The 72,089-nt window shown below is 32.3% G+C and overlaps 1 long non-coding RNA gene across 1 annotated transcript; it reads left to right on the forward strand.

Moving 5' to 3' along the window:
- The first annotated feature begins 15,295 nt into the window (after positions 1 to 15,295).
- On the forward strand, positions 15,296 to 32,918 carry LOC130448741 (uncharacterized). The gene is made up of 2 exons (XR_008910369.1): positions 15,296 to 15,592; positions 32,780 to 32,918. It is a non-coding gene; the product is annotated as an uncharacterized LOC130448741 (long non-coding RNA).
- Positions 32,919 to 72,089: the final 39,171 nt, after the last annotated feature.

Genomic DNA, 72,089 nt, shown 5'->3' on the forward strand with positions numbered 1-72,089 from the left:
TCAAAAATGTATTTATGTAATTTTTAGAGTTCGAAAATTAATAGTTGGTATATACAGAGGTTGGCATAAGTCAGGCAACGCTCTCGAAAAATCTGCATAAGTCCGGCAACGTTCATAGGTCTGGCAATGCTGTCGAGTAAGATCAAAACGAAGCATGTTCTTGCTTTATACAGTTGTTTCTGTGCCATGATAACACGTGCTCGTCGAGTAGACGCTTCTCAGAATAACCAATACAAGTTCATATTTCAAGAAAGAGTTTTTCTGTTACGTCGTATCTGCGTCCGAGCGCGGTTTACGAAACGGATAGGCAGACGAGGATTCGTTGAGTAGCCCTCACGGTCATGTGACCTGACACCCTGTGATTTTTTTCTGTGGAGTCTTCATAGAGAGGATAACTTTAAATGCTTCGCTTGACCTGCATCACTTTTGAGAAAGGTTGCCGTAAATGCATTGATCAAGATGGGGATCAATTTGAACCGTTACCGTAACTCTTTTTCTACATTTTTATCTCTCAATGCAAATTTTCTACCTGACTTATGCCGACTTCTATATAATAACTAAAATTTCGATAAAATAAAATCTTCATATCTATAAAAAATGGTTATGCATCTTGTATAATGTATTAATATATCTCAGAAAAACATTTTAATGTAATAGTTCGGAGAAGTTAGGAAAACCACATTTTTCTAGATAGAAGTGATATCGTGTCTCTCAATTATTTACCTATGTTCTCTAATAAATTCTGATGAATCTTGCGACGTGGCTCATAAACACAGTTTATGGTTACTCACTTACGACATGTGCCTTTTTCATACATATCTATGAAATGAAGAGGAAAAATCAATTAATTCGCAGATTAAATTCAACAACCTAACCAATTCGTTCACTAAATCAAATTACCTAATAGTATTCTGTTTGTATGTAGCGGTCTTTTGTATCTCAAATTCTGAAGATATTATAAGTTTTTCATGAAAATTGTAGTTTTTGGGGACTTATTCTTTTATACTTGGAAACGTAAATAGACGTGTATTATTCGACAATAAATCTCGTTAAATCATTACACTTTAAAAAAATGTGTCTACAATATAATATTAATCTTTTCAGATAAAACTTTTGCTCTGTCTATTGTGATAAATAGTATCCGGAAATTTTGAATATTGACAAAATGACCAGCGATTGAAGAGAATTCAATTTAGGCCCCTGCGATTTTAAATTTTCAAAATATTTTCTTTATAGTTACACATAATATCGATTCTACCTTGTTTTTATACAAATAAACAAATTTCTATTTTTTTCAACTTTTCGAAACATAAAGAGTGAAAAACATCTTTTCTATCCTGTTAAAAAATATAAAATTTCCTAACAATTTTTTTATACCAGCAAAAAGGAAAAAGTTATTGTAAAAATCTCAAATTCTAAGTGATCAGATGCTAAATTGCCAGCTTCAGCTGAATTTAGGTATTAGATAATTCTGGTAAATGAAGTGAAATCCATTTTTTGACCCTACTTTCCCGAACTATATTTCTTCATCTCATTTTTGTTTGTGCCCTCTGTAGTGCGTCGGAAATATATTTATTATCCATTTACCCATTTCTTCCATCTTTTCGTGGCCTTTATCAGTATCATCAATTGATTTATTGTCTGTTACCTTTGTGTTCCTATATCTGCTATTTTTTTCATTCCAGCTTTTTCTTGGTCTTCCTCTTCTCCTTCTTCCTATAATATCTCCATATTCGTTTTGTTAAATTATCTTGTTTCATTTTGTAAAATATGCAAACCAGTTTAAGAATGTGTTATTTATTTTTTCTTTTATTGTTTCTTGTTGTTTCTTATAATTTCATTTCTTATTCTACCATACTGAGTTTTACTTTCTATTCTTCGTATTCCTCGATTGCGTTTACTACCTACCATACCTTCTATTGTTACTTACCCTGTTATTGTATTGTATACGCTCATTTTTGCTTTCTTTGATATCTACTTATTATTGAACAGTGTTTTATTCAATGCATAGTACATATTTGTGGTTTTTTAGTCTGTTTGTAGCCTCCGCTTCTATATTTCTGTTATTATTGTAGTAAGATTTGACTTTTTTTATTTCTTCTTCATTTGCCATTATTCTCACTTTCATTCCACTTTTCTCGTTTATTATCATTGCTTTGCATTTTTCTATGTTAATGTGCAATTGCATATCTCTTCTAACCAAATTTTTGTTAGTGCTTCCATATTTCTGTGAGTCAGTGAGTCTTCTAAATTTATTGGGATCATATTAAGGTATCCTATATTCATTTGTTGGGGTCTTCACCGTTTTTTTACATTTCTTTGAATTTCATCAACTGTTAGTATGTACAATAGTGGTCTTAGACTCTCTTCATGTTTTATCTTCTTTCACCATCATAAAGCCTATTGATCTTTGCCATTCAGTTGCACTTTCCCTTTTACTCTTTTATACGCTTCTCTTAATACTCATTATTTGTTGTGTATTTCTAATTTCATATCTTCCACACTTTGTTTCTTTCTAATACATTTCTTGGTATGAAAATATTATCTATTGCTTGTGTTCCTTTCCTGAGTGGAGCTAGCTCTTCCAGTTCCTTGTCTACTTCTTCTTCCAATCTTCCTTACATTATCCTAGTGTACGAGGATGGTCCCAGATGTAACTGACCTGACCTAGAAATAGCAACAGTTGCTTGAAAAATACCATTACTATTAGAAAGTACACAATCTATACTGCATAATATGTTTTAAGTTTGAAGATACCACGTGGTTTGGGATTTGTTTGGCACTCATCAATAGTAAACTTCTTCAGTGAATTTGTGAACATCGAAAAAAATTGTTCATCGTTTGTGATACAATACTTCAATTTGAAAGGCATTAGAGCAAGAAATATAAAAGATGAACTAGATTCCACTCCAGGTGAGGCTGCTCCTTCGTTATCAACGTAAACAAGGGCGTACGGTTTGCGAAAACCAGTATAACAGTGGTCAAACAAATGAGGTGACGACTCCAGAAATATTGAAGAAAATTCAATATGCAGTACTGGATGATCGTCGACTGAGGCTGCGCGAGCTGGCAGACATAATAGGCATTTCAAAAAGTGAGGTTAATCGCATAGTAATCGAAAATGTGGACATGAGAAAGTTATGCGCAATATGGGTACCGCGTTTGCTCACAATGGAACAAAAACAGCCTCGTCAAGATGTTTCCATCGAGTGTTTGGCGATGTTTCACAGAAATAGAGCTGAATGGACTGAAAAGTGAAAACCGGCACAAAATAAGACAAAAATCGTTTTATCTACAGGCAAAGTCATGACATCGATTTTTTGGGATGCGCGTATGCATAATTTTAATTGACTATGTTGAAAAAGGAAAAATTATCAACGGTGAGTTATTATGCGGACTCATTGCAACGTTTAAGCTAAGAAATCAAGCCACATTTGGCTAAGAAGAAAGAGTTGATTTAACAAGATGTACTCACATATCCGTTATTGTAATAGCCAAAATTAATGAATTAAAGTTTGAATTGCTACCTCATACACCCTATTCGCCAGATTCAGCTCCCTCGGATTATTTTCTGTTCCCAGACTAGAAAAAAAGATTTTCTAACAATGACGAGATGATGTCAGCAGTTAATGGCTATTTCAAGGAGCTAGGAAAAGTTTATAGAACTAAAAGGAGGTTACGTTGGAAAATAAATATATTCTTATCCAAAACTTTTGTGTTTACTTCGTTGACCAGGTACTTCTGGGACCATCCTCGTATATCTTGTAGAATACTGAAGCTAGGCGAACTGTATTCGATTTTTCAAATTTGAGGATGGAATTTCTATTTGAACGGCTTGCCCAACATTCACTGACTTAGTCAATATGTATTCGTATCGACACCACTTTCATAAATACCACACCTAACAGTCAGATACAGTCAGGACGTTAATTTCAAATTAAATTTCACTTGTAAGTATTGTTAATAATGTTCATTAAATATCCACATATATCTACTTCCCTCGATATTCTGATTTGACACGAACAATTGACACTATCTGTAACATAGGTCGAATTGAACAAAATTTCCACAACAGTTAATTCAAATTGAATTTCCATGTTTGCTTACTGTCAAATATGTAAACTTTTCGACCCACGAATTCAATCCATTAGTGCATCAATTAATAATGTCACTAACACAATTTCAACATATTCTGAATTTCTGAAGCTATTGCTAGAAAAAAAAACAAAAGTTCATGAATAATAAGCTGCACTGCGGTATGATTCAAGAGGAAAATCATCCCTCACCAATAAAGCACACCGGGTTAAAACACTAGAAGTCCTTAATCTGTACATAATTGAAAAGTACTTTGATTCTTAATCTGAGGATGGAATGGAAGTAAGTTTACCGCTAACAAAGTGATACAGGAAACTTTTTCATCTTGTCTCAACTTCATGCTTATTCACACATTAGACTCCTTCTCCTGGCAATTAATTTCATTTCATCCAGAGATTTCCCTATTTCCTCTATTTATTAATCGATTGTTTATTCGGTATTCCTTTGTGCTTTTTCCTTCGGTTATCCATTTTTCCTGTCGTTCATTGAAATGTTTGCCATGTTATTTCACTTATGTGTCTGTTTCTGATTTGTTTTCACCATTGCATTCTTGACTCAATTCTAGTTTTGTTCTCTCTCTTGATTTCTCAATTCTCTATTGCATATGCCATTTCATTGCATTGATAGTTATATATTTTGTATGCATTAGAAATTTTAATAATATATGTCTTTATGTTTACAGTTTTTTTTTTCTTCATATCTTTTTTGATAGGTACTTGGCTTAAAAGTAATTTCATGCACTAGACATTTTATTTTTTGTAATATCCACTCATTCACTTATAGTGTATTCATTTGGAAAATAAAAAAATCATATCCATTTGTTTGTGGTATAGGATTGTTATGTTTATTTGTTTCCTTTTTTGTATATTGATAGTGCAGTGACACCTGGTTAAGTGAGACCTTTTTTAAAATAAAGAAGATAAGAAGGCATGTCGCTTTCAACAAGTTCTCCTGAAACTATTAAATCGTCGTCGACGTTTATAGAATGTTTGAATGTTGCCTGTTTATTATTATTTATTATCGTTGCTGATGCCGAGGTTCCAATCTTCAGGATTAATTTCTAAATCCTCTTATAAGCTTTAGAATACAGTTCATTCAGATTAGATATAGATTTTTTGGAGCAGTTTGCTATGATAGATTTGTTCACAGAAAACCAAGCTTTCGTGGCGAACCTCATCGCCTGGAAAATATTGATTTTTTGGCACTAATTCTCCTCTATAGGTTCAATAACATGTTGAACATCTTCTCTGTAACAAATTTCAAAATTGTTGATGATGCCTTGATCCATCGGCTGCAAGTTACGTCGTATTCGAAGCAGATATATAAGTTTAATGTGGCTTACCTTGGGCATATTATTGTAAACAGTACAATTTTCATCAAACATCAGAATTTTTTGCTTGTGGTCATTCATTGCTTTGTTCGAATTCTTCAACCTATCGGGAAAAATAGTACAAGTCATCCATGTTTTTCTATTATTTTGGTAATTACAGGCAAAGGTTCGATACCTTGGAAACTCCGGAAATTGGAGTCTTCGATTTTCCAATTGATATGATAGACAGCTTTCAGTTCCTAACATGTTAGCACCCGAAAGTATTGTAATGTGCTCTTCACTAAGTTTTCCGCTATTTAAGGTAAATTTTTATCGGGTAGAAGGAAATAAACCCACTTCGTCTGAGTTAAAAATATCAACAGAATAATTGCGTAACAGAACTGGTTCGTCTTCAATTCATTGGATACATTTGTTCAAATCAACGGCATTACTTTCTCCACCAATTGCTTTGAAAACTATAGCAACCAACCATTGCTTAAACAAAATTTATGACTACTGAGGCTTCGCGCGAAACCTCTTCTTCAATCATCGGTTCACTTACTAAAATATTTTTCTTAAGCACGTACTTGACCTGTGTTAGCAAACAATAATCAAGTTCAGGATATTCTGTAAAACGTACACGTTTTAGTTTTCCATGTCCCTTAGAACGTTTTGATTGAATTTTTCTGAATTAGATTCTAAAGTAGATTTTGGCACATTAGCTTCGATAGAGACTTCATCGCGTGACTTCTCACTTTGATAAACGAATATTAACCTTAGTTTTTTACGTACTGATAAAGACTTTAGTCATCGTTTAGTTATTTTTCAAATAAGCGATAATAAAGTAAAACTTAAGTTTAAGTTTTGTACAGATATTTATACATATAAAATTCCCTGACTGTATCGATAAGTCGAAAGAACGAATCCCAGATATAGAGGTGTGATTCTTCCCACTAATAGAGGTAATTCCGTGCCAAAGTGCTGGAACCTCAGCATGAGTTCCAATTATGGAGGTTTCTCACTTATCCAGGTCCCACCTAACCAAGTTTCACTGTACAATATTTTCCTCACTGTTTCGGATTGTTCTGTGTTTTACATGCTTCTTCAAATTTACAGCAATTCCTTTCCTTATTTTATCATCCACCCTCTTTATAAGCTTTCTTGTACTTTTACTTTATTTATTGCGTTTTCAACTTACTCTTTAATTATATCTTCTCTTTCCTCTACTTTTATTTTTTCTTTTATATTTTGGTGTGGTACATTATAGAGATTTCAAATTCACATTGTGTTTTCAGTTGAAAAATCAATATTTTTTCGTACAAAAGTATAGATTAAAGTATAGGAATGTGCTTTTACTTCGATGTATACCTATTATTTTTATTGAAATCGCAATCAACATCATGGCCAATCGGAAGGTAGTAAATAGTATATGGATATAAATAAATGCTTTGGTTTGTTATGTTCGTTGTAATTGACTAGAAAATCACATATATGACATTGCATAGACAAAGTAAATATTTGAACGAATTAAGATAAATATGTTGGTGATAAGCATTCGATCGCATTCAACTGAATATTATACATCTTGTTTACGCAACACAGGTTTCTTAGAATTTAATCAAAATAATTGATAACATATATTATGCGAACCAAATTCACATATGATTTATATAAACCTTCCGAACCAATGTTGATAGGAAAAGATATTAAATAAGATTTCCTAGCTCCTATATGTTATGCTGACCTTCAGAGCCTAAGCAATATTTATGGTGATAACATCCAAAACTATTGGATACAAAATAACAACGGGTTGTAAGCTTCCCTCAAAATTATTGAAAAAGTTATGAAAAATCTTGGTGAAGAAGTACCGGCTACAAGGACGTTGAAGCTGATGTTAAAGAGTGAACTAACATAACCACAGGAGTGGCAGTATGTATAACAATTTAGTTTGAAACGTGCCTAATAAAGTGAAAACGAAAAATCATGGGGTAATAACACGATCCATAATGACGTAAACCGTTGAAACGAAAATAGACATGACAACGACTGCACAGGAAGACATATATGGTAAGGAAACGAAGTGGAACATGTAGCAAAAATGTCATGCACATATGGATACTTGCTCGTGATAATTTATTTTCGGATCGGAGAACATCTTCAGCGACAACTCAAGACTTGACTAGGCATGAAGGCGACGAAAGAATAGGTCTTTCAATTTGTTTCTTAACAGGTTAAATTATTGCATATTGCTTGATACTTTGCAATGCTCTTTCTATTGCATTATACCTGCAACTAATTCTCTTCTGTAGGAATGACAAAGTAAAGTAAATAAATGTTAGACGCAGAGTGCTATATCTTGATATTAATTAGATGAGTCTCATCTGCACATGCTTTTCATAAAGTTCTATTGTGTTTTGCATTACTTTGTACGTCAGATGACTTCAAACATTTTAGTGAGTCCAAAGTGTTTTTAATTTAGCATTGCATAACATTGCAAGCATAAAGTTATTAACCTTGATTTTGAAAAGAAGCAGGAATTCTTCTAGAATGCTAGAAAAATCTTCATGTCAGAAAAATGCCTATCCGATAGTGAACTGGGTAATAGCTGCAAGTGAGCTCAGAAAATGCTGCAGCGGTTGAAAAAACCATGAACGAGGTCCATTGTCGTATTATTGGAGTGGAAAGGGACATGTTAGGCAAGTTATCGGAGTCCCGACAGTAGTGTACATCCATTTCAGGAGAAATTATTTTGAGTAGTGAAGAATCTAACAAGGTTCTTTCTGTCTCCCGTAATTTGGCCTTTGCCGATATGTTACTGCTATATAATTCGGGATTGCTTCATAATTAATCATAATTGAGTTTGATCTGTTACTGAATGAAGTTTTGTTTTCTAGATGAATCAAATCTGCCCTATATCCTACTAAACGCTCTCTAAACTTGAAAATTTCATCTTACCAGTGATGTTGTGGTATCTCAATTTCTCTTCTAATTTCTTGGTCACCAAAACAGAACTTTGGTGGTCTATCTGTCATCACATCACAAAACCTTTTTTTATATAAGTAATTTTGTTTTGCTTGCGTAGTTTTCCTTGTTAATGAATTTTCAGTATATTGCTCTCTATTATTTATTTGTTTCCCAAAACTAATCAACACTGTCATCTGCAAATATGAAATAATTTTCGATTCGTCTAAATTTGAATCTGAATGTAGTTTTAATATTCTGTGGGGTACTGCTAATGCTAATACTAATGAATATTTTTACGATGCATTACTTGTGTAAAATTTTGTTCCAGTTATTGCTTATACATACATTTTTCTAAAACGACATATATTCGAAATAAAAATTAGAAATCCTGAATGCAGAAGTCTTTTTCAAATCTACGAATGCTAATAAGGAAACGATAACAAATTCATTACTTCTTTTAATAATTTCTTTTATGGTATACCACATTGAAATCATAGTTTTTATTCTAGTTGAGCTGCATCCAATTGTTTATATAAGAATTTGTTATTACTTTCGGAAGTGTTTTATACAAAACTGAGAACAGACTTATTGAACCGTATATTTAAATATATTCTTCGACTTAAAAAGATAAAGTCTAATTTATTTTTTGACTAACTTTTTGAAATATCCACAATTAATTGATAATAGTAAAGTAATTGCATTGACAATTGAAAACTGAAAGTCTTGGTTGAAGCAGCTACTGGGGGAATAATTCAGTTTATATTTTACCATTTTAAAACATTTGTTGTTTATATTATATTGATTATTCATATGAATTTCAAAATATGGAATACTTCAGGGAACCAAACATTTATTAAAACGATAATATTTGAAGATTAAGATTAAATTCTAGATCTAGCTAGGAGTAAAAATTTCCCTATTAGTCTGTTTATTTTTCAAAATAATGTTTCTTCTTCTTTTGTGAAAAAAATATATTTTTTGGATCAACATATAATTTTCCATAAGGATTTTCTTTCGTGTATAACATGCACAACATTTTGTTTTCGTCTATAACTTTCATAATTCATGTAGATTTTTCTAATAGAAGTTAACTTTTCATAAAACTACAAGAGCTGCTACTTAAGTTTTGAAATAAACCAATAAAAACAAATACGAGGCATATTTTTAAGTAAGTACCGTTTTGCGATTCCGGCGCCGCAACCCCAAGGTCGTCGTTCCGCACATGCGCGCTGGTTACCTACATCTCTTGTCTACGCACTGACGCCATTAAAGTCTGATTCTTTATTGTGTACGTTGTTTACTGAGTGTTTAAGATGCCTCCGACAATTGTAAGTCCCGCCGATTGTGAAGTTCTACGATTTCTTAGTGCTAAAGGTGTAAAACCGAACGATATTCATCGTGAGATCTGTGAAGTTTACGTACAAAACATTATGAGTGATGGAATGGTAAGGAAATGGGTGAGAGCATTTAAAGATGGCTGCACAAATGTGCATGATGAAGAACGGAGTAGGTGTCCTTCGGTCGTTAATGAAGATTTGGTGCAGAAAGTGGACGAAAAGGTGAGAGAAAACAGACGCTTTACAATTTCATCATTGTGCGACTACGAAGAAACATCTGGACGGTCAGCGTCTTTAAGATGATAACGACGTCCAAACAGTGGTTAACAAGTCAGGTGGCAGAATTTTTTAAGGTGGGGATTCAAAAACTGGTGCCACGTTATGACAAGTGCCTCAATATTCCCGGAAATTGTGTAGAAAAGTAGATTAAGGTACAGGCTTTCATGTTAAAATAAAATTATTGCGATATCATTGCACTTCTTTTTTTAATTCCAAAACGGTACTTACTTAAAAAATATGCCTCGTATTTATGATTGGATATGGCTTTATTGTTTTTCAAAATATTACTCATTAAGATCAATACACTTTTAAGGTACCTCCAAAATATATGATTTGAGCGAAGATCTTCGGGGGTAGAGAAACGTTGACTTGGCAATTTATTTTTGATCTGCGGAAGTAAGAAGACATCATTGAGTTCCAAACAAAGACCAATCAATTCAATATTTTGACTATTCAAAAACATTTTTATTTGTACTCATGTGTAAGAGCTCGTATTGTCGTAGTGAAGGATGATTCGTCTTCTAGGATTGATTTTCCTGATTTTTTTTTGGCTCGTGGTGAAAGACTCATCCATTCTATTGTGTTTAGTTCCCAATTTATATAAATAGATCTATAATAGGTCGACTGTCACGATCTTATAAACCTCTTTTGAAGCAACGCAATTGAATTGTTCCAGCATTTTTTTGCACCAATCGACACGAGCTTTTTTTGAGCGATTGTCTAATTATACGGTATCCAACGCGAACTAAGAGCACGTTCAGATGACAAGCGTTCAACGCGCGTTATCAAAACGATATTTCTACGCAAATAGACGTATTTTTTGGGGTTCTTCATTATCAGCCCACCCAAAAATGGTCTAAAATGCACACCGAAGCTTTTAATACGGAATTATTTATAGATAAAATAGAGAAACGTCCTGCGATATGGGACATGACAGGTACCGATTATTCAAATAAGATCTTAAGGAGACGGGTTTGGGAAGAGCTCGTCCTCATATTCAGTGAAGGAGATGATAATGAAGAAATAAAGAAATTTTTATGTGAGTACATGTAATTATTTACATTTACAATCAGTTTGTGTTAGAAATTAAATATTGCCATCTAGCCAATGAACTTTGACTTCGTTGATGAAATAATTTGTTAAATGTACTATAACATTATCCGCCTGCCGCACAGCACGTCCAGTATTATGTGAGGCTAGATTTTCTAGTGGTATCTTCAGTGTATCTTCATAATTGTATCCATTCCAACCTAACCAAACCGATGTTAACATCTAACGGCTTATGAACAATGCGCCATTTATTGCACATTATTCCAAAGGTACATTCAACATACCGGCATGCTAATGTCAAACGGTTATAAAATATTTTTTTAGCATATACCATATCACATATGGCAACAATTATCAATGTATTATCAATGCCTTTGCCTCAGGTAGGTCTCATGAATCTTCCGTTAGCTTTTTGTACAAAGAAGAACTCATACCTGAGTCACTGTTTTTACTGTAGGCACCTAAGTCAATCCACATAAAACAATAACTTGCATCCACGAACGCTAGAAAAACTAGTGAAAAATAATTTTTGTAGTGATAATACATGGAACCCGCCTATTTAGGCTGGATAAGCCATATATGTTTCCATCCAAGGCTCCCAAACAATGGGGAAACTACGAGCTATTTGCAAATATCGTGGATATTTCATACCACTTTTCTTTCGTTGGTTCACTCATAACAATGGGTCTTAATTTTCTTCAAATAGTATAAGTATATTTGCCAATTCTATAATCGTAATATAATGTTCCTTGTTCCCTAATATATGAAAAAAATCTATTACTTTATACGGTTTTTTTCAGCGTCATCTCTGCAAAAGAAATGGACGAGTATAACAGATAATTATATGAGAGAGGTGAAGAAAATGAAGACTGGAGCAGGAGCTTCTAAAACTTCTGTTTTTATATGCATTTTATTAGACTACGATTTCTACAGGAATCTATAGCCAACTACAGTACAGAAAGTAGTTTCGATGCAAATAATGTATGAGCTTCGTCTGAAGTTGCTGAAGTTGCTTTGCCTTTAAGAGTCGTAAATTTACTCCAAGAAAAAAACAAAAATTTAGTTCTGCTGATCTGCAAGCATATTAGAGCAGAGCTTAGCACAGAAAAATGTTTCACATCCGAAAGAAGTTGACGATGAAGACAAGCTGTTTTGTTTGTCACTAGTTAAAGGGATTAAAAAATTCCGGAATATAGACGACTTTAGACTAAAATTGCCATTTATAATTTAGTTTTTCAAAACCAAAATGTTCTTCAAGGACCGCAATATCAGACATTTGAAAACAAATATTATCGTAACCCGGTACCACAACGGAGAAATTATTTGTCACAAGAGCAGCGTAATCAAGCTCATGTTGAAGGCTTTCAACATTATCGATCACAGCAATATAGTGTGCCAGATTTTAGCACATTATTATGGTTTAATTACAGCAATGGGATCTTCAGGAACACACACCCCATCGCCAGCAGCAACTGCCAACAATGAATCGGAGTTAGAGATATTCTGCGAGTAATGAAATGTTTTCTTTAACTTTAGATAAAGTATTTTCTAAAGAAATTGAATGATTTATAGATATGTTGATTAATAAAAACCTTACCTCAATGTAAGTATGAACTTATCTTCTGGTGAAATGCTATATCGCCCAGCGTTTCTATCTGCTACGAGTTCATCTTTTAAGAGAGCCAGTAAGTCATCAAATATCTTGAAAGACATTCTGAAGTAGTTAAAATATTTCAGTTCGAATTGTCTTAATTTAGGATACAAAATTATTTACTGGCCCTCAGTAAGCTTACGTGACAAAACTGGGTGGACCCAATATCTCCGTCTTCTGTTGCGTCGTTTCTACCGTCGGTATACTATCACTGTTAAAACTGTTTCTACGTCCATCTTCAACGAAAGTGCTTGTCTTCTGAACGTGCTCTAATGCCCAGGTTTGTCTCAATCTCACGGTATGTGACATGACGATCTTGCAATATCGATTTACGCACCACATCGATGTTTTCTTAGCCGATTTTGGAAGACTATCACGATATTGATGCTGTAGGGAAGTGCGACCACAATTGAATTCGGAAAACCAGCGAAACACGTTGACTCCAGATAGTGCCTCATCACTAAAAATCAAATCGAGTTGATTGGCAAACTGCTGTTGGTTTCAAGTATCCGTAAACAACTCCAATAGCGCAATACGTTCTGAATATGGTTACCATCGAAAATATCAAACTTGATAGCAATGTTAAATTTGACATATTCATATGAATGTTGCCATATGTCAAAACTTAAGTAGCAGCCCTCGTATAAACATATTAGTACACTGCCGTATTAAGTTTGTGATGGTTTGGTACACTCTTAACGTGATCCTTAATATATATGGAGGGGAAATTCTAATTGAAAAGTTGTATAAACAAGTTCCTGACGTGACTAGTATACCTGAAAAAAGTATCGAAAACTGAGATAGTTGTCGATGCCACTTCAGCTTCTAGATAGAAAAAAAAGGTGAAATGAGAAATAAAAAAATGTTTTCAATGAAGGAAGGACAAATTTTAATGATGAAAAAAGAAAGACTAAGTCATTATTGAAGATTGAAAAATTTCATTAGAGCAGGTGCTTCACTATTGACAAGCTGATAGAAGTTTCTACAAGTATCAAGATCAGCACACATGGCTTATGAAATTTTCACTAAAATATCTGAGAGGTGAATACCAAAAATTTGACACAAGGAAAAACAAAGCGCTATCGCAAGGTTATTGACAACTTTTTGAAATATTTTTAAATATAACTTATTTTGTTATATTCTATTACGAAACGATCCTTTTTCTTTGTTTTCTAAAATCACTGGGTATATTAATAAATTTTTTCGGGTTTGTAGGTTGAGTATTATTCTAATATTTATTTCGACATTGGAAGCATTTTTAAAAGAATAGATAGGATAAAAAAATTCTGTAAAAGCCATGAATGCAACAGTTATACTTAGCTAGAAACTATTTTGAAATTTCAACAATTGTGTCAATGAAAAATAAGATGAAAAGCAGTATACTAATTTGACTTTTATATTTAATTCTGAACGTTTATTTTATGTTATTTAAATTATATAAATAGGTAACTCGCATCTTGAGCTGAAATTTTTGTGTTTTTGATGTACATGTTTTCATTTTGTTTATGTTTATTTGAGACTCTCTCTACATTTTTAGTACAATTGTGAACACTTATTCTATTTTCTAAATATTGTGTAGTAATTCGTATAGAACATACTGTTTACCAACTACACCAACACTCACAATTACACTGTCTGATGCGAGTTTCGTGTCAGACAGTGTGTAATTGTGAGTGTTGGTGTAGTGGTAGTGTAAACAGTGTATTCAGTATAAATATCACCAACGGTTCTAAAAATTCCATCTTAGTAGTCATTCCTATGTAATTTTTTTAACAATTTGAATATGGTGTAGAATTTATAACATAATTTTTTTATACATCTACAGTTTGAAAAAAATGTAGATAACATTTTTTTGATTCACAACAAACATTGATGTGCTTAGATAGAATATATGAGAAAAAATTGATAAACATTATATCGCTTCTACCTTTACTATTGTGTCATTATGATATGTACTCTACAAGTTCGAAAAATAATTAATTATCGCAGCTAATATATTCAAAAATCAAAATTTTGGTAAAATTACCTTCAATCCTAATTCTATTAAAAATAACATGAACAACTAATGAAAAAATTATCATTTTTTCGCAGATACCTCAATAACAAACCCGCCTTAGTCCTTTATTCATTTTTTACTGCTGATTGGTCATCCATTTTATAGTAGATGTGAATGGATACTGCATTATGTAACGTTTTCGTATTACATAATGTAAACGAAAACCGGAGTGGAATTCAGGATCTTTTCTTGAATAGTAATAGAAAAAGACAACTAATACAAATTATCTGTTTAAATAACAGCGGCTATACTATAACTATAAGGAAACTGTATGTCCGATCATTGATATTATTCAATAATTACACTGCCCTACATAGTTCAAAAGCAATTATTCTCATAATGCTAATACATCCCAAATAATAGAAAATATTATTTGTAATACGTAACACTTTATGTGTTCTAGATCCTTTTTTTGGAAGTTTTTTAAGGGTTTATTGAAATGGCAGAAAAAAATTTATAACGACAAAAATAGTAAGTTTTACTTGCCTGGGTTGCAAAACTATTTTCGCGTTGTAATCAGAAATCTAGACAACCAACCAACTGGTTGTCTAGATTTCTGATCATACGTGCCGTGTCAGCTGGAGCGTGTCATTGGTTCAATGGATGAAAAGGAAGAGAAGTAGTATGCCTTTTGCAGTTCCAGTAGTATCTCGAGAGGTAACCAACCATTTTCATGATTGCTATGAATGACAAAGTTCATTTTGAATCTGTCATAAGACTGGTTTTGGAAAATAATGGATATTTAAAACCATCTATACCAGTTGCCAATTTGGATACAATGAAAGTAACCTACGGAAGGAAATATCCACCAGATAAAATAAACTATAACTGCTTCAAGTAGCAGATATGTGGTGAATTTTGAAATTTTTTTTGTGTTTTCTTGAAGTTAATGTACACTATGTGAAGCAAATTTATCCAGAAACCTCCGAATTTAAGGGATTTTGAGTATGTGCCTCTTTTCAATCAAAAAAGTTCTTTTTCTCCTCTTCATATTAAACTAACGAAAAATTTAGTAAAGGATATGAGTAAAGAGGGTGAAGGATTAAATACTTAAGATAAGTCTTTCCCCGGTCAAGCGATGCCAAGTTAAAAAGATGGTATTTTTATTGGGCCACAAATCAGAAAGTTGCAAAGATATATTAATTTTATGGAAAACTTAAAGCTTGGAACTAATCCGTGAGCGACAAATAACTAGTTTTCTTATTAAAATAGATGCATTTTTAGCACTATTATTCAGCTTTATATTACAGCTATTTTTTGTCTACCATTGATGATTATAAATGCACTTTCGAAACAAAACATCAAGAAAACTATATGAAGTTTTCATAAAATAACTATCATTGGAAATCAGCCATCATTAGCACTATAAACTTATTTTGAGAAACCCAGGTGAAGATGACATTGTTGATATTATTATCCTTCCTATTATGTAATTTAGAATGGTGTTGCGGGTTGAGAACTCAATATAAAATTGAGAAAGAGAGAGAGAGAAATGTTTTATTGTCAAAAAATTGTCACAATTTGTAGACAATAGCTTGTAAAAACTAAAAAACAAACAAAGAAATAATTAACTAAAGATACAGATAAAATAAAATTTCAATATACAGAAGAAGACCACAATAAGTAACAAGATTATAGGTAATAGTAATAGATTATTAGTATTTAAGTCGTATATAAGTCTATAGCAAAAATTAAACCAATATTTTTGCTAGAATAGAAGTCGTTTACAGGGTATAAGGCACTTTCCAGTAAAAACGCTCTAAAATTATTGAGTAGTGCGGGAGATGATATCGATTTGATTTCAATTAGTAAGTGATTGTGCATTTTTTTGCATTGTACAGTATTGAGCCCTTAAATAATTCTGAATGTGGAGTAGGTAGCTAAAGGTCGTACTCCGCGTTCCTAAGTGGATAGCCGTGCAATGATCTTTCTGAACTTGGAGAGGCTTCCTTACGAATTAGCAAACGGATTCAAAGATGAATAAGGAATAGTCAGCATTTTTAATCTTTTAAACTGAAGTGTGCCCTGCTGTTTAGTTCGAATAAATATCTAACAGCTCTCTTTTGTAGTTTGAAGATTCGCTCAAATTTACGTACATTTAATTCCTATCATCGCAATCTCAAATTTACCTATGAGGAAGAATTAGATGGTGCTATCCCTTTTTTGGAAACATTGGTAGTTAGGCGAACAAATGGCAAATTATTAACAAATTGATATTCCAAATCACGCCGACTATTCAACTTTTATTCGAACCATCCTTGGAGACATCAATGAGGGACAATAAAATGGCTTAACGTCTAAGTAGCCCTGAATTCTATACTGATAATATTAATAAAATAAGATAAATTCTCGAAGTTAATTGTTACCCAAGAGATCTGATTAATAATATTATAAATGAGAGCAACCATAAAATAATACAGGTACCTCGAAACGAAAGTAAAATGTATTATAAATTTCCATGTATTAGAGTATTGTCGGAAATACTTGGAAACGCACTCGCAAATAATTGTAAGCTGGCATTCTACCCAATAAACAAAGTTGGCAACTTATTCACACATATCAAAGACAAAACATCTAAACTCCATTATTACAATGTGATTTATAAAATAAATTGTTTAGACTGCAATAGGTGTTACATTGGTATGACTAATCAGTACTTGAAATCCAGAATATACCAGCATGAATATGATTGTCGAGAAAAAAAAAAGATAAAACAGCTCTGGTCACAACTTTAATTTTGATTATGTAAAAATTCTGGATTAGGAACATAAATATGCAAAAAAACCACATATAACTGAATGATATAGTTAATGTGTAATGTGTACCGATGTGGGGTTCAATATAACCATGTTTTGAATGTTTATAAGTCAACACGCTGACCAGACTAGTACTTAATGGTAATACTTAGAATAATTTGAACAGTTTTTACCGTTCATGGTTTTGTTAATATTGGAAAAGTTTGGAAGTATTCATTCACTGATATATGTATCTTAACAGGAGAATTATCTCTTTGTGCGGAATATGTATTAGTTTCTTTAAATAACTTTTTCATTGTTCTTCAGTTTTATACAATATAACAATACTCTTATTTGTTATAAAGTTTATCTTAGATGCAGTGGCTAATAAGCGGTTTCTTATCGGGAACGTAGCAAGAAAACACCAAAGTGGACCAACTTTAATATATTTTCCAAGCTTTCAATACTTATGTATCCATCGCCTAGGAAATAATTAATTAAGATTGTCGTATTAATTGTAAAAGTTTTATATTCATAAGTTTCAAAATTCAATATTCAAATTAACGTTGATAGAAATATTGATTAATTGAAATATTTTGATAAAGACTTACAGAAAAGTGGAAACGTTAATTTATCTTAAAAATTATTAATAAAAAAACTTATTTTGAAACAGAAGAGACCTGAAATCAAAAAGATTTGGAAGCATAAACATATCAAAAAGTCTAAGAAATAAGAAATTATAATAGATATTTATAATGATACACTGATTATCGTTTTACTTTTAATTTCACAATTTTTTGTTTACTTCTTTATCCTCATCAACGTTTGAGTTTTAATGTACCATATATTTTTAGCCTTGATAAAGATCGAAACGTTGGCATTTTAAAAAACTCTTGAACAGCTTTATTTTTAGTCCTCAACCCGTAACACCATTCAACTATCAAAAACTAAAAAATATTCCTTAAGAAATGTTAGCAGAAATTTTCATGTTGATAGGAACAGTAACAATAAAAGATCCTTCATGGAAATAATAAAATGTTTCAATTATTTGAATAATAAAATTACTGTTTTTTTTTTCAAAATATTTATTCGCGACCGTGCTGCACATTATCAGTATTATTTTTAAACAACTCTCTCACATTTTTGACCTTGGTTTTACATTGCCATTCATTTATCTATTCCGACTAGCAACCAACTAACTATAGTTATTTACGTACATATACAGAAGTGTCTGTGAGTCCATAAGTAGAATAAAAGAACAATCAAACAAAGGAAGGAAATTGAAATTTTGTAAAGCTATTTCGTCCTATTATAATAGGGACATGGAATATAGGAATCTAGAGAAAAAGATATTAGAAAATGTTTTACAATGTTACTCAAGCTTTCGACGCATTGTGTCCCGACGAACATATTCTAAAAATACATATTTTCTGGCTATACTTTGTTAAAAAAAGGACGAATAGTTTTAATTTTTAGTATATTTATCACATCAACTCATTATTCGCTTTAATGGATTTAATAAAATATTTTTCGGGTATTGATTCAATGTGTCAACTGTTTAATTAGAATTATGAAATATTGGAGATATTTTGAAGAAACTGAAGTTCTAAATGAAGAATAGAAAAATAACGACTCTTAGGAATGTAAAAATAAGGAATTGCATCTAAAAAGTCTGATTTTCCATTGACTCAAAATTGAAATGTTGGAAAGTGAAATAATGATAGGAAAAGTTGCCGAACTGACGAGGAGGATGTATTGGTAGCTTATTCTGTGGTCAGTAAATAATATTATTGATTTGAACCAATATCAAAAATTCTTAGAATCCCCTATTTAATTGTGAATTTAAAGGTACCTTAGAGATGTTACTTGTTATTTCCAGCACTTGTTATAACAATGTCTTCAAAAAATCTAAAATAAACCATATAATTCCTTGATTACTTTCTTAAAAATATATTTTGTCGACGCCTCTGGTCAGATCGGCATCTAGCAACAAAGGGTTTTTTGTTTTCATTTTACTTTATTCAACTAATTTTGAACAAAATATAGTTTGGGAGTGGAAGAAGCGGTAGAAAAATTTCAGACAAATTCAATTAATGGACTCGAAAATCAGGAATAAAACGAAAAAGTACAAAGCTAATACATACAAACTGTGCTCTAACAACGAAAAAAATCATAAACCAATTCAATCGAATGATGCTTTGTCAATATTCCGAAATATCTAGCGTAGATTCAAAACTCAATGTCGACAAAGAAACCAGCAGATAAAAACTGTCTTTATAAATTCGGCCATTCTTATTTCAGTGGAATACATTTCCAAAACAGCAGCACTTGGATATTGATAAAAAAAAACTATTACTATCCGGTTATCCGCGACAGAGTTATATGAAAATTATTATTATTTTCAAAATGAAAAAAATCCCTGCAGAAATTGTCATCCGTTTATTTCATGTTTTGCTGTAACATCGAACAAGATCAATTTCATAGTTTTCAGTTATTTGGGAGAGAAATAGATTCTCGATTTGTAGTTGGAAGTATAGAAGACGTGGTTAACTGCATAATGAGACCGGAATGTATCATAGTGTCTTCAATCCTTCAGACTACAAACCCAAATTTCTACGTACTCACTTATTTACTCATTGATTCGCAACCTCTTCTACCATAATTGTATGTAGATGTGATATTTCTTCTCCATTTGGTTCTATCATTTTGCTGTTCTGTCCTCCTTTATTCCCATTGTCCGAATCATCTCTTGTTGTTCGATTGTTAGCACCACACTCACTACGTTTCATTCGCGTCTAATGGTACCGTTCTATATTTTATTTAGTATCTTTACTCCCGCTGTTTTTATCTGTAGCTTTATTTCGCTCGTTGTTAGTTTCTGCTTCACTTTGTTGGTTAGCACAATAGACTCTCGATTTTGTAGGTCTCTTCATTAATTAATTTATTTATGTAGATTGGTCTCAGTCTAAATAATCTAAGTGTGCTTTCTCTTCTTTGTTCACTTCTTCAACTATTTCGTCCATAATTGAAAAGAATAATGGGCTTAGAACGCCTCTTTATCTTACTTCTCTGTCAGTTACAAAACTACTTGTCATATTTCTGCTAATTCTCTGTTATCTTGATTTTATTGTTAATTGTGTTTATCAATTGATTACTAACTTTCATATTCCTCATTAAATCCTATATGTTTTCTCTCTCTCTCTACTAAAAAAGATAAAGTTGGTGGACTGCAAATTCACCACTGTTCCATTCTCCAGGAAAACCTAACTAAATATTAAGAACATCATATTTTAAAACATTTTTTTCATCTAAAATCGGTCTGAATCTGGTTTGGATTTACTTTCTTCGATCGTCCCTTCTACTTATTGTATGAATCATAAACTGAAAAAATCTCTCAAAAAATAAAACTTATTAGGATGGAAAATCATTATTACTTTGTTATTATTATGCCAGAGAGTAATACACTACTGAGTTATCTACAATCATGTCAATATTATGTTTGTTCCACTATTTTCCTGTCTATTCTCAATTACTTATTCGAATTCGTATTTGTAATTTACATGCTCTTATTAATTCCATTGATTTACCTCACAATTTTCGTTTTAACTACAACAACAACAAAACAATAGCTGAGAATTAATAAAAGTAAGATTTGAATGTTGAATTTCAATTATTTTTAATTTATAAACGGTATACTCTCAACTAAGGCCACTATGAATATTCATAGGATTCACAGATTATTTAGACCATTGGCTATATATTAATAAAATAGATCTCCTCGCCTCCATCCACTCTCCGATTTACTAAGAAACCATCCACTTGGCATACAATCAATAACCGCTTTAGGTGGTCGTGTATAAGGGAAAACCACCATAGGGTATACTATTTTTCCCTCTGCATTAAAAACAAGCAATACTGTTATGGTTTCTCTTTCATTTCCTCTTTTATATACATAAAGGTTTCTAAATACCTTCAGTACAATAACCTTCCCGGTCGTTGGGTACATTGAAAAGGATGTTTCATCGCCATTTAGAATTCTTGCAGGATTATCCAAAATGACATCTGCATCCTTTTCAATTAAGAAAACGTTTAAATATTTGAACCATTTTCGAATATATTGTTCGGTTATTAAAGCTTCCGGCTCTCGAAAAGACACAAGGGTCTTTTTAAAAAAGATCTGTACCATTTTTTACCAGGTCTTCTATGATTGAATGGTGTTGGTCGTTGCTGTTTGAGAAGAATAGTCTGAATTGTATCCAATAAATTCACATTTTTTTGTGGAAACGCACTTTCAATTAATTCAAATAACCACAAGACTGGATGAGTTTCTTCATCTATAGTAAATAATGTACTAGGACACATCTTGCGAGGACCTTCCTTTATTCTACCACTTATAACTAATAATGTGGTTTTGAGAACCCAAAATCTTCTGGCTGCTTCCCTGACATAAATGTTTTGTTCTCTAATTGCCTTGAGTGCATTTGATAAAGATTTTTATGAGTATTAATGTATTGGTCTTCTGCACTGGAGCATTTTCACTCGCCGAAACAAAAATTGAACAATCAGTTTGAAAAATATTTTGAAATTAACCAAATATCTGAATAATTATTTATGTGGTCGAACACTGGCACCAGTGCCCACCAGATACTTTACATGTAGTCGACTACTGGATTTTATTATTGATACGAAATTTTCAAATATGTGAATGTTGAACTCTACATGATAAATAGAGGCTAAAACTGCGACTCAGATAAGAAACCTGCGGTAGTCCTGATGGTCGACTATAAAATTTATATTTTTTAGATATAAAATGATACTTGATGAGAAAAGGAATTATTGGGTTTTATACCTTTGGTTTTTTCAAAAAATATATGAGTTATGACACGAAATCTTAAGATATGACATAATATTATAGGATATATAATTATTATCTAATCTAGTAATGAGCATTTCAAAACAAAACTTAATTTTTACTTACCTATTCTCGCCCGCAAAGACACTACTCTCATCAACCACGTTATGCAAATATTATTTCTAGGTTATGTTTGGCGTTCTAACTTAAAAAGTCGGGAAAGAGAAGGCAGAATTTTTAGATTCTATTAGTTCGGCTATTTGGGAAAGAAGAAGTCTATTTAACTATGGTTTATGCTAGAGTAGTCGACTAATGGACATGGTCGAAAATAGGCACAGTTACCCTGTACGACTCTACGACTTTTGGAGCATAAATGTATTGTGTTAATTCTACCTCAGTTGCTTTTCTGATTTTGAATAGAATTACATTCGTACAATAATTGATTATCTCCAAATGGTGAGCTATAAAAATTTCCCGTCACTTCAGACTGGTTGATTAGACATTTCTTATAAGTAAATATGGCAACGCAGTTTCAATGCTTATTTGTGTGAGTTACGCGTTACGCGTGTATGTGCACTACTTTTTATCAGTGCGATTATGGTACTCAAGGTCAAGTGCAATGCCGACATTGAACTTGAACTCACCTCTCGTAACACTGATGACGATAACGGAATTGCATAAAATACGATAATGCTCAAATTATGTTTTGCTTCACGTATCACATACTTTTTATTTGATTGTTTGAATAATGGATGAAAATTGTAATATTTTCATGTATTAACAATATTTGAAATCACTTTGAGACAATGTTATGATTATTTCAAGGACTATAATGACTGTACCGGGTAGCGGTCTCAGTGATTTGAAGTGAAATCTATAAACTAATGCACTTATGTCAGTCTCGTCGTTTATTGATAAGGGTGAAATGAAATTTTTAAGGCGATTCGAATTATTGGAAGCTAGGGCATGACTATACTCGTCTCAACTTTTGGATTGGTTTGCAAATTGAGTGTGGCATATGGTGTGTTTATACGTTTATACGGGGTGTTTCTAAAGTCAAACGAACGTGCAATCGCCTCAATGATCGGTAATTTCTAGCATTCATATATCGTTATAAGTAGGTTAAATTAGCAACTATTATAGGCCGAGTACAAGCGGTACAAAACGTTGAAACTGAGGAACTTTGTTAATCAACGTCGATTTTTATGAAAATTTGAATTCAAGCTCTACTAACCCTCTTCTACCCCTTATTGCAAAATACCTGTTTCTATGCATGTTTCGGGTAAAATGAAGTTTAAATGTATTATTCGTGAATTTGTTGACATTTTCAAATGCGTTTATAATAAATCAGATTCATGCAATCCCTCCAACTCAACCCCTAATCATATGAAAAGTTAAATAATAATCTCGATGATTCTTTTATAATTAAAAATTATTCAAAAGTGTATTTATATTTCGTCAGTATTATAAAGAAATTTTGCTTTTGGACCACGTTTCTCTTTTTTCAATGCTCCAAAATTCGTGCTTCGAAATTTTGAAAAAAAGACAGTTGGTTTTTCGACAATTACTCGCTCAATTTTCAAGCTAGAAACTTTTTTAAAAAAACATTTTATATGGGAGTTCATGTACTTCGTCATATCAAATAAAAAGTTCTCCAACTCCCGGTTTTGAAAAGGGTGCAGCTCAAATAAGTTACATAAGCCACATTTGGTATGCGTATGCAAACTTTGAACTAATGTATCTCCTTCAATTTTTATGATACATATTATTTTCACACAACTTTATGTAGAAGGCGAAAGACTATAGAGTCAAGAGGTACAAGTGTTGTTTGCTTTGTGGATTACTATTTTGGAATAAGGATTCGAATCGAGAAAGCTCATGTATTGTTTATGAAGATCAAGAAGCTTCTCTCTACCCTCGAACTGAGCTTAGAGCTGAGAACACGGATGCTCAAGTGTTACGTATTTCCAGTTCTCTTGTATGGCGAAGAAACCCTCACGCATACTGCCAGCGACGTTTAGAAGCCTTCGAGAAGTGGATCTACCCTATAATGCTCAGAATATCATGGAAAGATGATGTAAGCAATGTAGATGTTCTGACGTAGAGATCGTTTATGAAGTGAAAAGAGTAAAGCCTCAATATCTTGGTCACATCAGGAGAGGTCCAAAATATGAGATTCTGCGAAAATGATTCAACGTCACATCATCTGAACTATTTAGGGCCGCAGTTTTCAGCTTTCACAGCTATAATAGCTATGATGACAGCTAACGTTCGAAATGGAGATGGTACATGAAGAATAAAAAGAAATGAAGATTAGATAAATCACAATTACTATTAGTATGTGCGTGAATAAGAAACTGAATAAATATCTTAATGTTATGGAGTAAATATTGGGAAATAAAATACTGAGTTCAATGACGCGAGAAAAACTAATTGATAGCCAGTAGTTTAAATTCAAGACGTATGTTTCATCAATAAACACATTAAATTCAAATTTTTGGCAGTTGTAAGATAAACAATACAATTTTTTTATCGTATATCCATACTGAACTTGAACTCGCCTTGAAAATTGAATGATATCGAATTGGTTGAATATACAATAATTAAAAATAGAAACGTTTGTCTCTAAAATAATTTTTGGTATATAACAGGTCTATTTTGAATTAACCACAATTGCATTAAATTTGAATTATATTAGAAGTTTTGAAGAATCCAGAACTTTTCGTATGTGGGATACCATTAATACCATGAGTATATAAAATCAAAATAAACATTTATTATATACAATTCAAACATACTAGATACAGCACATTAGATTTGCGTGAATCGAAAAGATTTAAAAACATAATTATCTTCCAGTGTGCTAAATAGCCAAACATCATACATAAATTCAATAAATCGGAGAAATGTAAAGTTATGATCCGAAACCAACATATATTGACAAAATCGCCTGCTGCTTAAAATCGCGATCAATGCTTCCTGTAGTTTGCTTAAAATAATTATCATATAAAATCATCGGAAGTCTCTTTATGCACAAGACATCCCAGGAAAGAATACAAAAGCTGAATTGACAACGTCAACTGAAGATGGTGAAACCATTACAATCTCAATATGTTGCAATGCAGTCACGTGTATAGTGAAGGTAGTGAAGGAAGTCAATATCGAAGTGGATAAATCCGTTTTTATAACCTCAGAAATATTTTGAGATAGGTTAATACTTATTTACGTCAGGGGACTAAGCTGTTGAAGCCTATAGTATTTAAATCATTTCTATAAACAATTTCGGCTATAGATGTATCATAATTTAGGCGCAAGTGGAGTATTTCCATGCAGCCCAACAGCAATGATGGATTATGCATCAATCGTGACCTTTATGTGATCAACCCCTTTTTTACCTATGGCTACAAACATAATGTCCATTACACCATTTGGCACTAGAAATAAAGTTGAGAATGAATCATTAACTATATCAATGACATCTGTCATGAATAGACGTCTTCTTGAATGTCAAAATGTATTTCATATATGTCACAAAAAATAAAAGAAGCTCGGAAAACCAGCAAGCAAAAGACTTTGGCTTCTAGGGAACATATAGCTTATAAAAAGTTAAAAAGGAAACGTGGATTCAAACAAGAAAAAATATCATAAAGCACAAAAATAAAAATACTTATCATATAGGAATAGAATCAAAGGTCACAAGCATATTAGCGAAAACAGTTACTATCTTAGTAAATGTGATACATATTACGAAAAAGATAAAAAAATGCTGGTTACTGGGAAAATGATCATAAGGTTCATCTTGTAGGTGATAGGCTCTATTGTGTTATTTCTGACATATAGGGGTATCTACAGGGTGTTTCAAAAAAAGGTGATCTCTTCTCTAGGATAGATAGAAAGCTGAAAAATATTTCGGGTTTGCTCAGTAAAAAATTTATACACACTTTTTACGATTTTGATGAAACCACTGGAAACATTGTATTAAAATTTTATACGAATATGTTTTGGAAGCTGATACATGCAACGAATTTATTTTTATGTCTGACTCTCATAGAGGGCCCTAGTTACACGGTTCGTATTGAACATATCTTTTACAATATTAGATTTATTAAGCAAAATTTTAAGAGAAAGTAAACGACATTTAATTTTACACCAAATAGCTTCTCTTGATAAAACTCGATATTAGATTATGATTTCAAAATTATGAATTAATAACCGATGCTGGTATAAAGTATTGATAAAGTTATAAATTATTCTAATTAGTAAGAATTATGTGAATTCAAAATTTTTTGTCGCGTAAATGAGACCTCATCAATAAAACGGATACATTTAAAAAAATTGGGACTGAAGGCTTCCGTTTCTTATAACGTTTCACAAAAATCCAGTCTATTCAGGATAGAATCTTGTATTTTAAAGTAAAAGTATGGGCACTGAGTTATTAGAGGCGTTAGTATGAAAAAAACAACAATTTTATGATCTTGTATTGCGGTTCTGGGACTCAAACTGTTGTTGGTTTCATATTAAGTCCCTTTAATTATTTAACTTTGAATTTCACACGGCAATAGTATTTTCTCTGAGCTTTCCATGGAAAACTGTCATATGACGTTGAGTTAATAATAATTACATTTCTAAAACCTTGTTATTTGTTAAAATAGATATTGTTAATCAAAATGTACTCAAATTTTAAATACACTTACATGTTATTACCTTAAGGCGAGTGTCAAGGAAACTCTAGTGCATCCATTAGGCGTTATGCATAAAAGTTTCCTCGAAGAAACTTACCATTTAGAGCCATTGAAAGACTTTGTCAAAAACTTGCAATGTAAGAACTAAAAAAAAATTCGGATTGGCAAAAAACAACAAGAACAATTTATAAACAAAATATGATTTTAAATTTAGTTGCTCAAAATCCAAGGAAAGTAAGGAAAGTGGGAAGACCAACAAATACAGCCCTCAATCCAATTTTTTTAAATGTGTTCTTATTCACGACCAAGTATATTTAACTCCCATAACGCACATTACTGGTGTGATGAGAGTTTGGACAAAAACTTTAGGTAATAAATTAATAGGGTATCATATTCTACCTAAAAATTTGAATGGTGATATGTACCTGCATGTTTTAAACAATCACTTATTCGAGATATTAGAAAATTTAACGCTAAACGAGTGAAGATCTCTATTTTTATGCACGATGGAGCTCTACCGCACTTTGATAGAAGGTGACGTAGTTGGTTGAGTAACTATTACCCGAATCGATGGAGTGGTGCAGAAGCTCCTACAGAGGTAAATTCACCTCAAGAATTGAAAGACAGTCAGACAGACAGTCACTTTAATTACGTCATAGCTGATTCCCAACAGTTTAGAATATTAATGGATTCTTTAGAAAGAAGGTTGACTTGTATATTTTGAACACTTAGTTAGATTGAGTTCTATTTTATGTTTTCAGCCTTATTTTAAATTTTAATCTTGTGATTTTTTGTTTCATTTTCAAATAAAAATATTTAGAATAAAAATGATGTTTGAGTTCACTTGAAATTCTGCTTAATAAATCTAATATTGAAAAAGTTATAATCAATAATAGTTGATACGACCGTGTAACTAGCGCCCTCTATGATGGTCAGACATAAAAATAAATTCATTGGATGTATCATCTTGAATACCGGATGGCGTTACGAAAATTTTTTATACACCTTATATATGAAAATTATACCAAATTAGGTGATATGAGCTCCATACGGGAATCACAAAAAAACTGAGCAAAATGGAAGGGAACAGAAAAGAAGGAGTGAAGCGTCTATTCCGTACAACCACGACCAACTCACCCTGATGTCTCGGAAATGATGGTAATTTCTACTTTCTTAATAAAAAATTAACTTTAATCCAATCCAAATTACTGTTAATTATTGTAATAAGAAAGAAGTCTGTAATAATCGTATGTGATTTTTTTCACATGACGTACACCAAAAATATTTTTTATCCTACTAGAAGAATAAGTCGATAACCTTGGTTACATAACATAGTATTTTTCTGACTCCAACTGCCAAATTAAGTACAATAAGAAACTAGTAGCCGAAGCGAAGCAAAAGTCTGGTTTTGCAACAAGGTCGTCAAAAATTTACATTTTGAGCGGTGTTTAGAAATTATTAATGCAAATTTTAATCCAAGGCTTTCCAAAATTCCTTAAAATATACATTTCTTCTTTATTTTTTATGTTATTTAACAGTTGTGTAGTAATAAATAAATGCTAAGGATCATAGATATTTTTGAAAACTTCAAACAAATTCAGAGATGTTCTTTGAATAAATAAAATGAACAGAACCAAAGTTTATTATGTAATATATAATAGATAAGAATATATAATTTACAGTAAGGGATTTTACGAAAAAAATTGAATATTTCTCCGGCCTACCACTAAATCGATTGATGCTTCTAGTTTTTTGGTCACGCATATAAGCTTGTCTATCTTTTGCCAATTTATCGAACATATGTATTGATACGGTGCTCTAAGACATTCAATTATCTTGACCAGGGATGACCAACTGGTGGGTGGTGGTAGATTTAAATATTAAATAATAGAAATTGAAAACTTTATTCTAAGCAACAATTTTCTGTCGATATTTCTAAGATACCAATTTATGGTGTCTCTGCAAGATACAACCAATGATTAAGAACTTTATCCGCAATTATGAAAGTACTGAATACCTTCGAGACACACGTCACATATTAGTTTTGGTAACAGATGGCGGCAAAGCAATAGTTGGATCTCAGATTCACATATGATGACTAGAATCTATTCACGCTAGTCAAGCGAAAAAAGCTGCTTAAAATGATTTTTTGCTTTAACAAAAGAAGTAACTACATTTCTCAATGTACATGTCAAAACACCTACTTCGTTGGAAACAAAAACAAAACTCTTTTATTCAATTTTTGTGTGTAAATTAGTTTCGTTAACAGCCACAACTTAGTATTTTGAAGATACAAGAATGAAAATAATTCCCGAGTTGATTGGGTACTTAGACAGATTTGTTGATCAGCTGAAAATTTTCAAATCCACCTTAGAAAGATACAAAAAAATCGTGGAAGGAAATCTGGTTAGTGCCTTCTACTATTGCATTCTAGCTTAAAATATGTTTTTTGAAGTATTGAATGAAAGATTATTAGATTTCGATTAAATGCAGCCACATCTCCTCTTATTTTACAATCCAATGACTCTGTGATTTGCAAAAGAGAGAAAAAATAACCCAAATTATTTGATATTAAGACATTAAAGCTTGTATATTCGATAGTAGTACATATTAGTAGAAGCACTTTTAATTATAAAATCAAGACTCCGCAATGGAAAAACAGCATTAAATTTTGGAGACTTCGCCGGAAGAAAAATAACCCAAACTATTAGACTTCAGTAGGAAAATAGGAAAATTGCAACTTATGTTTTGAGATAGACTATTCAAAACAAATATATGGATTCCTTGTTTTTCTCCATTAAGATCAATACACTTCTGCATGCATTTGGACCAATTATCGAAGCATTTTTCGATTGCGATATAGAGGTACCTCCAAAACATATAATCGAATGCATCAACCGTTTTTTCATGTGTAGAAAATCGTTGATCTCGAAATTGGTTTTTGATCTGCGGGAATAAGAAGAAATCATTGGATGCCAAACAAGGACTGTACAACGGATGACCCATCAATTCGATCTTTTCACTGTTCAAAGACGCTATATCTCCAAACTTGAGCAACTTTCATAATTTGTAAAGTCGATAGTGGTACTTACATTTTACAGTGTCCTTCTTGTCCATCTTTGGTTTAGAAACAGCAGCCAAGACATAATCTCTATTCCCATAATTTTGTGCAGCTCTAATATATCTGGCCAATCCGTGCATGGTGAGTGGTTTTATTTATTACCTTTAAGCTTGTACGGCCATCAGAACTAATTCTACCCCAAACAATGATAGAACCTCAACTAAAAGCAGTTTTCAGAGCCCAGAATTGTTTCTTATATATCTGGACTCGTTCTCCACCAACTAAGTTGGGTCCATCGCAGCTATTCAAACGGAACCTGGACTCGCGAATAAACAATTTCTCTATTCTTTTATGGTCTAGTTTCTGTGTTCTTTAACCCTATGTCATTTCAATAACCTATGCTCCCTAATGAGCTGTGGTTGTGGTCTTGCTCTTAAATCAGGCATATGTAACCATGTTCTGATAGGTTCCTCTGAAAACATTGTGCCAGTGACGTTACGTAATACGGCGAGAAACATAGTAGATTGGGTTTTTCCGTGCAGTAATACGTGAGTTTTGGTACATTTTCGCTCTCCACCAAGAATATATAGAGGCTGCACCAATCGGCACATAGCGATTTCAGGCTGCGGCGACCCTTGGGTGATTCACAAAATTGCATGCGTGTGGGCAGGTCCTTTGCATTTTCGAGGTATATATTACAATGAGAAATCACATATCAACTAGAAATACCGAATCTAAACTAAGGTAATGAAGAAACATAACATCAGAGTTTGGTTTTCGCTAACGGTGATGAAAACAAGCAGAAAGAACATAAACAATGATAAATTTTAACCACGACAGAGATTAATGAATCTGACTGCTGTTAAATGTTTTCATAATGTTATCAAGTAAAACACTACTAAATATTTTAAATTTAGTTATGTACACATAACAAAAATTGAGAAAATAAATTTTCCTAAACCAGATTCGAAACCGGGACCTCCATTTTGAAGGCATGGAACATTAACACTGAGCTGTCAACGATAATGCGTTTGACGTATATCTGTACGTACCATGGGGTTTGTGAAACAATTTATAAATTGAAATAGCTTTTGAAACAATAGTTATTTGTATGCCAAGGACTGAAAGTGCTACTTTGTTGGACGAGTCTGCAAATTGCGAGACGAGCGAAACGAGGCGAAAAACAGACGAGTCCAACAAAGTAGTATTTCAGCCGCGGCGTACACAACATTTTTTAGACGACGCATAAGATCCTAAACTTTTTTAATTACACTGAGGAAAGAAAATAAATAATAGAGAATTATAAAAATTTTATTCGTTGAACAATATAAATGTACTCAATGATGTTTGCAATGACAATATCAATTTATTAATTATTTGCAAAAAGTAATGTTGATTGTACCTCCAGGATAATTATTAATATCTATTGGATTGGATGCAGATGGAATATCTATATCTCTACTAGATGTTGATAGAATCTCTGTAGATGTGTTTGTGATTTCGATACAATTTGTAGATGTGTTTGTGTCTTCGATAGAATTTGTTGATTGGAACACTACATGGAACACTCAAAACGCAACTTTTGGTATGTAAATGAATACAGAACGAACAACTTTATCGTATTGTTGACATCTTAGTCTATTTTCTAAATACTGAGATGTCTGCCCTATATAGATAGCGTCTATACAATTAGTACAAGGATGAATTCTTTGGTTTTATTGTTGTTTGTTTTCAATTTTTTTTTGAAACTAGAGATAATATTACAAGTATCAGATCTTATTTTCTTTGTCACTAGAAATGTTTTGAGCGAAATTGTGACCTAAAGATAAAACTTATTTCACTTCATTTGATATGTATCAGTCAAATTTTCGATCCATTTTGATTTTATTTCATTTGTATGTTCAGCAATAGGTTGTTGTTTTAATATTAGGTTATCAATTTTCTTAATATTTTTTTCTTTCCATTTATTAAGAAGTGAAACAGTTCTCTCTCGACATTTTTCCTTAAATTTTTTGAAAATATTAATAGGAATCACTTCATTTATTTTAACTGTTATGTTTTTTAAATCATTTTCTTCTTAGAGTAGTTGTATCGGTAATAGATATTTGTATGACTTTGAAAATAAATCTAGATAAAACTTAATTTTGATATTAATGCTGCAGGCGACTATTTGTAAATTTGATATGGGATAATATTAAATTTAGAAATATATAATATTCCATTCAATAGTATGGAATATTCGTTCGAATATTCGGAATATTCGTTAGAATAAAATAATAGTGTTTCTAATCATCTAACGAAATTTTCCAAAAAAAAATCTCAACATAATATTTAGTAGTAGTGGATAAAGTATAGTATTCTACTCGCTTATAATGAATTATTATTCGATCGGTGATTTATACAGTAATTTTGCATAAGTAAAGCAGATAGATAATTTTGAAAATCTACCTACACTGATTAAATATCTATAATCCATTGGTGAAGGTGAAGGTTGCTCTATGATTGTGAATTTTAAACAAGTTCATAAATTAATACAAATACAACATTTTTGTCTTATAAGTAACAAATCAAGATATGGAAATATATTCTTTCCATAAATTTTTAAGGAGCATTATCCTCAAAATCAAGATAGTGATTGTGATAATATCTTAAGAGAGATCAAGACAGTTATTGATGAATATAATTCCATAGAATTAATTAATTTATAGATTATGAGAAATATTGATACATTAGTATAATTGGGAAGAAGCAAAATACTATTTTGTTTTGGAGCGATGTTTTTTGACAGTCAAGGAATCTGCCAGGCTCGTTGCAACAAATAGCAACTGAAATTTCTAAATCTCAACTGCAACTTTTTACCATCCTTCAACTCAATCTGTTAATTTGTCTATTAATTTATTAATTTAGATGTGAATAATAGAATGTTTTCAATCAATTTCCATACTTTTTCACTTTTCATGACAATACATGATTCAACTAATAAATGTATGAAATATCATTATAATAAACATGTAAATCAACATAATAATGTATTTTGCTGTTTTGTAATTCAATATAGTATTTTATATAATCATTAGAAATTAATAATATAATATATTTCAAGTTTAGCGTGTTTTATTTCTCAAATGAATTGTGTTTCATTAAAAAAATAGTTTCTATCGATATCATTTTTTTATTATCTACATATCTACTATTGATAAAATTGCGAGCTGGATGTCAAGTCTCGACAAAAATTTCATTTATTTTCTTCAATTCCAATCAGTCAATAAATCAAAATAGCTTTTCATTAAACATAGAAACTAGTAGCAGTAGATGTATCTATTTTTCTTAAAACTTGTTTCCAAATTGTAAAGGAGACATTTGAAAAATTTTTCTCCCACTTTTCGAAATACCTGCTACATTTCACATTTCAAATAATCTCTATGAGAAATTAAATTCGTAATAAATAACAACTCGATGGCCATCTCGAATCTGCTCTTGTCTTATCGAATATTTTGAATTTTGAAATTTTGGTGGATGTATGGGTAAAGGTATATTCCCGAAAAAATCATAACAAAAATACTCGAGAACTTAATTGTAGCAGTGAGTATGAATTATCCAATAACTAACAGTAAATAATCACCTATGTAGGTTAAGTTAAATGTATAAATAAATAATTGTTAAGAAAGATTATGTTAGTATCGAATTTATATATCGCGTTAGGATACAGAGGTAAATGATTCAAAATTAAGTAAATCCACCTTCCAAGGAATATGAGATCCAGACAATAACCCAAGTCTCTAGCTTTATGTTTTTCTTGATGTAAACGATCTCAGTAAAAACTTATTCTATTTCTAAATATTTTGCAGTAATTATAAATACTTTATATTTGTCAATTCATTGGTCATTGACTCAGTCGGCACTCAAAAAATATTCATATGTGAGCACAAGATTAAGCTGTTGAATAACGTATAAACTACAATGAGTTTGTAGCGTATGTGTCAGCAAAGGATTCCGCTAGGGTTGTACAACAGTTTCGTTCGATGAATGCGTCCTATATGATCTATCAAATGTATTTATCAGAAACATTTCATTTTTGTCTAACATTATGACAAAACAAAACAATTTAAATATTTGCCTGTGAAATGAAACTAAATATTCGAGTAGTTATGAAATGTGCCAAAAGATCCAAGCATTCAGAAAAAAATATCATTTTTCAAAGCATCGCTCTCTCGCTCAGAGATATCTGCACAATACTTCCCGTAACTAGCAAAAATATTAAATAAGCAGAACTGTGAAAATAAAATATTCGATGAATATGTGTCTAGGATTCTTTAATAGGAGAGTATACAAATAGATTTTTTAATTTTAGCGAGCACACTGCACACTAAAAAGGATTTCTAGAAATCTAGAAAAATGTTGAATATCCATGTCTACGAGAACATGCAAGCCGTTCTCTTTCCTGCTTTGGAAGTACTTACGGTTGCGATATAACATTTCCTCTAGTGAAAAAAATTTAAACAAGTTTAAGAACGCAAATTACAGAAGAGGATCAATTAAAGCTGCGTGTTACAAATTGTTTATACTTGTTCCGTTTTTCTTCACATCTTTTGAATATTCTTTTGTTCACGTATTGTGGCACAATAGTCACTTCGGATTTATTTATTCTAACATTTTGTTCGCAACGTTCCATTAAGTGTAGATTTTTACGGTGCAATTTCTGAAAATGCGAATAACATAATTAACACTGGTGATAAATTGCAATTGATCAATGATGCTTAACCCCTTCCTAAACATTACAATTTACGGAAGAGAGATTTGCAATTTCATGTTGGTGACAGGTTATGAAGAAATTATTATGTTCTTTCATCCAAGTCTGAATAATTTTGCAGCTAAATTTACTACTAAATATATTCCTTGCATTGTCATCAAAGGTATTTCTAAATTAGTTTATAATTTGAAAGATCTTTCTGATAATGACTTAGGTAACTGGCATATTTCAGATCATAATCCTTCAAATCAACATTCTGGTATTGCAGACTTATCTGGCAATAATTATAATTTGCGAATCAGATCTGGAAGTGATACTGATTAATTCAGAGATTTTTCGTTTTTCAATTAGATTTTTGAATAATTATTCTTGCATAAATATTGTCATCTTCCTTTTGATTTAATATCGACATATTCCACGAATAAATGCTAGGTACTACCTATCAATATTTTTTTTATTTATCTTGTAGAATTTTTCTAAATTTTGCCACTTATATTTACCATTGTGCAGTAGCACATATATTTTTATCGTATATAAATTATTTATTGATTTGGTGTCACGAGTACATTATTTTTTCTTTTTAGTTGTGCATAATACTCGTACTGTGAGTATTATATTTGAGTATTATCTTATCGCATTGGCTTGTGGGTTTTTGAAACGGCAAAAATTCTATTCTGTACAGAACAAATTCGTGACTGTGCATTGTATTGGACTAATCACGTTATAAGTGTTGGTTTTAAAACAAACCCTTTAAATCAATGCATCGAAAATGTTAATAAAACAGAAAACGAAATATTTTATAGTTTCGAACAGTGGCATCCCGTGACTTTAACAAAGGATGGTTCCAAACATTTGACAATTCTATCTTTTTTGTCACATCTGGAAGATTTTAGTCTGCAGGGACTGTGGACTTTTTACCGTATAGGCACAATTGGAAAAAAATAACCTTCTTCCAAATAAAAATAGAGTACAATTTTTAATGTAACTCCACAATGATATTTATTGTCATATGAAAATACCTCAATCTATTTTTAGTAGACAAAACGTCAATTACTCGTTTGTTGAAATTGTTAATATTAATAAAAAATTGTTTTTTGTTAGACAGCATTCCCTAAGTAGACATTTTTTCTTCTTTCATCGATTTTTAAAAGAATGTTATAATTCTTTTTAATATTGAGAAACAGCGTTCGGACTCTGATGTGAATATAGGAGTAGTGACTGAAATTTGTATGAGTTTCAATGTCTCTTGAAAACAATATGAGAAAGCAAGCACCAGCAACATCTTCGAACTCTTCTCATTCATGAATAACTGTTCTGTTCTTAGTCAATTTTTACAGACAGATAACATCTTATAATTACAACTAGGAAATCATTTGGAAGATTTATACATTATCTGCAAACTCTTCAATGTTAAATAGTGTTATGAACTCGTCCACGACATGAACCATGAAACATATTCTGTACGGTTATAATGAGAGTCTATAGTTTGGTGACAGCGGCGTCTTTGATATTGCCTTGTTCACATATTTTTATCACAGAAGCCATTTGTTGATATTATTTTTCTTTATGATTTCCAGGACGTCCTTTTTATTTAATCATTTACTTTCGAGAATTCTAAAACTTTCTCTCTAGTATAAATTCGTGATGCTTTAGCAACGAGTCAGTTTATAATTAAAAGTCGAAGTGAACGGATCGAAATAGTAAATGTGTATTTAAATAAATTATAAAAGTAGTGAAGTAATTATATAAGTAGTGATAATATTTGTTCAATAAATTGTATGGCAAACTTCCAATGTTTCCCTTTTTTAGTTTGATACTATTAGATTAGCGTTTTTGAAGGCTATGTCGATATTCCATAAGTAAATAGTGACTAATTTCTACATTTTTCAAATCCTATTCAGCCTTGATTGGACCTATTTTTGGATACTTGCAAAATTATATTGATATGAGGCATAATTTTGTTGAAAGTTATCAACTACAAAATGAAATCTCTATCATTTAATCTAAGTATATAGCTCCATCCTGTTAGGGTGTAGATTTCATCATAATTTTCAATAAATTCAATAACGTTAATCAGTTCTTTTCTGTATTCTATATTAACGACTCTTGAAAGGAAATTCCACCTAGTGTGTGACGATCGTAATCTCTTGGAAAGGCATTTAGTTCTGAACTCTTTGAGAGGATATTAATAAAGAAAACTAATTCCTGATAAGTGTGTATAAAAATCTTATGGATTTGTTGATGCTGCAGACATTATCAAATTAACTGGGTGTTCATAATAGTGTTTATAATTTGCATCGGGATATTTATTTTATTTATTCTTTGGACTCTATTTAGAACACGAACGAATGGTTCGTTACCGAATGTAGGCGTTTAATAACTCCATAACAGCGCCTAGTTATAGCAAACGTATGCCCAACAATACTCAATTCACACATCGAAGAAGAAATCCAAAAGAAATGGAATAAACACAGTATCGAAAATGATATTCCTAAGAGTAGGAATGCCTGAAACAGATTATAGTTACGTATTAAGCTTTTGGATACCAATGTACATCTCTCCCATTGAAAACAAATCTATTCCAGAATCTATTGTGATAAAAAACGATAACACCGCCTACCAATTATTTCTTTCAATCGATGGATTGAATTGCTCCACATGCAAATCCATAGGTCAAGAAGAAAACATAGCAGAAGCCACACCAGAGTCAACGACAGAGAATATTCAGCCTCAATTATCAGAAATATCCCCTACCACATCTCAAACACCCCCAACATCGACTTCGTCAAATGTCATCAAATTTTGCAAGTCCACATTAACACGGAATACAGTAAATTCAAGAACTAACACCCCTATCACTACAAAAAGACAAATTTCAATATCACCCGAATGTTTAGATAGCCCTCCCGCCACTTTCGCTCAAACTAACTCAAACTCAAATCAAGAAGAAACAAAAAAAAAATATCAGTCAACAAGTGAAGATTTGCCCACCTTACTAAAGACAATCAAACAACTCTGAAATAATCGCACCAGATTATTCAAACGAACCATCTGAATTCTGAATCGAAATTCTCAATTTTATCTATAAAAACATACAAAATAAAACCTTAAGAAATAATATCACAAGACTTAAGAAAACATTATTTACTACCAACATCTCTACCACAGATTTAAGTGACAGCGACACATTGTCTCAAATTTGATATAAATCAACTGATAATACCCGAAATTAAAACCAAACTGCCAGTACCCAAAAAAAGAGAACAAATAATTCTTAATCGTCTAAGAATTGGACACACACATCAATATGTTCTAGCCATAGAAACAGCGCATTTATGTCAAACATGCCAAACCAGAGTCACAGTGAAGCATCTATTAAATTAGGAAAAGTTTGAAACCAATTCTCTCTTCATTCGGAAACGAAGTGCGATGTTATATTAAAGACAAAAATTTTATATCTAAAATCTACATGTCACATCATTTCAAATTATACTACTATGTTGTAAATGTCTCCCCTGCTAATAACTCTGAGTAGTTGATGCGGGGTTACGTTTGTTTAAATTGAAAAAAATTTCTGGGCAAAATTAACTGGCATCGAACACCACATATAGAACCTATTTTAAAAGACCCTCTTGTTCTTTGTAGAGTTTCATAAACTCTCTCTAATTTTTGCCATCTCGGAGCGCAGAGTACCAATTAATTTTGTAAGTATAAGTACAAGGACTATTTTATATTATGAATTGGTGATATTTTTAGAGATGTTCAAACATATTTACTATTAGAAAGAAATATTCTAATTAGTGACAAGCCGTCACGGCTTTCTAAGAAATCCTACATCCAAAATAATAATAATTCACATACTTATTTCATATGAAGTTTTTAGTTCAAATTTTGAGTTTCTCAACTTATATCTAAGAATCCAGGAAATAAATGTATTCAAGACATAATTCAAATTATCTATTGAATGTTATTTGAAATTCCTATTTTAGCTTGAAAAGAATAAGGGGAATTATACTATAATTGGAATCCTCTAGCGATGAAAGGTACACAATCAAGATTTGCGGCTTCTATTAAGCATGTAATCATTAATTTGAAAGATGAAGTATATTAATGAGGGGAAGTAATGTTATTAACTGCTTCATATATAACGATCATACAAATAAATGTAGCTAAGGCAAAATAATTTATCGAATAGTTTTTGAAATTTGAATTCTAGGTTAAAGAAAATTAATAGGAATTGGAATCCCTACAGCAATAACATTAATATTATCAGAACTTGCGGATTCTGTTCAATGTCTAATAATGGATTGTAGAAAAATAATTTTTTACTTGGGGTTTTGGAAACCAATTACTTTTTCTTATTTATAACAATAACAACATATATAACAAAGACCGTTGGGTTAACATTACAATATGATCTGAAAGATCAATCGGCCAATATTGACATTACTACTCAATAACTGAGGCTTTTCTCAATGACATACTCAAATTCAACACGCACAGTACTCTACTTTTGACACTTTACCAATCGAAAGGTTCAATTCTTTTGTGGTTTCCCGCCATTTCTGCAGCTGTATTACCTCAATATTAATATCATGATCGTAGCTTAAGACTTTGGCAAATTCGACTATAGTTTGGTCAACAGTATCTCTATATCTTGGAACTCATGAAATCAACTATATCGAATGTACTACGATGTTGCTAGTTCTGAAATCTTTGAATGATTTGTAGACTATTTGAACTAATACTGTTTCATAGTTGAATACCATACGACGATTTTATTTACCATACAGAATATGAATAGAATAACAACCGTTGGCTTGAAATTAAACACTACGTATTTCTAAAAATAAAGATAGAATTAGACAAGAACGTTCTGCTTTTATATCAAAACCAATTAACCGATCAAAATCAAATTCTACGTTCATTGAAACACCAATACGTATCATAGTGGAAGATTATAGTGTGAAAATAATTTTCTCTGCAAATTAGAGCTCTGAGCAAATGATCATATCATACTGATTAATTTTACTCTCTAGAATCATAAAGGTCAGGTTCAATTTTGGAAAAATTTGGATTGTTAGACATACATAGTGAATCTTCCAAAGAACATAAATTATCTCGGTTTCCAATATTCACTTCGGTTGTGAAATAATCGAACAAAAATATCCTCAATATTCGAAGTATAGCTCATCGTATTCTATAGTTTTAACCCAATATCCCGCAACCTCCTCGTGAGCTTAGTAAGGGATGGAAATAATTGTTCCACTGCATTTTCAACATTTTTCGCATTCGGATATTCCTCCGACAAAACCTCATACTTTCGAATTAACTGTACCTATATACCTAGGCATTGATAGCTCGACCATCTGGATTGATTTCTAAGTAAACTAAATCTTCATACTTTCACTAGACACAATCAAGGTTTTCCGCTCGAATCGAGGATGAATTATGATAAACTGTCTTTTGCCCAACTTCTGATTTTCCAAATTAAGTTACTGAATTCACAGTTTACACCACTACTACACCAACACTCACAATTACACTGTCTGACGCACGTTTTGATAACCAAATTATCGTCTTCAGAGACTGAAAGTAAACTGGGTGTTGGTGTAGTGGTGATGTAAGCAGTGTATTCAGTACAAACATCTCCAACGGTTCCAGAAATTCCAACTTAGTTAATCCATATTAAGTTGTTTAAATTAATCCATTATTCAATGCAAGTAACAATAAAGTTCATAATACTATCATTTTTCCGCAGAGCAGAGATGATTACACATCTCCACTCGACATTTCGATTGACTTCCAATTAATTTATGTAGCTCTATTCGATAACTTTTATATATGTTACTGAATTATTTAGAATGACGAAATACGTTATCTTTATAAAATGCACGGGTATCCGATAATTGGCGAGTCCTGATACTAGATTGGTTTTCTACTGCTTTCCTTGTTACCATAATATCCCACGAAAGTTGACGACCTGAGTGCAAACGATCTTCAAGCATCAAAATCTCCCTTATTGAAACGATTAAGCTAACACTGTGCCGTTTTCCCTTATTAACTGTGTCGTTTCCTTCAATTTCACCTGTTTCCTTTGCTGCCGTTTTAATTGAGGTGTAGGACTTTTCAAATCCGGGGTAAACAGTTTACCTTCAGTCTCTGAAGACGATAACACAGTGTGATTGTGAGTGTTGGTGTAGTGGTGGTATGAGCAGTGCATTTAATATGAATATCGGCTACGGTTCTAGAAATTCCAATTTAGTCAAGGATATTAGGTTGAAGTGATGTACGTGATGTGTGCTTATAGAAGGATTTGTCTCTTGCCTTAAAATAAGCTTCATTTTCAGCAATAGCTTCTCCATTTGAGCTGAATTTCTTACTGGCAACCATTTTTGTGAGATCGAAGTGTTATTAATTCAATTTAACCAATGATACCATCGACTTGTGAATCGGTGCATTGTATTAGTAAAACAGCCGATCCAACAATTCTATGTAGTATCCGCTATTGATTGTTGCTTTTACATGTAAACATAACCAAACACTACTCTGAATCGTCAACATGTTGTTATATTTGATCGACTGTGAGTAACCACGGAAACCACTTTCTCATGGTCAAATGTTTATGCATAATTGTAAACACACTAACTTTTGGTATTTTTATGGCCTCAACTATCTCAGGCAAATTCAATTTACTATTAGATACAACCAATTTGTGAACTTTTTTGGTGTTTTTTGGAGTAACCACTCCAATTAGACGACCACAACCTTCACTATATCATATTACCATACGACCACGTTTACATTCAGCAAATCAATAATAAATGGTTCTTTTCGATGGAGCAAAGTCCAGATAACTCTTTTGAAGCCATTGATGAGGTTGTGCAGTATTTTTTTCATTAATAAGCAAAGATAAATCAACACACGAAATTGTTTTGAATTCATAGTTTGAAAATAACAAAAGTAGCTTCACCTCAATCGCTGTCACTTTTTTCTGACTAAATCGAATGTCATTTTACATATATTCTTTTGAAAGTTGGTACATAATAAACGTCATATGGATTTATATGTCTAGTGAAAAGCTAGATTCAACTAGAAACAAGTTTTAACACTAACGTATACACAAAATATGGAAATAACGAGTATTAAATTCATTTAAGAACAAAATATTGTCAAAGCTTTTACCTCAACTTGAAAGGTGGGTTATGAATAAAACAAGACAAGCCCCAGATTAAAAACTGGTCCAATGTTTTACTACAACTAGATAAATGGTCGCGGTAAGAAGAATCAATAATGTCTAATACTATTATAATAATGATCCTATCACTAGTCTTTGGGAATATATTAACTTTCACTGTTGTTTGTGAAATTATTAGGAAATATGATGCATAGCTACCAAAGGAACTTTGTAAGGAAGTTGAAGCTTATTTGAAAAATATCAAATGTTTGAGAAATTATTCTGATCAACGGTTTCATCAAAATAATATTAAAAACATGTGACATATAGGTCTATATTATTCGGAATTAGCTTTTCCAGATGTACGGTTCCAACTGAACTTTCAAAGAATAGGTATGGATGATGATAAAGGTATTTGAAATAGCATAACAATATGAAGAAATGAGAATTCTCAACTTCATGATAAATATGACCATCCCTCAATTAAAAAAAAAACGTTTTGCTTTCGTGTTGCTTCGAAATTAACAGTCAATAATTATATTTTCTATCAAACCCGATATGTATTTTCGATTTGACGATTAAACTTGTTAGTTAGTAAAACACATGTTAGTTTACATAGCGTGTCTGTGTAAAGAATAGAATCGGTGAAAAAACACCGAATGTTCCATACAATCTGTTGGAAATTAACCTTCTTAAAGACTCGCAGTTTTAATGAACATTGTGAGGTTTTGAAGTGCCGTTCGTAGTGAAACAAAACTTTATTCTGTCTTGTTTCCCATGAATATGATAACTCCAACTCGAGAGACCTTTTCTAATTCTTCATGTTACTGACAGAAAATCATTGTTCTTGTAACATCACAAATATTTTTTAAAAACTTTTCTTCAGTGTTCGTTGTAGTATTTATATTGTCGCCAATACTCTAGAATTTACAAATAAAAAAATAACCGTCGAGGAATCTAACAGGACCTAAGGATTTTGGAAGCGATAAAGGTAGAGAGCAGTGACAAACCAATAGACCAAACGTGTAGGAGGCTGAACATAGACATCACATTCAAAATGGTAATCAATGATTACCAATCATGGATAAATAAACATATTCCTCTAGCTTTAAAAGAATCTCTGTGATATACAAAGATGGTTTGGGCATTTTTGAAACAAAATTCTAATTCTTCGTCATCATCATCATCATCATCTATCAGCCATCTTCCATCCACTGCTGGATATAGGCCTCCTCTAGTTCAAACCATCTATCTCAATCTTGAGCTGTATGTATCCAATTTCCTACAATTTTCTTTACATCGTCACTCCATCTTGTTGGCGGCCTGCCTCTACTTCTCTTATCCATTCTTGGCCTCCACTCCAATATTCTTTTCGTCCATCTATTATCCGTCATTCGGGCTACATGGCCTGCCCATTTCCATTTCTTTTGGGCTATAATTTCAATAATGTCCTTAACGTTTGTTCTTCTTCTTATGTTCTCATTTGTAATTCTATCCCTTCTCGTAATTCCCAACATTGCCCTTTCCATTGTCCGTTGCGCCACTCTCATCTTTCCTGCAGTTTGTCTCGTGAGGGTAAGCGTCTCTGCCCCATAGGACATCACAGGCATAACACACTGCTCATATACTTTTCTCTTTAGGCTTATTGGTAAGTCTGATTTCAAGGTACTACTCAACTTGCCAAAAGCTATCCATCGTAACTGTATTCGACGCTTTATCTCACACGTTTGGTTATCTCTTCCTATCCTCACTTCATGGCCTAGATATTTATAGTCATATACTTGCGCTATCTCACCTCCATCGATAATTATGTTATCATTTGTTACCAGATTTGTCATAAATTTGGTTTTGTCTAGATTTATTTCTAGGCCAACATTCATTGTGGTTCTTTTCAAATCCGTGGCCATCTGCCGAGCGTCTTGCATATTGTCGGTGATTATGACGATATCGTCTGCGAAACGCAGGTGGTTTAGATACTCACCGTCGATATTTATACCTTTCTCTTCCCAGTTTAATTTTTTGAAAGAGTATTCCAACACACTTGTGAAGAGCTTAGGAGAGCTTGTCTAATCCCGCGTCCTACATGTATCTTATTTGTTGGTTCGTGGAGATTTACATTTAGAGTTGCGTTTTCATATATGTTTTTAATGAGCTTAGCGTACCTGTAGTCTATCCTACATTGTTGCAGGGCTGATAAAATTGCTGGAAGTTCAACTGTGTCAAACGCCTTTCTAAAATAGACAAATATCATTACGAGGAGCCTATTATATTCTATGGATTTTTCTATAAGTATCTTAATCGTTTGCAAATGGTCGTTTGTTCCATACCCTATTCTGAACCCCGCCTGTTCTCTGGGCTGATAAAAGTCTAACTTTCGTTCCAAGCGTTTCGTTACGATCTTAGTGAACCATTTATAAAGGTGAGAGAGCAAGCTTATAGGTCTATAGTTTTCGTTCGTTATATTCCCTTTTTTGTGGATGAGAATTATCGTTGCATTTCTCCACTTTTTCGGGATTTCCCCCTTTTGTAGACATAGATTGAAGAGGGAGATTATTTCTTTTAAAAGTTTCTCACCCCCAACTTTGACAGCTTCTATCACAATTTGATCTTCTCCTGCCGCTTCCTTGTTTTTCATTTCCGTTAGGGCATTTTTTGACTCTTCAATTGTTATTTCGGGTACAAGTTCTGAACCTTGGTTTACAACTTTCATTTTATTTTCTGTGATATATAATTCTTCTCTTCTGCTCCTATATAGTTCCTTGTAGAATTCTTCTACAATTTTTACCAATTCTCTCCTATTGTTTGTTTCTTTTTTGTTGTTATCCTTGAGGTTGACGATTTCTTTTTTCCCATCAGCTAGTCTCCTTCTAAGCACCTTCATACTTTTATTTTCTTCGATTACTTGTCTGGTTTTTTCTGTGTTATATTTCCTTAAATCTTTCCGTATTTCTTTTGAAATAGTCTTATTTAGTGTTCTTATTTCGCTTGTATCTTCCTTTTGTTGTTCTACTAGAAGTCTTCTTTGTCTAATTAGATTCTTCTTACCACTACGACAATCATTACTATTATTTAAACTAGCACTAATGGGCACAGGATTATTCGACAAGAAATCTCGTTAGACAACAGATTTACATTCCATCCAATAGCCTTGAATGCCTAGGAAACTATTGAATGAATTTCCAAGCTAACATGGGAGTGTTAACATACTCTAACAATACCAGCTTACAATAAGAAAGAAATCCTAATATGGTCACCAGGTAACTAGGATTAACCAATAAGGTAGTAGAGAGTTTCGCACGCCTCCATATTGTGAACTGGACCATACTCAAGAGATATCACAACAACAACGAGCTGAATATATGACTAAAGAATCAGATGGAGTTTACTGGAGAGACACTCAATATCTAATGTCATCCCCAAAAGATCCATAACCATGTAAATTAAGAAGTCTGAGGAATTTCTTGAGATGTCCAAAAACGATATAGGTAGTTGTTATTGCAGCATCCTCCGTTAAAGACGATTGGCATGGCAAAGAACGACAACTGCTAAATGCTTAGGTATCTTGGTATCTCGAAGCATTAATGTGGACTACTTGGGAAGTTGATTAATAAAACAATAAGCGCGTTTCTGGACGCAGTACACGTAGATAGCCGCATAAAATACCGTATTTATGTACAGAGTTCTTCACGATGAACTGAATCTATATGCATATGGGAAAGTACTGGGACTAATGTACTGAAAATTTGCTTGCATGGGTTTTCCGAAATGTTCGTTTCAGTTAAAATAATTTCAGTCTTCTGACACTTCCGGTCATACCGGAAGTGGACCCAAACTTCGTTGTTTTGAGCTGATTACTACGGTTTTTATTAAATATTTGGAATTTACGCAAAATTTCAATACAACTTTATATGGAGCATTGTATGCCTAAAAAGCCTAAAAAGCCCACCACCATTTTTTATTTATTTCACACTTTCGAAATCATATGTAGCCTTCAACTAAAAAAATTTTATTCCTAAGTTCAAGTGTGTCAGGTGTAATATTTTTGGGAGTTGAACAAATAATACTTACAGCTTTCAAAATCCGTGAAAACCTTGACAAAAATTTATATAGGATGTTCAAAAAATGGTGCCGAATTGTGCTATCTAAAAACTTCGAAAAAATTTTTCAAATAGCAACCCCCATTTTTCACTTTACCATCGAATTCTACGCTTTAAATTAAGGAGACTTCGTTAGTAAATTCCTATATCTCAAATTAACGGTTTTTGTAGAAACTTGATAAAACTGAAATTAACGTCTCAAAAATTAAAATACTTTAGTCAATTAAAAATATTTAAAAACACTACACTAAGAGGAGAAGAACAAAACTAAAGTAAATGTTCTCAAATTTAAATAGTAAGATTGCCATTCAAATTTTCATCATAAAAATGTACCACCAGCATACTGTCATTTTTTATCGCAGCAAAAACATTGAAATTCCAGTATACTTGAAACTGTTTTTCACGCAACATGTGAGGATTAGTTTCACTCCAATAATGAGAGTTACGCCGGTTAAATTCCATTTTTCTGAATTTTACACTCATCTGTCAAAATTAAGTTTTGTAAAAATTTTTCGTCGTTTTAATTAATATAAATTCACAAAAATCTATTCTTCTTTGAACGCTACCTGGCTTTAAATTTTAAGTTTTTTAAGACTCCTGTGAATACGTATCTCTGACATCCCAAATCTCTTTCCGCATCGGTTAATAAATTTTCAGGATACTGAAGTATTCCAAGACTGTAATTTCATTGGCTTCATTGTCTACGACAGGTTCCAATTTGTCGCACGATGCAACAAACTAAGCGTGGGTTTTACATTATGAGTGAGCCGCGTAAGTGTATCAGGGGTGAGTCGTGGTCTATCCGGATATCACAAACGGAAAGTATCGTAGGCCCGGTTAATAACCCTACCATATTCCCCGTATATCACCAGCAAATTGAAATAATCTTCATGAATAAATCTTTGTTTTTTGATATGTTAGCCATTTCGTTTGGTCGCTTCAGAAAACCGACAATTAAAAACCATGAAGATTTCAGTTTTTTCAAATTTCTACAAAAACTATTAATTTGAGATAAATGAATTTGTGGAGTGAAGTGGAGAGCTGTATGTGTCCAAGAATTTCGAAATAATTAAAAATTGTGGACTTATACGACAACTATAAAGTTGTATTGAAATTTTGAGTAGATTATAAAAATTTAATAAAAACCATAGCATTCCGTTTAAAATAGCGAAGTTTGGGTCCACTTCCGGTATAACCGGAAGTTTCAGAATACTGAAATTATTTAGCTGAAACCAGCATTTCGTAAAACCCACGCAAGCAAATTTTCAGAACACTAGTCGCAGTACTTTCCCATATACATATCGATTCAGCTCGTCGTGAAGGACCCTATACATGTATAGAGCGGCTGAAGCCAAAATGAGTCTCTCATAAAATGTACAAACTTCATGCTTTTTCGAATATCATTTATAAGGAGAATAGTGCTGTAAGCCCAGCGTCTGAAATTTAACCGAAAATTTTGGAAATGTATTCTAATTATGCCCAGCTCCTCAACAATTTAAAAATCGTAGTATTACTAAGAGTGTTCCAGCCCCATCCCAAACAGATTTCAAGGCCAACCCAATTTTCCGAGAACTAACACCAGACTGTCATCCCCAAGGTATCGTTAGAACTAGTTGGCTTAATCCAAATAAAGGGGACTGTCTGATTACTTAGTCTGATATACACTAAAAATAACTTGCTTGAAATTCACAACACCTTATATAACAAGGATGGATAAAACTAATTAAATTCAACACGTTTGAGAAATGAAGAAAATATAAGGTAATGCAATACTTACCAATGTATATGTAAATTAAGAATTAGTTAAAAGTGAGGAAAAATCTCAATATCTCGCAAAATAATAGATATACGAGGATGTATTGATATCTACTTAGCCTGGACCAGTTCCATGCGTTACCATAGCAACGAACAAATAACTTATTAGAAGTGTCAGTGTAAAGTTTGACGTCAAAAAAGTAAACCAGAGTTACGCAATAAATTAAAATATGTCCACTGAAATTGTGAAAATCGGAAAATTGGAGTATCGAGCCATCATCAAGTACCTGTATTTAAAAGGATTAAGAGGTAAGCAGATTTACGAAGATATGCTTGGTGATCGATGTCCTTCGTATGAGACCGTGAAAAATTGGACTGCAAGCTTCAAAAGAGGTAAATTTTTCATTGAAGATGATGACCGATCGGGAAGGCCAGTTTATGAGTCAGGTCCCGAAAATGTCGATGCAGTTCATGATGATTTTATCAGACCGTCGAATTGGGCTAAAACGGATATCCAAAGCACTGAATATTTCATACGAACACGTTCATCATATAGTTCACGTCAATTTGGATATGAGTAAAATTGCTGCAAAATGAATCCCTAAATGTTTGAATGTTGACCGAAAGAGTGCAAGGGTAGAAGCATCGCGTTCGATCTGTGCTCGATTTAAAACGATGTGGACTTCTTAAACCGAATTGTTACTATGGATGAGACTTGGGTACATTTCTACGATCCAGAAACAAAGCAACAATCGATGGAATGGCGACACTCTGGTGCTCCAAAACCTGAGAAGTTTCGAGTCCAAAAATCTGCTGAAAAAGTTCTTGCTTGAGTTTCTTGGGATTACCATGGAGTAATCATGATTAATTTTTTAGATAAGAATAATAACTGGAGATTACTATTCGACCTTACTGACCACTATACGGGAAAATTAAAGAGAAAAGACGCGGAAAGCTAACCAAATGTGTTTTGTTAATGAAGGACACAAATCTCTTGTTGCCATGCTAAAAATTCGTGATTTAGGGTTTGAATTACTAGAACACCCCCCTTATTCACCAAATTTGGCTCCGTTCGATTATCATCTCTTTCCTCAATTGGAAAAAGGTTAGAAAGTCTTAAATTTTCTTCCAATGAGGAGGTAATAAAAGCAGTTGAGGTCTGGTTGGCAGAGCAAGAAGAAAGATTTTTTTTGAAAGGTCTAGCGACGTTGCAGTTTCACTGTAATAAATGTATCCAATTAAGAGGTGAATATGTTGAGTAATAAAATATTTTGACATTGAAATTTTGTTTGGTTCCTTAGTAGGCTAAGAATTTTTCATTATATCCTCGTATATAGAAACAAGATTTCAAAAAGTAACATAGAAACATCTTTTCGCGTTAATATACATGGCGGTCCTGAAAGGCCTAGTTACTATAATGCTGGATTTTTCAAATGGAAAACCCCATATATTATATAAATTTAAGTTACTCTTTTTCCTTCTAGTTAATTGTAGACTACTCTATGTCTAAAGTCCATGATATTGTTAGATAAATATCGTCATGGATGTCAACCACATTTTAAACTCTGTTGTTCTGTTTCACCCACCAAGTTTTCACTTGAAACATATATTTGTTATGTGAATTTGCTATACTTTTATATAATTTTATTATAGAATCAAATATATCTTTAAAATATTAGCCGCGACTCGAGATCTACTCGTAAGAGCTCTTGTAACTGCATCTCTTGTAACTTCCATTACACTAGGTGAACCTCGAGCAAATCTTTTTCGGGATGTTTTTCGAAGGTCTCTAAAACGTTTTCTTCCATTGAGGATTGGGATTTGCGTGAAAATGATCACAATTCACAATAAATGTTTTGAATCTACTATTTCCATGAAGATTTTTCTCAATTATTTCCAATCTTTTTTTATTCCATTTAGACGATTCTGATACATTGCAAAATATACAACGGATTAAAAAATATACGAGGAGCAGATTTTAAAAAAGTGTTTTCCTGAAAATTTCAAAAAAGTTACAAATTAATGATGATAACAAGAACAACTTGAAACATTAGCTTCCCATAACATACCATGAACAAAATGATGGAAATCGATCTAAATGTACTTTTCTGTGAGAAAATTTATTAGTTTAACTTTAGCAACTAAACTGTTGGGTTCGATCAACTTCTCATCCCGGTGGTCTACATTGAAGCTATGTCTCAACCTTTCAGAGACAGCCAGTATTATAGTCCAATTTTTTTTCTTAGAATAAATCTAACCCAATATATGTGTAGATTTGCATTCGATATATTTCCATTGTAAAAACGGAATTTCATTTTACTATGTTTTCCATACTTTCAAATTATGGCGGTTAAACCAGCGCTTTCGCCATTTTTTAAACAATTAATCCTTCAGGACCTGGAAACCTGGGAAATACGTTACTGATACAATTTTTTAAAAACTATTCGTAACTATCATCATCCTAGCAAGCTGAACTACTTTATATAATACTACTTTATTAGTTTGAAAAAAAATTTGGGTTATTTTAAGTCATTTTAAATTAAACTAATAAGGGCGGCTAGTGCACAAGCCTTACAGTACTAGAGACCTGAAAACAAATTTCAAAATATTAAAAATGATAATCTGAACCAATACCACATTTCAGATCACTTATCCAAAAGAAATTTTTCTCTACTCTGCATATGCGGACTTAATAAATAACTCAGTAAAATCGACCAATTCGAATAATCCACTTTCCTTCCGATTTGGACTGTTACTGTAATCTTATTCATGAGGGATACAGGAGCGTGCTCTACGCTCTCTTTCATTAGCTATTATGACCCACATTATAGTTTTGGCGGTCTAAAGCAATGGCTGGAGAAATTCACTGCATTCACTCCAGCGCAACGGAGGGTAGATACCAAATAAATAACTCGACGAACTGTCTATTTTTTCAAACGATTTGTGCATAATTAAAGTTTTTTTTAACTTAGTAAATAACAAAATATGCTGCGAATATTAATTCTTTTTGATGGCAATAAAGCTCAGACGGAAATAGGGGTCATCGGTCTAGAACACTTCAGTTTGAATCTAAAAAACTTCAGAACCCATCTACATAATTGCATATAGCATAATGAAAATGTATCGAAAAATAAATGTATAAATGTATATTATCAAATATTATTAGATAATTTTCTGTTATTCATATTAACAGTTAACAGTATCTATCATATCACTGAATGAGTGAGATCAATCTATATTCGCGGAGTATCTTATTTACGAAATTTAATTATAAACTAAACAAAGTTCAGTTCATTTTCTATTTATTGAAACTAACCCGATGTATTCAATATGAAATCAAATTGTTGACTGACTTGAGACTACTTTAGTGTCGCCTTATATGATAAAACCACTTTCTGGAACCTTCAAATTCTTGAATTTTCGAGATTGCCTTAAAAACAAGAAGGCCTTCTTAGAAATAATCATATCTAAAATCTAATTAATTTTGAATAAAACGTTTAGTTCACTTTTCTACTCACTTTACACCGACCCGATGTTTGTAATATGCCATCAAATAGTTGACTAACTTGAGGCTGCTATACTCTTGCCATATATACTAAAACCACTTTCTGGTGCCTTCGAATTCATGAATTCTCGAGATTGCTAAACACAAACAAAAAAAGGCTTCATTAGAAATTTCATATTTAACATCTAATTAATGTTGAATACAACGTTCAGTTCACTTTTCTATTCACTTGATACTGACCCGATGTATTCAGTATACCATCAAATAGTGACTGACTTGAGGTATACTTTCAGTGTATATACTAAAGTCACTTTCTAGTGCCTTCACATTTTGAATTCTCGATACAGCCGTAAACAAACAAAAGGGCCTTATTAAAAATACATACATGCTTAACATTTGATAAATGTTGAATTCAACATTAAGTTCATTTTTCTATTCACTTGACACTGACCTGGTGTATTCAATACGCCATCAAATAGTTGGCTGACTTAAGGCTGCTTATATAATAAAACCACTTTCTGTTGCCTTCGAATTCTTGAATTCTCGAGATTGCTGTATACAAATAAAAAGGCCTCATTAGGAATTATCATACTCAACATCCAATTAATTTTGAATACAACACAATACAAAAAGGTAAACAGGTGCATGCACCAAGCTTTAACATTGATAAGTATTTCTTGTGTGGCAACTGTTCTAGCAAATCAAATTCTAGAAGGTAGCTTTTTTGGAAACAGAGAAGAACATCTGAATTTCTCACAATCAGTCACAACTGTATAATGATACCAGATTATCTGGATTTCAAAAAAGAAGAATTAGGTTCAATAAATTTTATGTTATGTCTTTTGAAGTACAGTTATTGTCGATTCAAAATATGACTGTAGTATGTATAACTCTATTAGTTGTACTTCGAATTTGGAAGCATTCGAGATCGATCTTCCTTCGCACAGTCGTTATTTGAGTTATAGAGATTTACACATATGTTGAATAATTATTTGGCGCCATAAAAACTGCCTAAAAAATCCCCGAATAAGATAACTTAAATTACCAATTAGAAGTTCTGAAAAAGATTTTCGTTATACATTGAAAATGTACATAGTTTTTATTTCAATCACCCATTTGACGAATTATGAACATAAAGCTCAGACAATTGCCTACTTTTAGTTACTTTATATTTATAACTTATTTTCATGCAAGAACTTTCAATGTAATGTTAACTCAAATAACTAATATAAGAAGTTTTTTATTTAATATTAATATATATAATTATCTTTGCAAGTTAACAATGAAAACATCAAATTACTTACTTTTTCTAATTAATGCTACATTTTTTAATTAACAGTTTCTCATATCATGATTCAGAAATTAGTTTTTTCCAAAATGCAATTCGATCATTCAGAATGTAACGAACTCTTCCTTTGACATAAAGCATGAAGCCGGTCTTGTTATCTCACATTAATAGAATCTAAAAATTGGCGAATGCGATGGGTACAATTTCCATTTATATTATATTTACTGTATGTGGTTGCCGTCAATTTCTTATAAAGCCTTTTGATTTGTTTACGGCAAATTAGAGTTTTAAAACATACTGGACTTAATTATAATAATAGTAAAAAGTATACAGTGAATTTAAATAAATTATATAAGTATTTAGTAATAAGTGTATACTTTAGTTATGAGCGACTAGTTTAATGTATAAAAATTCAACCCATTGTGGTAAACGGGTCAAAAAATGAGAAAACTTAACAATGATATCGTTATTCATCTCTACAAGTAATAACTAAATAAGAACAAAATTGATAAGACACTGGACATTTTTCAATATGTTTTCAATATTTTGACGTTTTCAGGTTTTATTAAGCGATTTTTTTCCCAATATATTTATGTTTTTCTGTTTGCCAAAACCCCTATATTCATTTATTCAGTTAGTAGGTCTTCCAACTTAATTCTCAAGATTTAATATTCCAGTTATTTATCAAACGTATCATCGTATTTCAAACTAAGCAATCATAAACAAAGAGTCAGTATTACTTACTATAGGAAAAAAACATTGATTTTAGTGAAATTAGAGCAGATATATGTACATCAAACAGGACAATTTATAAAAGATAATTTTCTAGAAAATCCTCCTTCAGCGATATTACTATTTTATTCAGCTCTCTGATTATTCTTCTATGAAGAAACTAAAAAATTCATCAAATGATTATCATTCTCGTATTTCCTTCAGCAAAGAAAACCGTCGAAAAAGCAGTGTATAAGACAGAGCGTCGTCCACGAATCGATTTTCGATGAATTTGTCTGGTGCAAAGCTTACTACGACGACGACGTTGACGGAGACGGGGGAAATGTGACGACGGCTTGCATTTTACACCGATGACCTCAGAAAATGGCCCACCACCCCCAAAACAACCGCCATCCATCCCTGGATATTCTGTTCACTAGCGCACTTCGAGATTCCCTGAAACACTGAATTATGAAAATATTTTATATTCTGAAAAGATTATTGGCTAGGCTGTGGTCTCATCTTTCCTACTATATATAGGAACAGGGGGTGAGAAGTTCAATATTTGCAAGTCATTAGTTATTTTATTCTTTGACGATTGGTGTCTCAACTTCTTAATAATTGACGTTTGACATCGTTCACTTGAGATTCGAGTACTCGGTGGAATAGCCATTTTGTTTTGATTTTAATATCGACCGAGTTGAAGTGAATTTACATACCCCTAGTCGAGTACAGCAGATTAACGATTTATGCTGTTTTGGCGATATTGTAGCTTTGTGGATGGCATGACATGAGTATATATAGTAATCCTTCACAGATTGAACTTAAATCTTCACAGATGGATCGGTTACAAAATATGGAACAGGAACCGGCGTGTTTTCACTTAACCTCCAAAAGTTGTACGCAATAGAGAAGGCCGTCAGACTGATAAGAGAAAATGGTTAATCAAATATAAACATAATAATCTACCAAGACAATATTAGAAACAATAATACCAAATACGACAAAGTCCAATGTGGTAATGAGCTATCACTAGGCACTCTCCTGAATTAGAGCAAACCTCTGCTGGATACCTGAACAAAAGTGGTGCGTAACTCTATGGCAGATAAGATTATACAGATGGGACGTGGGAATAGAATGTTGAAGAACAGTCACAGTGCTAATACTGATAGAATTGTTGAAAGATGCTATCGATATAAAATGTGCACGGAATGCACAGCGACTTTGCCAAGATTCTTTAAAGAGGACAACAAAATATAACTAGATTCACGAAATGCTCAATCCAGGAGACCATTGGAGTAATCACTGGACATTATACTGTTGACAAAAGACATCAGAAATGGGGAGTGAGAATTGACAACTATTAAGAAGAGACGATCGGGCATCTGATGGAGAAACAACGTCAAATAGCAGAATTATACATTGAAAACGTCAAAAGCTTATTCTGGGCTGAAATTGCTTGAAACGAAGCTATAAAAGGGAAAAATATAGGAGGGGGTTAGCTATTTAACTAGTTTCCAAATCGTGGAAAATAAAGGGCAACATAATGGATCTCTGAGTAAACTACGACCAATCTAGAACGAAGTTGCTCGAATTAAACTTAACCTATCCCCATTTACTGGAGACCATCAAGATTTGAGCCACTTTGTAGAACATAGAACACAATTATTCATTTGTTGTAACTGTTATAATTCAACTTCAATTTGAAGTGGTATTGGGTGTGTGAAACTAATTATATGGATTGAGTTAGTACACTGCTAATATGAGGTATCTTTCAATATTTTTTTATTTTTATATGGATTAGTGCTTGCAGGATAGCGTATAGTTCTACAGTACAGACGTTGCTTGTTTCAGGTAGCTTAAATTGAAGTGTGATGTTTTGTACGTTCATTGTGCGCCTACGTCCTTAGCGGTTTTGGATGCATCTGTATATGAGAAAGTAAAATTGTGGAAACTTATCAAGTCTAGAGGCAAATTCTTTTCTTAGCAGGGTATTGGGGAATTCTAACTCGTTAAATTTGCACAGTGTATTATCGGTGGGAAGGATATTGATCGACCATGGAGGAGTTTCAATTTTGTTAGGCAGGAGGTTTGGGCATTTGATTCAGAGTTCTCCAAGAATTTGATTGGCTCATACATGAAAAGACGGATGAGTTTTGATGTTAGTCGAATGTGGAATTTTGTAACGATTGTGCTGTGCATTGGAGTAAACTGGATTCTTCTGGTTTGTACTGATGCATAGTGCAAGCGCCAATATATTTCTTTCGGAAATGTAGAGATGGTTCTCTGGTTTCGCTTTACAAATTTTTTATTGGGATGGAACGGAATGCTGTGCTGTGAATTATTACTAGTTGGTAAAGTTGTTTTTTGGCAGTTGCGTATACTATAGATCCGTAGTTTTGAGCAAATAAGTGCCTTATATATGTACATTAAACAGTTAAAGTCAGATCTCCAGGATTTGCTTGTGATTCGTTTTCATAAGGCTAATACCGCATTGACATGATTGTTCGGCGTGCAGTATGTACTGTTTCCAGTTAAGTTTTTTTTCAAAAATCATTCCAAGAAATCTCATACTGATGGTTCGATATAGTATTTATAGCTATCATAAAAAGTGTTGAGCTTATGGCAGATCCTTGTGATGTTCCGTTAGTTGGTGTCTTAAGGTTGAAGGGGTGTTATTGGCTCGGATACGAAGAAAACTATTTAAAAAAAATGAATTGTATGAAATGTATGAATTTTAATTTATTTCCTTTCATGTTCCAAAAAATAAAGATTTTAGATAATGTTATGGAGCCAGGTTATATCGAAAGTTTTTGTGATATCGATAAAGACTGCCAGGTAATCTTGTTGACTTGCAAAAATTCATGGATTTCGGATTCCAATTCAATGAGGTTGTAAAGCTGACATGTATTTACGGAAAGTTATTAAGTTATCTCGGTTTTTGGGTAGTTTGCTTTTGGTATGGGTATGACGATCGCCTGTGTCCATATGGATGGGAAATACTTTTGACCAGATAAGGTTGTATATTTGTAGAAGGTATGATTTGGGAACATGTGAAAAAAGATTATTGGAATGTTGTCATGTCTTGGAGCACAATTTTTAGTCTATGGAGATATTCAGTTCGTTTAAAGGTAATGGGATTTAAATATGCTGTTATCATGGTCACCGTAATTTAAATAGTCACTTTCATTAGCAGTTTTAAACTCAAGAAATTGTTGTGAGTTGTTAAAGTTGCTAGAATTTTGTTCAAAATGCATGGCTAGCTATTCGGATATATATAAGTTATTTAAAATTATTCTATTCCTGTTATAGCGCTTTTATAATTTATATGAAAAAATTAACACAGAGTAACATGGATGCATGAACCCATGAAATACTTTGGAGTACCAATCAAGTTAGTAAGTCTTTCGAAATATATACAAGTATGGTAACGGTAGATTGTTTATTATCAGAAGCTTTCAATATAAATAGTAGATTAAGACAAGGCAACCCACTCTCGCCGTCGTTGTTTAACATAATATTGGAAGTCATACTGATACTATTGATCCTATTTATCATCAGATTAAAAGTAAGAGAAAGATAACAAGGACTATACATAAATGAGCAAAGACCAACAAGCCGTTTATCAATAAATATGGACGAGCGAAAAGAATATTGTTTTAAAGAGGTAACCCAGTTTGAATATCTAACAATTAACAACAATTAACAATAAAAATTTAAGAGGTCGAAAAAAGAATGGAAAAGGGCGGTCATACATAAAGGCAGTGCTGAATTCCTAAATATTAAAAACTAGACTTTATGAAATGAATGTATTTATCAAAATAAAAGATTTCTACTATTCACCTCTGAGACAATTTTGAAATCAATATTTCGAAAAAGTATTCTGCCGTTCTTCAAAGGAGAAAACAACTACTTTCCTGGCTAATGCTTCGACTATTATTGAATTACGACTGTAGATGACTGTAATGTGAATCGACCTTTTTATCGATATTAACATCCCCAATGGCTCGCAATTACAAGGAAAGGGTGTAACTACTGACTAGTTTCGACGTTATTACGTCTCTTCAGAGCAGTTTAACAGCCCTCGTTCGGACTTGAAAACTAAGCTGAAGACAACGTCAAAGAGCGTCGCTATTTGGTACATGTAGTTGAACATTCCCCAGCGAACGCTAACTAGCGCCATCCTCACTTCCAACTGCAAACCACTGGTCAGGTAGCTTCGTATAGGAAGATCATAAGAAAAGGAACTGGATAGGATCAAATGGAGAAATTCAGTAAAGAAGATCGAGTCAAAAATTTAATAAGAACTCTGAAGCAATGGCTTCACACGGTCTGTTTGTGTTGTTTGTTATATAGAATAGGAATGTATGAATATGGATCGCTCTTGTTCGTTAGTATTAGTTCGTTGGTATTTGTACCTGAAACTGAAATATTATAATTTTGAAAATTATAAAAAAAAATTTGAAATGGTAGTTCGAGAGACATCAAAGAATAATTTTGTCATTGGCTCTAATCCAAATAAGCCAGTTCATACATAAATCAGATTGTGGTTGTATTCAAAATTCTCGAGACGCGAAAATACCAGGTGAGAATCCAATCAATAAAATTCGTTTATTAATTTTACACAAGATATATCTTTTTGTTTTGTTTTTTTCATGGCCCACTACTTGTTTTTATATATTCTCATATAAACTTCTATAATGCAGTTTCCCGGTGACAGTATAAGTAATATTGATATAATAATTGGAACTATTATTAATAGAACAAGGAAAGACAATTTTGAGGAGTCAAAAAATGTTAAAATCCGTTCAGTCAACCCGGAGTAATTTATGTTTAGAGGAAAATACTTAAAATTCACACATTTCTTAGGATATCTCATAATAAGAAAAAGATATCGACATGCGGTTTTCGCTATTCTGTTGCTAATTTGGTCTACTTTTATATTCCATAATTAAAACTGCATGTTTCCTTTCAACATTTTTCAAAGATAGCTAGATTTAAAAAAATAGCGTATAGCGTATACGTTACTCATTAGGTTGTTTCGAAATTATAACTCTTATATTGGTAGAAAGGGGCTCTTTTCAGAAAGACTAAGTTTGCATAGATAGGTTAAGTGGAAATGGACTTACAGGCGTTTTTTCATAATAAAGTTCCCGCTTCCCCCATCTCTTATTTGAAGAGATAGACTAAAACTAAAACTAAAATCAAATATACGCTGAATTTCTTGAAGAATACGATAATCATAGTTTAAATGCATCTTAATTGGGCAAAATTTGTAAATTATTCATTTTATAATTTTTTGTATTTAATTACGGCCTCTGGTGGTGAACCTACAAATTGTAAATGATTTCCAGGTTTTTCTCGAGGTCACTTTTGTCATAAATTTTTTATTCCGAAGCTGTACTATAAACGGTTCCCGAGATATGGCAGAGAGCCATTCTTCATGGGACACCCGGTACAGACAACAATATGAAACGGATGGAATTTTGTGAAATTAGGATGGTAAATCAAAACAAATATGAGGGATTGTTAGAGGGAGGAACTACATTTTCGATACGTCGTAAACATAATCTGTCTGCCGAAAAATGCTCGCCTCGGGAAAATAAACAGAAGTACGAACATTTCTTCGTATTCTCTACTATTTTCTTTCTAGCTTTTTGAAACGATTTCCAATGTACTTCCCGTGATATTCTATATCTTTATTTATCTAATTTACACTGTTTCGTAGAACGCCCCTGCTTTCCATTGCTTTATGGCACGTCATGGAGCCCCACATATCCCCTAGAGATAAGAACGTTTTTCGAGATGAGAATAGCTGAACAGTGTTATCTACTTTTTGCCAGATGGGCTTTACGGCTATGATACTGTGCTATTGAAATGGAATATTTCTGGAAACTTGCTTTAGTAAATGAAGTTTTGTCATATTCACATTTTATTACTCTTTTAACGATAGTGGCATCGAAGATTCTTTGATAAATCAAATTAAGATAACGACATATACATTCCTACCATTAGTATTATTGTTTTCTCAAAAATGCCTCTCCACGACTCGTGCACATCTATAAGAAGAATATTGCCTTTGTCTATAAGTAAAAATCGAGAATATTTAGATAAAATTCATCCGATTCCATTAATTGTTGAAAAACCACTAATAATTTTTGAGATTCGTTGAGATAAACAGACTTTACAAAAAAATCGAATAAATATTTTAAACCAGTTCTAGGCAATTAACCGGAAATATTCATTTGAGATGAGTTATATTCATATATATAATGTTACATTGAATTTACTAACATCAAAAACATATTATAGAATAATTAACATATTGATTATTAAATTAGCTGAAGCATATTGGGCCATTCAACCAAAAAACAGACATAATTAACTAATCTACCTATCTATGTATCAAGTCAATGAACATATCTTAGACACTAATGTGACCAGTTTCAGCGGAATAGTTTTTATGCATAGATGATATCTAACAACTGTTAGGTATCATCGTTTTCGTTACTTTGAGCGATAAATCAAATAATTATGTTGTGTCTTCTAAGTTGAATTATGCATTCCATGGATGAGTTGAGGCCGTAAATAAAGATTTTGATAATGGATGATATTTTCAGCAAAAATTCAAAAAATTAATATAGAATAAAATAAACAAAACAGAATGAGAAAACTAAATAAAAATCGAAAATATATGAAGAATTTTCAAAGCTACAAATACCAAAAGAATCAAAAATTTTATTTTTTGCTTGGACGACGTGTGTGAGCGAAATAAAAAAATTGAAAAAGAGGTGGTGATTCGATCTCTGTTTTTTAAAGGAAAATCACGGAACGAGATCAACGAGCGTTTGGATGCGGTGACTCTTTTCCTACAATGGATACCTTCAAAAATTGATTAACGAATTTCAATGTGGTCCTACTTAGGTTTACGATGTCCTATGGCAGGATCACAATGTGTTGATTGAAGGTGAGGGGCCTACAAACAATGGGAACTTAATAAAATCTCATCTTCAAAATCACTAGTATATTCCTTACTTACACATTTAATAACAACTAACAGTATCTAACATGTCAGTACTGACCCGCGACAATCTGTCGGTGACTGTAGTACGTTTATTTGACAACGATACAACTATCTTCCCATTCATTATGCTTAAGTAGCTATTTATACAAAATATTAATGTTAGGAGTAAGAAGTTGAATTTTAGATACTAGGTTTGTTATACTTATTTTAGCTTCTCGTTCCTAACGGTACGTGTTTGTTGATCGACTTCTATTACATGTTTTGGATTTATCATGGCTTATAATTAACCTCACTATTTTCAACGACCTTCTGGTTCAACAACGGTCACAATGTTCAGGTACTCAGATAACTAATGCCACGAAGAATAACGTGACAAACATCTATCTCGTATTGGAAGGTCACCGATTGGTGGTGGTGCGTGAGGTAGCTAAAATAATTGGAATTGAGCAAGCTGCTGGTGCAATGAGTATCGCGTACACTTCGGACAACAAGCAAAACAGTAAAATCACTTTTGAGCATTATTTCATAGTATTTAAGAGCAATTTGGAGAAGCTTCCCCATCATTTCGTGATATTCGAGGACAAATGGATCCCTTGGTACACACCAAAGCCCAAGGGACAATCAAAATAATGGACTTTACCGAGCAATGTGTTCCGAAAAACACGAAGATAGTTAAAGGACTACTTAAAAAGGTAGTTACAGGGCTCTTCTATGTCAAATTATTAGGCCAACTCGAATTTAAGGAAAAACGGCAGTTTTGAGCTGTCCCATCCGCTGTATTTCCGAGAATCCCGACTACTTTTCTGAGCCAAAGGAGATCATCATCTCCACGAAAGCTTACTATGCAGGCCTCGAGAACACACATTTTTCACTCGGGCTAAAGAAGTTGGAGTATCGTTGAGTGAAGTGTATTAAATTATATCGAAAAATGAGAGACTACTCGAATCACTCTCGTTAACATAGAATATGATTACATGCAGTCAAAATTGTCAGAAAGTATTATTTTTTATGTAATAAAAAAAATGATAACAGATTTCGAGAGCTTGAAAAAGTTGTTATAAATTTTTTGAACATTTATCAATGTTTGAGAGTTAAAAACATTTAAAAAATGTTAATTATAGAAAAAATACAGAGAAAAGACAATTTATGTGAAGGTCCAATTAACAAACGAACAATTAGGAAAGTTAAGTGAAGATACAGACGTGTTAGTTTCAATAACTGATCAAGATGTATCAAGGTGCCATTGTTGTTGCCCGTAATTTTATAAGCTTTTGCTCTTGTACATCACTTTTGACCAATCGACTAACAACGGAGTGATTAGTATTTTTTTTCCTTGGTATACAAGCCAGTAATCATTTCTGAACTTATTCTTGGGAATAATTTGTTGATTTTAATATTTGGACACCTTTTTGACATCAATTTTTTAAATAACCTGACAGAACAAACATTGCTGTCGTTGTTTTCTATTAAAAATTTGATTTCTGTAAGTTTTGCGGAATAGAGGGTTATATTCAATTCGATTTGTTACAGAAACCTAATTGTTCGATTCGATACAAAAAAAAATCAGTCAAGCAAGTAGCAGCTTTGCCAATTTGCCAAGCTATTTCTATCCTGGTTATGTGATAGAATTTCCGTTCCCTTAGGGGTATTTCCATTTCACAAATTTATCATTTTCGTTATATAATGCTATTTCTTTTTACAGGGATCTGACTGCAATTTTCGTCGTATAGAACTGCGTGCAACATTTTGAATTGGTCAATAATAATTCTTTATAATATTTTCCTTGTAATTAAGAGATTCCGTATCTATAAAATTTTCTTGTTTTTGCCCCATGAATATGGTATTCTATCGATATGTCTGTTCATATGGATCATGCCGCGAATTTTAAGTCATTAAATCTATTTGAGGCAAGTTGTCTGAAGAAGCACGAAAAACATATGCTCTTCAGTAGCATTTTGTCAAAGAAGCCGGCCGCTATCCTACACAAACGGCGCTGATGACGTAGTAACTATTTAGAACGGATCTCGGATAAAATATACCCAGTCTGTGAGTTTGTTAATACTAATCCTGTTGACTTAAAATTAACACCATAGTTCTTGTCAAATTAAGTTGTATTTAATTTTGTTAAGAAAGAATATACTTTTTTAAAATTTTCCAAGCCCATTAACATCATGGACAATTTCAGGATAGAATAAACTATCATCTCGATAGTCCACGAATTTACCCTTGTCATAATCGCTAATACGCTCATACTTGAAGCTTTACGTTAAGAATAACTAGCGAGAAACTATCAATGTTTGTTTATTTTAATTCATTGGATACAACAATTCCAGTATCACAAAGCACATATAAACTTTTGCCTAAAACTTTTTTGTTAGTGCAATAATTGTGATAAATAAATCCAGTATCTAGTAATGGTTCCATTCTAGCAACTACTCTCTAACTTTTTTACCCTAAGCCCACTTAACTTATTACCAAATTCCGTAATTCCAATCCTGTTTCGGAAAATCCTATTGCGTCTCCGGATTAAGGATAACCCAGCAGACAAAAGAGAAGCTAGAGATAAATACAGAGAAGGAAAAAGACGGATAGATACATCGCCGCCATCATCGTACAGAAAAGTGGGTCAGCGGGTGCAACGGAAACGCAATGAATGTTTGACGACGCGACATTCTAGACGCAGACGCTTGTCCGCCGAGGTGTTATACGCCACTAATTACGCGGTTAATTTGGATGGTGTCTTTGTACTTATTGGTCAGAAAATTGAGAAAACCTTCAGGAATAGCAATACATTTATAATCTGATATCGTTAACTGTAGTTGACAAATTTTAGATTTGATATGTGTGTTTTCTATATGTTTATGCAGTAGCTGACGTATAATACACCGTTGTAAAGTCTGACTATTAGTGTTCTCTTGGTTTAGATAGAATTTTTAATCAACCTAAATGATTAACTTGATATTTTGCATTCTTTATCGCTTTAGATGGCAATTGACGATTCACTATTATATGATATCGCGTAAATCAATTAACTTTTTTTATGAAACAGAATGTTCTATTTGACATTTTTATGATTCTGTTATATTATTTTAAATTGAAATAACTTGATTTCACAAATTCATAACGAATAAATAAGTCAGTTATATGATCCAAATGAGGTTTCAAATGTAAAATAGATTCAATAGCTTAATAGTTCGTGATCGCAGCTTACAATCCTATGGTTGGTAGATTGAATCTCATTATGGATGTTAATAAAAAGTAACTTTCACTTTAAAAGTAACCAGTACACAGGTGAGATAATATTATGGTTGGTATGGGTTTATCTGTTTGACTGAAACTATCTGTCGAAGTAGTCTTCATATAAGGTAGTAGCTGCAGCATTTTTTGTGGTATCATAATATTCTCCGCCGCAGTCACTACAGTATGTCTGTCTGTCTCTTCGATAGTGCCAGACTTAATATATGTGTTTTACTGAGTATCCTTCTTCGTTTTCTTTTGGTCTATTTTAATCTAGACTATATATGTTTGTGGAACAACTGGGTTGCGGAGACTAACTATACCTTTTTAATATGTGTTGATGTTAATCTGTAAACTAAGATAAGCATATTCCGAAATTGTGAAACAACTGGGTTGTGGAGACTAACTATACCTTTTTAATATGTGTTGATGTTAATCTGTAAACTAAGATAAGCATATTCCGAAATTGTGGAACAACTGGGTTGCGGAGACTAACTATACCTTTTCAATATGTGTTGATGTTAATCTGTAAATTAAGATAAGCATATTCCGAAATTGTGGAACAACTGGGTTGCGGACACTAACCCTACCTTTTTAATATGTGTTGATGTTAATCTGTAAACTAAGATAAGCATATTCCGAAATTGTGAAACAACTGGGTTGTGGAGACTAACTATACCTTTTTAATATGTGTTGATGTTAATCTGTAAACTAAGATAAGCATATTCCAAAATTGCAGTACGATGCAATGGAATGATCGTAGTTGCTTTGAAGACAGTTTATTGACTATAGTGTATTTTACACAGACTTAGCATAATAGCTTTTTATACCAGAATATAGAAATTTTTCTCTTGGCTGTAGTTTAATGACGTGTAATAAAAGAGAAAGCTCTGACTAGGAGCTGCAGATAGTGCGTTATGTGACTGAGTACACCTAATAAAATTATGTCACGTTCTTCAAGAAATACAGAAGTTTAACCCAGTGGATTCAATAATATAGACGTATACATTCTTTGCTTGAATTTTGTCCAAAAAACGTTGGGCAGCTTGGTTGATATTTTAGCTTTCTTGTACTACTCTTATCGCTCTATTTAAATAATTTTCACTTCAGCTACAGTAAGTTGAGTTCTTCTTACGTTTGTACATTATAGGAATTTTGCTTTGAATTAAAGAAATTACAAAAAATGATAAAAGGATCAATCCCTTATCCTCTAGTGAAAAAATTGTGGCAGAACAATTACTTCATATCAACATGCTGAAAACTCTTTTAACAACAAAAAGCAAAAACGTTTCGCGAAAACTCTTAAAATGCAGCAACTTCCACAGAAATTGAAACCAATATTGTATATATTGATGTCAGTATTTTTAGTCCTTGTTACAAGTATTCTGACACACACTGACTAACAAACTGACTAATATGATAAATAGTGTCGCCAACTCTAAAAGTAAAGAATAATGGTCAACACTATTACAATAAACATCAATAATTATTATGAATAATATAAGTGCTAATAACGATACTAATTTGATTACTGACTTATCATTATAAGTCTTATACACACTCACATGAAAAAAGCGATTTCCAGCACTTGTAAAACAACTAGCTATTCCACACAATAAAACCATTCGTTAATTATTCAACTTCATTACATTATTCTTTAATAAATTGTAACTTTTCTGAATAGCAGATTTTTTAGCTGATTTTTAAAAAGTAATAGTTTCTATATGACAAACTATAACTTTCCTTCACATTTCTGTACCTATAGGATCACAGTTTACTTTCTCAACTTTGTTATCATCAATACTAATTATTAGAATAATTTTATTTTATTGAATTTATACTTAAAGAAATAAGTTCACTAAAGTATATTATCTAATCATTCACACGTAAGCTGTAGCAAATGAAAACTCTTAGAATCTACTCTGTTTATTTTTCATCATAATTTTGACTTTTCTTATATTGGTACTACTGATTAGTAGTAGAATATGATCGAAAGAACTACTTAGAAGTTATTGAAGCTAAATATTTAAGAATAATGTGTTATGATAGTAGATTTAAGTGACTACTAATATTGAATATAAGAAAATATCTATTTTTGAACTACCAAAAATGCCATTAACCACATAACGAGAAATAAGATGTTAGTAATATCGTTATTTCACACTTTGTAGATGACAGAACACAGATTCCAGGAATGATAACCAATTATAAATGTTTTCTAATAAAAATATATTTTTATATTCAGACTTTTCCAATTTTAAACATATCAGACTATGAAGCACGCGTATTAATTCTTAATACAACCCTGGATATTGATCGAGCGTCGGTGTGCAGTGTCGTCGACGTTTTAGGAGTTCTCAACGTCGGATGCAGGTTGATGGTGGTCGCGGACGACGCTGCAGGATAACAAGGAGCAAAGAAGAAATTCAAGGATAACCAACGGTGAATGCAGAGAGGGAGTGACGTACTCGTGATTAGCAATGTTGTCGATTTTACTTGGATCTATATATAAATTTATTTACAATTTTGTACATATCCTATATATTTGAAAAATTTTGTATTTATTTTTCATAATTTAATTATTATTACTCTCTTTTATTTAATTCGGTGGTATGAGATTCTGTTTCTCTTTGAGTTCTGGCTTTTTATTGGTTATAAATATAAATTAACTATATTATTTGCTAAATAATAAATAATTAGAAAAAGAATTGAGTAATTTTTAATAAATGCTATTGAAATATAAAGGGGTACATAATATTTTGAAAATAATTCAACCATACAATGATTGTAATAATAAAAATTGAAAAAAATTGTATTCATAATTAAAATTATTTTAATTTAATTTTAATTTTTTTATGAACATTTCGAAACAGAGGTATAATTGTTCTTATATGAATACATCTAAATGCTATTTATTTTAGGTCTCTTTTGTCTTAAAATCAGTTTTTTTAATAATTTTTAAAAGGAAGATAAATTTTTTATCAAAATATATTTTGATAAAGACTTAGAGAGAAGTCGAAACGTCAAAATTTAAGACAGAAGAGACCTAAAATCAAGAACATTTTGAGAAATAAGAAATTAGAGTAATTGTTCTTATATATACATGTATAATTGTTATTTTTTATAATTAAATCCACAAATATAATTTCTCAACTGCTGCCCCCAGGATACCAACAAACTGCTTCACTCCAGATAATTTAGGAGCTCAGAAACTCAGCAAATCGACAAAGCTGAACGTCCAACGCATAATCTATTTACCCTTAACATACATAAATATACGGTGCTGAGTTGGAGACTCTTATTAAAAAAAATCTTAGTCGAAGGGCTAATTTGCCGCAATAGGTTTCGTAATCAAAATAACTCTTAATATAAACTCGATACGAACTAATATTGGAGATAAAAACGACAAAAAATAGATCGCAAACCCTAAGTGAAGTGTGGGATATCGTAGAAAATAATCGGAAATAATGAATGGACAAGTGTAACTAAGCTAAGTCTCGTTGTTTTAATGGGAAAAATTGCTTACTTATATCACAAATCCCTACATCACAAGGTAGCTGAGAGTTTCGACAATGTATTTAAGTGTTCAATTCCTATATAACATTATTTGGAATCAATACGTGAAATCACGTTGTTGTTGTTGGTTGTTGCTCAATTTATTCATTTGATTTAAAAATCTTTAGGTAAGCAGATAACTTGAACGTAGGTTTTTATGAATACATATTGTTTATACTACTACTTTCATCTTTATTACGCATACATAATCATCTACATCTCTCTTTTTACAACAAGACAAATAATTACGTAAGATAATTTCTACAAATTCATTAAACTGTTATTCCTAAATACAGGCTCACTGTATTAACTATTCACAATTGATTATCGATAGAGTGGGAACATATCTTTAAATTAATTTGCAATTAATGCAAAATTGTAATACAGGCTAGTACATTCTGTTGTGCCTCTTTATTAAATGTTGAACTATTAGTTTAATTTTAAAAAATATATTTGTGGTCCTAATTATCAATCCTGAGCAACTTCAGCAACCAGACATTGATTTTTATAAAAATATCTGATGTACAATAGGACCAATACCACTCTCAAACTTTCTTGTTTGGTAGATTGTTATAATACATTAAATTCTATTTCATAAATTTCTAGTCCAGCCCTGAATCTTCATCGAGCGTCGGTGGATTGCAGTGTCGTGGACGAGGCGTAGTTTTCGGCATTCTCCACATCGGATGCAGGTTGACAATGGTCGCGGACGACGCAGCAAGAAAACAAGCAGCAGCGAAGGGTTTCAAGGGTAACAAACGTCGGATGCACAAAGGAAACTACGCACTCGTAACGAGCAGCGTTGTCAGTATTATATACATATCAGTAAAATTACGAACAATGTGAAAATATTCCATATTTATTTTTTTTTAATTCGAATTGAATTGATGTCTAGAAGTCGTAATGGTGTGCTTTGGAGGTAATAAATAGTTGAGAATGATATATAAAATAGTATATTACGTAAAAAGAAAAATTTTATAATTTTCATGAGTGCGTAATGGCCTCACAACTCGTGTAACGTAACTATACTTTTTCTACGCCCATTTATTTTCTTCCATTAAATAAAAAGCATCGCAATTATTTAAACTTTATTATAATAGTTGTTAATAACAATTGAACAATTATAGTAAATCGATTTTGCCTTATTATTTAATGGTGATGAACGTTTATTTATAATTGTAGTAGTGCTTAGTACATCAGAAGACGAAGATTGATAATTGGTAATTGCCTCCGACATTTATAATGCGTTGTCATTTTTATTTTTAAGAGATTTATTTACAAAGCCTTCTGCTACTGTAGAAGATTGCCAGCCACCAAGTCGTTTTAATGATAGCGTATCACCTCCTGCATCAACTAACATAGTGGCTGATGTTCTCCTGAAACAATAGCTGGTGTATTGCTTTGGTTCCGGCAGCTCAAGATATTCAGCAATTTTACGTGGTGTATTACCGATCGTATTTATCCCCACAACCTGTTTTATGCATTTTCCATTTCTGTAATTAAGAAATAAAGGAAACATTCTCCGACAATTTTTGATAGGTCATTTCGTACCTTCCTTTGGATTTTAGCGGTAACAAATTATGTGTGGCAGCTTGAGCTTTTTCTAAAATCTCCGGTGGAGTTCTCATAATTTTATCACTTTCACTACTATCAGACATATTCGTAGATAAAGTTGAGAAAATGTTCGGATACAATAATATTTTGTTCAAGAAATTGACAATATAAATGACATGACATTTTCATAGCATGCTACTTAAGAAAACGTGTCCTATTTTTAAATAAATTACATAATGTGCTGCCTGCATTTAGGGGCATCACCCTTTCAATCCTTAATATATCTCGCTAATGCTAAAGGTTTTTATTTTTTTACTTGATTAAATTTGTGTAAATAGACCAAATAAAGTCTTACGTAAATAAAAATTTGAGCTTAAGTTTTCGTCTCAAAACGCACGTGTATGTTATGAGATCTCATTACGTGCATGTTATTGTTAAGTGTCATTTACAAGTAATGTTGATAGTAAGATTTTTGACGTTTACAGAAATGGACGTAGAAAAATATTTTTAAAGCAATAGTGAAAAAATATGATCTATTAGACAATAAAAAGTATTGTGTGTGAAAATAACATTGGTTCTAATAGTTTTTCACTGGATAATATAATACTTAAATCCTTTAAGGGAAATAGAAGCGAGATAAAAATTTTTAAAACCATCTAAAACTTGTACCAGTGGATGCGCTCAACGTTTGCGCCAACATTAACCTTCCAACGTTGGCTGAATATTGGAAGAAGACTGGACGCAGCGTTGCATACAAGCGAGAAAAAATAAATTTTCTCGCAAGTATCAAGCAGAAAGTTATTTTTCTTATAGCCGAGGTGCTCACTATTCAACTGAATGGGATACTTTTCATACAGGTCGATATATCGAGGGTTTGTTCGTTTCTTCACTCCATACTTTTGTAAATAAAATAACGCCCAAGGTAAATAGGGAATAAATCATTCCTTCAAAAGACAATTGTTTACTCAAAGAATACCTATCAGACAACATAGTAAAACATGAAAAATCTGTTGTAAATACTGTAAATACAAATAAAATTTTAGAATTAAACTTTCCCAAAGAAATAAAAACATGGCAAAAATGTGATGAACAACATACGGTGGATATTGATTCTTTTAAAATAAACTGGATGATATTGGTAACTTTTGTTTTTCATACAAAACACATAGCAATCATGCGCAAGAGAACAAGAAGTGTGTGTAGTTGTACCACTAGTGTTGGTTCCAACTTCTGGTCAAAAATAAACCGACTTTCCATGGCCAACGTTCCAATGCCAATATTAGAAGCAAAGCATTCGTCGAGTGACATGCGCACTACGACCTTACGATGCGTCCAAACATACCAGCGTACAACCTTGGAAGCATTTTACGCATCGTGTGGTACAGGCTTAGCATGCACTGAAAGTATAAAAATAAAATTTGTGAAGGAAAATGGATCATATAGGGAATATTGCTTCCCAATAAATGTCAAGGATACTTATGTACAAATTATTTTAAAATAGTTGTAAAGTGACAGAAAATTATTTTCAATAAATATAATGATGCCATATATAATTAATTTTTCAAACTTTTCCTCTGAAACCATAAACGTAAAGGCGGTTAGAAAAAAACAACGAAATTAGGGGCCGACGGGAGACAAATACGAGGAAGAACTGGTGGGAATGTACACGCAATAGTGCAGCGATCTACAAATCGATCGCATTTTGTCTGGTAGGCTTTTAATTTATTGATGACTGGCTTTTCTACGTCCCACTTTGTTCTCACGGCTTCGTCTTCTGCGTTTTCTTTATGCTGCTCCTCACTCACTTTTTCGATAGACCAGAGATAATACTGTCTTTTACTCCTGGGGTTGCCAACCAAGTAAAGGGAAAATTAATAACTCCCGAATTCTAGTTAATGTTTTTATGAATGAATTATTATACAGTGGTAACTTTGAGGGATCAAGTAAATTACTTTCGATACCGCAACTGTATATTATAATATATCAAAACCTTTCACTTAATGAAAATTTGCCCATTTACAATAAATAATATTACAAATAACAAAAACTTCCGCAAGTCTGAATTTTGGATGGAAACATTATATTTACCATTAGAAATAATTTCCCAAAAATCCTCATTGAAAGAAGGTCAAAGGTAAAATTTTAGGCTTTTTATATATTTCTGGTAATCAGTAAGTTTTATAGAAAAATAGATCAGACAAAAATTGTAGATCATAAATTTATTTACAAAAACTGCCGATATACTTTTTTACTAAAAATCACCTTTTCTGTTTATCGTGATTCTAAATATTGAAATTTCCCTGATATGCATCCTATTGGTTATTGCAGAATTTTAGCAAATAATATATTTAGTACAATTCAATTATTAATACTATTAGCATTGTATGTAGCATGTATTCTTTATACAATGCTATTAGTAATGATATGAATTAGATTTATGCAGATATTCTTCAGTTCATCCAATATTAACTGCAATTATCGCTGTTTTCTAGAATTTTAAATATTTCCTTCATCGCAGTATTTACAAATTCATCTTGACTACGGCCAATTTTACTTCCAATGGTGAATTTCAGGAAGAATTTATAATGATTGTTGAATTCAAGGGCTGTCTGAAAAGTTCCCGACCTAAACTCGAAGCATGACATTCTTCTATAAATATGTTTTATTTTTTAGCTTAGTCTCCTAAGTCTTCACACGTCCAACGAGCCTCCACCCTTATAATAGTTGCCGTCTTTCTCCTTAACATATCCGTTCACGTATAACATCTTCTTCTAATGGAAATTCTTCAAATGCAAGTGAAGGTCAGGAAAAAGTCGCTGGGTTGAATACGGTAGGTGCTCAACCAATTTGAAGTACAATACGTGAATTTAAGTGTGTTTTCCTCATGGAAAAGCACTTTCTCTTCTTTTTCTAATGCCATCTTTTTCTTCTAATTTCTTTCTTTACCAAAAGACTGTTCCAAAAAATGGTCGCCCTCACTTTTCCGACCAATAAAACGGTGTTAGCCTTTTTAGGAACAGTTTCCTTTTTATTAATCCACTGTCTCGACTGTTTTTCTGTTTCAGTGTAGTTATGGATTAGATCCAAAGTGTTCAAAACGGCACCCAACGTGCGGATAACTCACGCATACATAATTCTTCAGTACATGGCAAATGGGTTGTTGCCGTTAACTTCTTCTATTTCTCTACATTTATCCAACCTTTAGTACCATTTAGTGAACTTATTCTACAATATTTCTGGTTGTCACAGTTTTTGGTGATGCCGACCGCTTGTTAAGCTGATATGACCACGATACGACTTCATCTGCTTAAGATTTTATGGTCTTAATTAATAGTGCAGAGTCTCCATACCAAGTGTAACTACTC

The sequence above is a fragment of the Diorhabda sublineata genome, chromosome 9 (genome assembly GCF_026230105.1).
Source record: "Diorhabda sublineata isolate icDioSubl1.1 chromosome 9, icDioSubl1.1, whole genome shotgun sequence".
In the NCBI taxonomy this organism is placed as follows: domain Eukaryota; kingdom Metazoa; phylum Arthropoda; class Insecta; order Coleoptera; family Chrysomelidae; genus Diorhabda; species Diorhabda sublineata.